The sequence below is a fragment of the Hyaena hyaena genome, unplaced genomic scaffold (assembly GCF_003009895.1).
Source record: "Hyaena hyaena isolate Hyena2069 unplaced genomic scaffold, ASM300989v1 scaffold_2227, whole genome shotgun sequence".
Classification (NCBI taxonomy): Eukaryota; Metazoa; Chordata; class Mammalia; order Carnivora; family Hyaenidae; genus Hyaena; species Hyaena hyaena.
This window is the reverse complement of record NW_024082867.1, coordinates 340-72,428: the sequence shown is the minus strand read 5'-3', so window position 1 is coordinate 72,428 and position 72,089 is coordinate 340. Positions and strand designations below refer to the sequence as shown.

The following is a 72,089-nucleotide window of genomic DNA, read 5'->3' as shown; positions in this document are numbered from 1 at the left end:
AACTACCAAACAGGGTTGGCTTCAATAAGGAAAAACATATATGAAGAAAAGTAGTATTCTGTACTTTGTGTCATCTTAAAAGAAAAGCCACTACGCATATCTTAAATCGAACTCCCCCCAAACCTCTGCCCTCCAGTAAAAATATAATCAGTGGTGAAGAAGTTAAAAAGTATGTGTAAAGATACTTTAGGACTAGTCAAACAAACATATTAATAATAGATTTCAGTGCTCCTCTGCATGATGTAGTCTGTGAAATGTTACAAAATGTTAAGTCTCCTACTTGTGAAATGCTTCAACAGAACCATGTGTGTGAAGGACAGATCCCTGAGGAAGATTCCATCTGTATTACCAACCACAGCTCTCTGTTCAGATGAAAAGGCTGTTAGGGACTCTTTGCAGGCTTCCTAATTGTTCAGTGGCTTCATCTAATGATTTGTCTAATTGGCCCTGCATGTAAGACACTCAGTCAAGGGTGTGGCTGTGGCATTCAGATCTTTGACAGTCATACGCTCCAAGACAAAAAAAAAAAAAAAAAAAAAAAATTCCCATCAGAGAAAGAGAGGAAAAAAACGTCTTAACCTCTCATGGGGAGAAAGGATATTTGTGAGTAGATGTCCCGATGGTATTTGTAAGTTATATCTGAACAGTGAAAGCATTTTAGAAGTGGTTTATCTGTTGAAGAAAATACAGTATGCAAAAGTTGCAGACTGTCTGGTCTGCAGAACATTTGCATTTTATTCTTTTGTTTTTAGGATAAATTGGAGGGTCTCCTGAGGGACTCCAAATATAGGTATCAGTCATGAGGGAGCAGCCTTCTACTAACAGAAGCAGAAGAGAAATAAAAGCTATTTCAAAGAGGTACAGTGTCTACTTATTACTTAAGTCACCTGGATAACAGTTTAAAAACTACCTTGTATGTAAAGAAATTGCTCGCTTAAATACTCTTTCCAACAGGTTTGGCCTGAGCCCAGAGAAACCACTCTTAATTCAGTCATAAGGTAATACGCAAAACGTTATTATCCACGTTTCTGCATTTCTCATGGTGTAAGCCACATCTCACCATCTTACCACATGGGGTAAGCCACATCTTTCATACACTCCTTCATTTCTCCATGTTTCAGTTTTCTCATCTGGAAATGGGAATATATTAACTAGCTGCCTTATGGAGATGTTATAAGAATGAAATGGGACGCCTGGGTGGCTCAGTCGGTTGAGCGTCCGACTCCAGCTTAGGTCATGATCTCACGGTTCGTGCTTCAGATGCTGTGTCTCCTTCTCTCTCTACCCCTCCCCCATTCATCATATGTCTGTCTCTCAATAACAAATAAATGTGTAAAAATTTTTTAAAAAGAATGAAACAAGGAAACTGAGGTGCAATAGGACTTTGTTCCATATTGTGACGATGATTTTTTTTTAAAATAACATTTAGTAAAAAAATAAAAATTAAAAAAATACATGTTTTTGGCACACACTCAACTAAATCACCTTCCAACAGCCTCCTTCAAGAATGACTACTTAGTATTTCAAGGTGTAGGAAACAGAAAACTGAAGCCCATCCCAAGCCTGGAAGAACCTGGTGTGGTTCAAGAAGATACATTGATCTTTTTGCCATTGATTAGTTGACATCCCTGTGGAAAGAGCAAATGAGAACCAGTAACTGGGACAGGGGGCCAGGCTGGGGCACTGGAGTGAGCCCTCCATCACTCATGGGAATCGATTAGCACACATTCGGCAGAAATGGCTTTCCCTCATAGTGAAGGATTCCAGAGCGCAGTCAATTACCTAGAGATGAAGTTTAGGAACCATTACCAATTCTGGGTCACTTAGTTACAAATCGGTTATCAACTACGATGTTCAGGGGGATCTGAAAATTGTTGTATAAAAGGAGTTAATATTGGAACTTTTGAAAATAAAAACTCCATTATGTTTAAACAATCTTACAGATGCACTCAAAGCAATAAATAAAACATTTACGTTAGGAAATATACTTTCAATTCATGCATTAATTAGTTACATTAAGGGCTTATAAATCAGTCCCTCCTTGTACAAGAAAATTGGCTTTCTTCTGAGGAAAGCGCCTGCCCAGTAGCATGCTGGTAAATGTTTAATAACTGGCTCTAAGGGGTGGCAGGAGGCCTGATTTGTGGGGTTTGTGTATCTTCATGATGTAAATACTTCCACCATCATAGATTTTTAGCTACCAATATGATCTCACTGGATGCCGAGTTTGAAACAGATGCTCAATAGCATAGTGCTATATGGAATGCCCACCTCAAATACACAACAGATAGGACAGCTTAACAATACAATGCAGTAAAACAAACCAGAAGGGTTCTGTTTTTAATTTAATTTAAAGTTTATGCAATTAATTTTTAATTAAGGCTGAGTTTAACACTGGCTGGCAGAATTTCTAGAAACGAACAATGAACTCTCCCCAGCTGGTATAAGCCAGCTCCAGAATGTCACTGCCTGCATCTGCTATTCCTCATCCAGATAAAAGGCACGTGTATAGAAGGGAAGCTAGAAACTGAAAGCAAGAAACATTCTATTTCTATTTGTTTATTTATTCATGCATTCATTCATTCATTTTTGAGAGACACAGAGAGAGAGAGAGAGGGTGCACATGTGCACATGGAGGAGGGGCAGAGGCAGAGAGAGGATCTTAAGCAGGGTCCACATCCAGCGTGGAGCCTGACTTGGGGCTCAATCTCAGGACCATGAGGTCGTGACAGTCTAGAGATCACGACCTGAGCAGAATCAAGAGTCAGAGGCTTAACCAATTGAGCCACCCAGGTGCCCTGGGAAATGTGATTTAAATATAAGGACAGCTTTGCTAACAGTGGAAGTTTCCATTCTCAGAGATATTTGAGAATCAACAGGAGAGACTTCAGTATTGAAGAGTCATGCATAGTCCTGACATGGCGCTGAAGACAGTTCTAGACAATTTCTTGAGGACCCCTCAAATCCAAGATTGGTTACCTTTAATTTATATTTTAAATACAAATTGATAAAGAACTGCCATTAACGAGAATTTTAGATTTCCCGTTTTCTTAATTATGATCAGTTACGGCTAGTTATCAGTACAGGAAACATAACCTGACTGTAGAGCATTCTTCTTTGTACCAATTTAATTAACCGATTTAACCAATCAACCTCTATCGCCTGGGGCTTGCCACATGCAAGCACTTATTATACTACATATTAATCAATAGCAAAGTACAGCCACGTCTCTAATTACTGGAATAGAGAGAAACCGTCAGAAATATATTTACGACTTATGATCACATCCATTGAGCTCATATCTCTTACGAGAATCTGATAGCTAAAATCCTATTCCAATACCTCTCGTTAATAAAGGAACTGGGTGTTTGCAGGAAAGGAATCATAGTGCAAGTTTCCGTGAAGGGAAGAGAGAGAAGAAACTCAAACATTTAATTCTACTTTACAATTCAGGAGTACAATTAATCAGGGAAACCATTCTAAAGAGCGGTCCTCTATGCAGGAAAAAAAAAAAAAAAACCTGGAGAAAAAAGAACAAAATCATTAACATTCCCATGATCTTGCCCTATTTGCCTTAACAACAGACCATCTAATTCTGATCCCGAGAATCCATCAGTACCTCTGACCCTTGCTGCCCACTGGCCTTCCCCATTATCTCCCGTTCCCAATACACAGATGCTCTTCCTCCAAATCCAGGAACTCAGGATTCTCTAGCCAGCACCAAATGCAACAGCAGTCTAGCAATTCAAAGCTTTCACCTTTTTTATCTTAAGGCATTGAGTAAGATTAAATGCTTTCACAAGAATTGTTTATGCCCATCTTAAACGATCTGTTCTCAAGTTCTCTACCAAGATCAGAAGATCAAAATGTTCTATTGAAGAGATTTAGGGCCTGTGTCCCATTTTACTTTAGCATCTTTGCAAAATGTACCAAATTAAAATTGTAAATTAGTTTGTGCCATGTGGCATTTGCTTATACTATCATTTAACTGGTGTTTTGAATACTAATCATTGATAAAGTGTTATCTTTTAGTCTAATGTTATATTCAGTGGTAAATGCACGAAGATTCACACACATTAATACCAATTACTGCTAATGGGGATTAAAAGCATGAATATTTGATGCACCTATGAAAGAAGGTCCACTCACCTTATCAAATATTTGCCAAATCGTTTCCCTAAAACTGACATACAGAACACCTTCAAAATTATATTTGAAAATCTCACCTTTTAGTGTTAAACTTAACTCTCAAGTGTAACATAAAAAGTATTATAAGACAATCAAAATAAGCAATTGAAAATAGTCATTTGTGGGGCACCTGGATGACTCAGTCAGTTTAGCAGCATCTGACTCTTGGTTTTGGCTCAGGTCGTGATCGCACAGTTTGTGAGTCTGAGCCCCACAGTGGGCTCTGAACTGACAGTGCGGAGCCTGCTTGGGATTCTCTCTCTGTCCCTCTCTCTCTGCCTCTCCTGTGTGCATGCACATGTTCTCTCTCTCTCTCTCTCTCAAAATAAATTAACTTTTAAAAAATAATCATTTGTGGTTTTCTTTTTAATCTTCTCATTGTTGTCTAAACTACTATAAATCCTGACTTCCACTCTGTTCAAATTTCCTTCAGAATAATGAATATATTTACTCTCCTATTCCATATCTTCTCCACAATGGCACGAGGCAGCTAAATCTGAAAATGCAAACGTAAAAGGCACCCAATGCTCCAGCTCTATGCCAGGGTGCCCCTTGTGGTAAGCAGAGTAAGTGTCAGACTTCAGCTCACCAAGAACACCTCTATACAGTGTACAAAGCACCCGGTCTTAGAGTAAGGCTCTGTTCTCGCAAATGCGCTCTGCTTCGTATCTCCCTGGACTTTTCAGTTCTGCTAGTCATCTGTCTGCTCCATGTTTCCTTCCTAGCACAATTATTGTTTCATTTGGACATTGGGGCCTTCGGAGAAAGGGGGGGTACGTTCTTCTGCTGTTTCTCATCTTATTTGAAAGGCCCTCAAATTTTGTGTTTTCTGTTCTGATTTCTGTTTTTATCTTTAGTATTGTTATTAAGTGCTTGAAATCCTGCTATAAGCAAAATATACTTCCGCTGATAAAAACAAATGCTTAAGAAAACAGCCAAAATACACATATATAGATCTATCGCTTCTTCTGCTCACTCATGCAAACTCTTGCAAGGAAACTGTGCAAAGTTTATATTAATGTGCATTTTGTCTCTAATAGCAAAATCTTAATATGATGTCAGATTTTCTTATGAACAAGAGCCAAATTATGAAAAGAGTCCAAATGTCCATCAACTGATGAATGGATAAAGATGTGGTATGTGTATATGTGTATATGTACATATACATACATGCATATACACAATGGGGTATTACTCAGCCATCAAAAAGAATGAAATCTTGCCATTTGCAATAGCATGGAAGGAACTAGAGTGTATTATGCTAAGCGAAATAAGTCAATCAGAGAAAGACAAATACCACTTGATTTCACTCATATGTGGAATTTAAGAAACAAAAACGATGAACATAGGGAAGAGGGGGAAAATAAGGGAAGCAAACCATAAGAGACTCTTAGCTATAGGAAAAAACCTGAGGGTTCTTAGAGGAGAGGTGGGCAGAGAATGGGTTAAATGGGTGATGGGCATTAAGGAGGGCACTTGTGATGAACACTGAGTGTTGTATGTAAGTGATGAATCACTGAATTCTACTCCTAAAACCAATATTACACTGTGTTAACTAACTAGAATTTAAATAAAAACTTGAAAAAAAAATTCTTATGTTTAAAGTATTTGAGGGTGTCTGGGTGGCTCAATTGGTTATGTGCCTGACTCTTGATTTCAGCTCAGGTCATGATCTCATGGGTTTGTGAGTTCAAGTCCTGCATCAGGCTCTGCTGGCAGCGCAGAGCCTGCTTGGGATTCTCTCTCTGCCTCTCTCGCTCTCTCGCCCCTCCCCTACTAACATTCTCACTCTTTTTCTCTCTCCAAATAAATAAATACACTTTAAAAAAAAGTATTTGATATTCTTCCTTATATAATCTGGATAATTATTCAAATCTTCCTAGACACCCAAAATATACATTGTAAAATTTGTGACAGGATGGTGAAAAATATGAAGAAAGCAGTTTGTTTGTTTGTTTGTTTGTGTTTTTAAATAGAAAGCACTAATGAAGTTCTAGGGATAGAAAGCAATTTACTTCTCAAAATATTATGATAAGGACTATTCATTTAGGGGAAAACAAAACAAGTAGGCAAAACAAAAATCCACATGGAAGTAACCGGAATTAAAGCGATGTGATCGTAACTGGAGAACATTTCTAACAAATCAAGAGCACCTGACATTTTATGAAGAATAAAATAACAGGTATACACAAATATCTCCATTTGGGTGCGCTTGGCTCATTTCCATTTTCTCAGTTTTACAGCCTGAGTCCTGTTTCTGACACTACTCCCGTCTTCCTCACCCTCTCACGCGCGTGATCTCCAGGGTCTGAAACACCAGTGTTGCTCGCGATTCTCAATTCTGAATATTCAGTCTTGTCTTACTGTCTGAGTTCCAGACTCACAGACCTGACAGTCAATCGGCCTTAGGTATCAAAATCTCAAACTGTCTAGCCCAGAACCTTTATGTCTCCAAACATCCCTTCTCCGCCACCACCCCCACCACACCCAGTTCTCGCATTTTCAGTGAGATATACTGTTATAGTCCATTAAGCAAGACGTGTAGGTAATCCCCAGAGCAAGTCCTACCTAGGCTTTCTACCTCCGGACTCATGTCCAGTCCATCCCCGCCCCCCATCTGTTCACAAGAGATAATGTGTTTGACTCACATTATCTCTTGGTCGGAATAACAGAAGAGCATCCTGTCTCCCATTTCCTCGTTTCCCTCTAATCTGTTCTTGACTCAGCAGTGAGGGTATTTCGAAACGTAAGTCAGATGACAGCCTGGCTCAGTGGATCACATCGCTCCTTAAAGGAAATCAGGTGTCACCGCATGTGTCCAATGTCATCTCGCTGCACCCACTCTCTCACACTGCACCCTCGCCACACCAGACTCCGTCACATCTGGGGATATACCCTGCTCTTCTCAAACTGGACACTTTGCTCATTTGGTTTCCTCTGCTGAGAACAGTTCTCTGGTCTTTGCGTGACTACCTCCTGGTCATTCTTTCAGACTCAGCTTCCAAATTCTGGGGAGTCGTCCTGCCCAGCCCATCTAAGAAGAACGTTTTTCACCTCCTTAATGACACCTGACAACATCTGTGATTAGATAATCTTTGTTTACATATTTATTGACAGCCCTTCAGTCCTTCGACATAATTCACACTGGTACACTCGGTGCTTAGGGACTCTGAATATCGGTCGAATGTTGTTGCTCATTTCAAGTACAGGAAGCACTAAGGAGCGTGCAGAGTCCACTCCGAGCCCTGGTCCCATCACTTGCCAGCTGTATGGTTCTGGGCATGTGACTCAAACTCTTTTTGCCTTCATTTCTGAATCTTTAAGATTTCATAGACATAAAGTACCTAGAACAATGTCTGGCACGTTTAAAAATTCAATAAAGTTCGGCCTATTCACTTATGCATGAATTTATTCTGCAAATATTTACTGAGTGCTTACCCTTCGTAGGGTATAGTGGAAGATTCTGTGAGTAGATCAAAGTCTTTGCCCTTTGTGGACTTCAAATCCAGGAACAGAATTAGCTCACACACAAAGAGATAAACCCAGAGAAACATGTGATTCGTGCCCTAAGAAAATAAAAAATAAAGACTAGTATTCATTTGCTAGGGGTGCCATGACACAGTACCACAGAAGTTATATGGTCTCCTGCTTCTTGAGGCTAGTTATCTAGAGGTTAGACTAGTATCAAGGTTTGGGCTGGGTTCTCTCCTTCTGAGGGTCATGAGACGGAATCTGCTCCATGCCACTGTCCTAGCTTCCGGTGGGTCACTGGCCAACTTTGGCTTGTAGAACCACACCCTCATCTCCGCCTTCCTCATCACACGGCATTCTTCCTGTGTGCCTACCTGTGTCCAAGTTTCCCCTTCATATAAGGACACCTGTCATATGGATTAGGGGTCCACCCTACACTAATTTGGCCACACCTAAGGACATCTTCAATGACCCTTTCCCAAATAAGATCAAATTCTTAATTCCCAGAGGCAAAGACTTCCACATGAGAAGTTGGAGGAAGGGGGGGCACAATTCAACCTGAAACAAGACAAGAATAGAATATTTCCCGAGCGAATTCAATACTCTGAATGTAGACTTAAATAACAAGAGAGCTATGAGCGGATCTGGATTTGTTTTTAGAAAATCGTTAATGCAGAATATCGTAAGGATTTCAACAATCGTGTTATAACCAAAGTCTCATGACTTTGATGGTTTAGCCATCATTTTAATTTCCCGAACCTTTCCTAGGCTTCATAAGATAAACCAGTGTTTGTCAGTATAGAAAAAGAATGGAAACTAAGTGATTAAGAATTATATTTCACAGGAGAAAAGGGCTCTAAAATGAAAACCGTGTTAAAGCAAAAGTGTCATTGTATCTACACAGTAAAATAAATGTATCTCTGTATCCAGTGTGAAATATGCAGGCGGGATGAGTACTCCGGTTCATAAAGCTTAGTTGCAAACATGTTACCCAAGCACACGGTGCTCATTCAGTCACCTCTCCACTCAGTTCAGTTCAGCCTTACCGAGTCACCGGTGGTGACAAGATAGTTTGAATGTGGGATAGAGAGAAATTTAACATAGTTTTTGCTGTGAGGTAAAGAATGCGAGTTTTCTTTAATTTGAGAGGATGGCCTCTAACATAAAAACACACCGCCGATCCATGTGTGGAAGCTGTGTGTTTTCTCCAACTCTTCTAAAGGTTTCTGTAGCTCTAGGTATGTAAAAGGAAAGTTTTGGATATTGTTCCGCTGGTTATCAGGCCTAATAGGCATGTGGCTGTCACCTTTCCGTAACGTGATGCAAGTAGAAATCCAACATCCCGGGACAACAATTCTGTTGAATGTCACCTCTTTGATATTAAAAAAAAAATGTCTAAAGCTCTCTGCCAATCAGGAAGTTCAACACTTCACTGGGGCCACTAAAGATGGCGGCTCTGAGGTGACATGTGGAGTCAATTTTCGCCTTTAAAAAATGCAATTAAGACTTTAAAGGTAGCAAATGAAAACAATTTACTGAAAGCACATGACCAGCTGTTTCTTCTTATTTCTAGATTACGCATACGTGATGATAGAAGACCCACTATTCTAAACGAAGCAAAATGAAAAGTCTCCTTAACAACAACAACAAAATGAATTTAAATGCTCTTGGGTGAGTCGATGTCTCTGTTAAGTGGTGAACTGCTTTTTCAGAAAGGATTTACTTCGCACAGCTTTCTATGGATATACATTCATGCTTCTCAATTTCCCTTCAAATTCATTCAGCAGAGTTGAGAACATGAATGTAAACTCTGGGGCATAGTGCACAAATTTGCTTAGGGGTAGGAGCGTGGAGAAAAAGTACTGATGGGAGATGGGCAGAGCAGCGGAATGGAGAAAGCAGAAAGAAGGACTGAGATTTTGCAGAGCAAAGTTCACCCAAACACACTAGCCTGTAAGGGAGTTCTCTACAATTCTTTTTTTTCTTTTTCTTTTTTTTTTTAACGATTTATTTATTTCTGAGACAGAGAGGGAGAGAGGCGGGGGAAGACAGCATGAGCAGGGGAGGGTCAGAGAGAGAGGGAGACACAGAATCTGAAGCAGGCTCCAGGCTCTGAGCTGTCAGCACAGAGCCTGACGCGGGGCTCGAACCCACGAACCACGAGATCATGACCTGAGCTGAAGTCGGACACTTAACCAACAGAGCCACTCAGGCGCCCCGAGTTCTCTCCAATTCTTATTTCCACTCTGGTGATTTACTGTGGAGCTGCGTTTGGAAGAAATGTGAATGAGAGAGTAAAAGCCTTCCCTTGTTTCTTTAACTTTAGAAGGAGCTAATGTGCCATCTTTTAATGACCTGCACAGTTACTCCGAGTCATTAGCATGTAGATTCTTTTCAGCAAATGTGTTCTCCAAATGCCATTCCCTCTCAACACCCACTCTTATTTACTGCTTCATAACCTCCAACTCCCAACAGTTGGTGGGAACAGAAAAAAAAAAAAAAAAAAACATGAAAGAGAAAAAAATGACAGCTGGTTTCAGTGGAAAGAACACTAGATCTTTTTACCCGTTTTTTACTGGTTTTACCCATTGGAAGGCTGGACTAGGCTTATAATGGCTCAGAGATGCAGTTAAATTTTTAGGATTTTGTGACCCTGTTGTTAAATAGAGCCATTATTAACAATTAAATAATATAAACTTAAATTTAAATAAATAATATTGAGACAGAGGTAATATTTAAAACACATCCTTTCCTAATTATCTTACTGTATTTTACTTTCACTGTGCTTTTGAGGTTATTTATGCCTATTTTATCTGCATGCTAGAAATACGATGTGATGGTACTTCAAACAGGCCAAGGTGGGAATATTTACACCCAAGAAATTGGCAAATGCTAAAAACTCAGGGTGTAACTCTGTTCTGTTGATTGTCTCTGCTTAGCAAAGCCATGGGGAAGGTTTTCTAATAATACATGTTAGACCTAACATGTGCCATCTCATTATCCTGTCAATAGCACCAAAAAACCTGAAATCTCCCAGCATTTGAAACTGATTACCCAATTCAGCAAAGCATCTGCTGACCGGGGAGGTCACTGAGACGACGCGACTGCCAGCTGGCCCTTGAGCTGGCCCAGGGCTATCCAAGGCTCCTTACTTCTTCTCCGTCCTTGGAACAAACATCTTACCCACTGTGGGAGTCGCCTCAAGGACACAGCCTCGGGAAAGCAATGTGTTGTTTCTCGACCTCCAGTTAATTCTGGCTACACAAATCTTACAATAAAGAACATTACAGTATTATTATTATTTGTCAAGTGAGCACTACACATCCTTTAAACACATTATATATAATGTACTATATACAATATCATGATGTAATAGTACATGAATATAATAAGTACACGTTTTGTTTTGTCTGAGATCCAATTATTAAAAGTTTGAGATCCCCCTGTCTCTACTGTGCAAAAACTATTGATTTGGAAAAGTTGTTTAACTCTGGGAGTATCACCTTCCTTATCCGCAAACTAGTGAAATGGGTGCCTTTCTCAGAAGACAATTTTAGGAACAAAATAAAATAGTTTCTGCTCAAACCCTGTATGGATTGCAAATGTTAATTACTATCAAACATTCAGCAAATAACTTTTGAGCTCCTAATATGCGCTCTCTTAACTTGCAAGGTCTGCAACGATGAATAATGTTTCATCTTTATCTTCGGGCTGTTTACAGTCTGGAGATGAGAGATATATGTAAATAAAATAATTTAAGAGGATGAAATGTGACCCAACAGAGGAAAAAGCAAAGTGCTATGCAATTTAAGGAAAAGAAGTGATTGATTTTACCTGGAGCGCCCAGGAAAACATCATAGAGAAGATAGAATCTTGAGATAAGCTTTGAAGAGGATGTTGCCTTTTGTATCAACTGAGGAGGAATATGTGGAAACTTGACTCATGTCAGGCTGACAGATGAAACACCAAACAGATTATCACCACGAATGCTATCATATCAACTAAGGAAATCACAACTGTCTCGATACGCCCACTGCATCCAAAACCCCTACACGTAATGTCCACGTACAACAGAAAAAATTATGCCACTTACAATCCAGGGTGCCTGACTACAATCTTGCATGTTCAAGAGTTGACTAAATATTTGTTCACGTTTTTTTTCCTATTTATAAGCCACGTTCATTTCTAATAACCAAACTGTAAATTCTCCCATGACCTTTCTCTAGCAAAACATTCACGTCCCAATGGATTTTAAAATTATTTTTTCAAGAAACTACAGAATGTTCTACTGAACAGGACAGAAGGGACTATCCCACAGGCTTAAAGAAAAGTTGCCGCTGATGGAACCCAAGCAGCACACAGATGAGGCACGGAGGAGGGACGCGAGGAAGGGCACGTCTGCAGGGGGGTTTTCCTGGGAGGGTGGGACACCGAGGCAAGCGTGAAACCTTTCCATCCGCTGCGGGGACCAGGACCCTTAAAGTAAGGGCATGATTTCATCTCCCAGTGAGGGGGTCGGGCAAGGGCTGGCGTCCGTCGGTCAAGTTCACCGGCAGGCTTCCCCTGGCGGGGCAGAGCGCGCCGGGGAACGTGCGCAACTTTACAAGGCAAACCCCGCTTCCGAGAGGGCTCGGCAGAGCGTCTACACAATTTCAGTGTCAAGGGCGAGCTCGGCCACGACGGGTCTGCAGCCGTGACCTCGGGGGGCTACGGAAGAGGCCGCGGGGCGGGTCTGTGTGCCCAGCGGACACATGGTAGGGGACGCGCTCCCCCCACGCTGAGAGGGGAGCCGTTTCCGTTCCCACTGCGGCCCCCCCCCCCGGCACGTGCGCCCCCCGGCAGCCGCGGTGCGGAAGGGCCTCCCGCGTCCTGTCCCGGTGACGACTGTCCGTCTGTCGCCGCCCGGGCGTGCGCCCCCCCCCCCCGATGCCTCGGGGGGACGGGAAGTGCGGGGGCTGGACGACTCCGCTTCAAGCCGCACGGCCAGACCGGTTCCCGGGGATCCGAGCCGCCGCCGCCGCCGCGCAAACTACGGAAGGTAAGACCCCACCCCCCCACCCCCGTCTTAACTGGGACTTGGGGCTCTTTCGGTCTCCGTAGAACCCGAGCGCGGACGCGCCTTCTAATTAAATAATGTTAACAGAAGTCCGCCCGGGAAGGGGCCCCGGGGAAACTTCGGCACCAGAGCAGCCCGTGCTCGAGCCCGGGGTCCAGCAGCGGGGCGGGGACCCCGAGGGCGTGGGGCCTGGAGGGAGACCGCGCCCTCCCGCCAGGCACGGGCGGCCGGGGGGCTGGAGGGCTGCGCGGAGGCGGGGGCGGCGCCGGGAGGTGGGGTCCGCGGCGGGGTCCCGGGAGGCGGGGGTCCCGGGGTCGGGGGCGCGGGTCCGCGGCGGGGACCGGGGGTCCCGGGGGCGCGGGCACTCACCAGCTGCAGCGCGCAGAGGCACACGAGCGAGCAGCGCCCGCTGCAGCAGCCCATGGTGCCGGCGGCGTCCGGGCGGCGCGCGCGGGGAGCGGTCCGCGTCCTCGGGCGCCGCGGCTCCGCGCTCGGGGGCGGCCCCCGCCCGGCGCTCGGCCGGCCCGGCCCCGGCTCGCGGCTCCCGGGTCCCGGCGGGCGCGCCGCCTTTGTTAGCTGCCCGGGCCGGCGGAGGGGCGTCTGGCGGGCTCGCTGCGTCCCGCCGCGCGGGGCTGCTGCTTGGGGAGGGGGCCGGGCGGGCGGGGCGGGGGCGGGCGGGCGGCCACAGATGGTGAGTGGGTGGAAGTCTGCTTAGGGGAGGGGAGTCCGTAGGGGGTGGGCGTCTGAAAAGTGGAGAGCGTGTGAGCGTGTGTGTGCGTGTGTGTGTGTGTGTGTGTGTGCGCCCGTGCGCGCGCGTGTGTGTGAGCGCGTGTGTGTGTGCGCGCGCGTGTGTGTGCGTGTGTGCCGGGAGGCGATGAATGAAAGGCAGCGCCACGGAGGCGGCTCGGCCTGGCTCCTTAGGAGTCTTCGGGGACGGAGGCGGAGGAGGCGAGACCGGGAAAGAGGCTGAATAGGAATGAGCGTGAACTGGGGCGGCGGGGGTGGCGGAGACCCCGGGCGGCGGGGTACCTGGGGAGACCCGGGCTGGGCTTTCTCCCTGGGGCCTGGGCCAGGGGTGGGGGGCGGCGGGGGCGGGCGCGGAGGCGGGCCGGGTCTCCGCTGGGCCGCCGGAGGCTCGGAGCCGGGGGAGGGGGGGGCGGCCCTGGGGTCCCGGGGTCCCGGGAGCCAGAGTTGGGCCGAGTTGGATCGCGAAGAGGCGCGGCGCGCGGGGGCGACCCGGGACCCGCGGACGTTCCCCCGCGGAAGGGCCCGGGCGCCTGTCCCCGGGGAGGAGAGGCGACAAGGCGAGAGCGAAGGGAATGAGTGGCTTTTCTTCTTCTTCTTCTTCTTCTTCTAGACACGGAGCCTGTTTCCGGGCCGAGAACAGCATTTCTTTTCGGAGACGATCGGACTGTTTGCGCGGGGCTCGGAGAGCACACCCGGCCGCCGACCGGCTCCGCGAAGGCCGGGCCCCCCGCGCGCGCGGCGTCCCGTGTCCCTTCCCAGGCCGGGGGCCCGCGGCGCGCCTCGGGGCCACGTGTCACGCGAGCCCGGCACGGAAACCCCGATTCTAAGCCGCCGCTGCGCTCCCGGGCCCCGGGGGGGGGGGGGGGNGGGGGGGGGGGGGGGAAGAGCTCTCGGCACTTTTAAACCCTTCGCGGGGCCTGTGGAAACTGCGCTCGAGCCGTTCCTTCAGGCGTTAAAGGGAGTTGTGGGATTTTGGTTTGTTTGTTTTCAATTAACTGCCTATTTTTCTGAACCGTTCCCCCAGGATCTATGTTTAGGTCCTGAAAACAGTTATAGTTCCCAGAAAAATCCTTCCGTGGTAACTTGAAAATTCTAGTAGGGACGCACGAATAGCCTCGGGATCTGGGTCAACTAAAGGGTCAAAAACATTGTTTAGGCTCCACCTCTGTCCGTTATTGTGGAAAAGGGGGAAATGGGAGTCAGAAGCCTTTGTTGTTGCTGCCGACCCGGTGCTGAAGACATCAAGCGATCGAGGGTTGGGAGGGCACACTTCTATGCACAATAAACATAACCGTCTGGTTCATGATGAATGAAAACAACAGGGAAAAAAATGGAGCCTGATAGTTAATAATTTAGCATATAGCGGAGGGCAGTGCAGAAAGTTTCAGGCACCAACCCCTCTAAAGCTGTAAGGGGGCAGGTGAAGGGGGAGAGGACATGAGCAAGTCCTGTCTACAACTTCCAAAAGTGATCACAGACTCTTCACCTCCGGGGATTGTGATGGATGACGATAATAAACAGATACATATTGTCTCATCATCATTTTTTAATTTACTTATTTAGGAAGTACGAAGTTTGCACCTAATGTGCATCGTGCCCTTGTTAGGCACCCGTCTAGGTGCTTTATGTATATTCACTTATTTAGTCCTCACAGTAGCCTAGGAGATGGTGCACCACCTTGAACGTCCCCAGTAAAAAGAGTGGAAATGGGAACAGGAAATCTCATCTCGCAGCAGGTGAAGAGAAATGCAAAGCCAGGTAACAGGACACAAGATCTCCTTGATTTACACGTTCACAGCTGTCTTTGAAACTTGGGACCCAAGTAACACCTGCACTGGGGTCGATGGCTCTCCGGGAAGTAGGGACAGTAATTTGCATCACTCCTGCTTCCAGAGTCACTGCCACGCCAGTGGTGTCATTTCAGGGGACCAGGAAAGTCTTCCTGTACCTTTGCCTTTCCCATTGTCCCCTCTACCGATGGACCCAGATCGGAGTTTCTTCCTTGAATCACTTAAGACGACTGAAAATGCATTTGGTTTTCAAAGAGAGAAGAAAGAAGCAAAGATAAGACAATGCTAGTAACAAGTCTAGAAATTGCGTGAAGCTACCTTTATTTGTCTCTGCAGTCTCTTCTCATTTTCTTTTTTTTCTTTTTTAATATTTTATTTATTTCTAGGAGAGAGAGAAAGAGACAGCGTGAGCAGGGGAGGGTCAGAGAGAGGGAGAGTCACAGACTCTGAAACAGGCTCCAGGCTCCGAGCTGGCAGTCAGCACAGAGCCCGACGTGGGGCTCGAGCCCACGAACCGTGAGATCATGACCTAAGCGAAAGTCGGGCACTCAACCGACTAAGCCACCCAGGCACCCCTCTCTTCTCATTTTCTAAGTTGAACTGCATCATGAACTAAAAATCTTCCTCCTTACTTTCTTGGTTTCCTTCCTTCCTCAATCCCACCTTCAAATATGTCTTACTTGCTTCATTTCTAAATTACTTCTTATGTCAAGGACCATGCTAGTTGCCAGGTTTGCAAAGGTAAATCTATACTCTCTCCCCTCCACTTAAGGGCTTGGTAGGGGGAAGGGAGAGCAGTTGGGTCCATGAAGTAGCATCCGACTCTGAGAAAGGTCAGCAACGAGGGCTTTAACGGCGTTTTCTTTCTGCCAGGAGAAGGGAGGTTTAAAAGAATTACCTGTCTTGCAGGGTAAGGGGTGAAGAGAGTAGAAAATGACAACAGTGGAAAGAATGGAGCCTAGAGAGGATGTTGGATTTTCCGGAAATCGGTTGTGGAGGAAATAATTAGCTAAGTAGAGCGGCGGATGCAACATGTGGTTGGTCATGACCCTTCCTGGCTGTAGAAGCTCAGAGAAGTCACTTTGCTTCCCTCAGTCTAGACGCCTATGTCAAGTGGGTATGGTGGTAGGACTTGCCCCACAGGATGAAGCCTTATGTTGTTCTTTATCTTCCATCCGCATGTGTTTTGCACCCAGTTCTTGGCCTCACGTCATGCCCCGGAGGCCCCACTGATTTCACTCCTACTGTATTTTTATTCAAAACAGCAGCCGGGGGTGCTTGAGGGGCTCTGTCAGTTGAGTCACCTCCTCTTGATTATGACTCAGGTCCTGATCTCAGGGTCCTGAGAACACCCCCCTGCATTGGTCTCCACACTAGGCAAGAGTATGTTCGGATTTTCTCCCTCTCCCTCTGCCCTTCTCCCACTCACACTAGTGCACTCTCTCTCTAAAACAAAACAAACAAAACCGCAGTGATCAATTTACTTTATAATATCCTCTCTCCTCGAGCCAAAAATAATGTTAATTTTTAATAATCACATTTTTAGCATCCTACTTCCCACATAGTGTATACATATATATGTATATACACATAAATGTAGTGTATAGTAAGTACTAAACATGTATATACATGCATACATGGCATTCTAGCCTATATTTCCTTTTGTTTATTTCTCAGTTTCTTAGTAAAAGTTCTTTTTTTCAAAATTTTTTTATTTACTTAAATAATCTCTACACCCAACATGGGGCTCAAACTCATGACCCCAAGATCAAGAGTTGCATGCTCTTCTGACTGAGCCAGCCAGCTGCCCCTCGTAAAATGCCTTTTGAGAGACTCTAGTCCCATCTCCTTTAAAGTCCAGAGAAAATCAAACTGTCTACACCAAGAGTAAGAGGACTGGGTGGGAGAGAGCATGTCTACACACCAGACCCAGAAGTGCACATTTGTAGATTTCATAGGACTGACAAATCCAATTACCCTCAACGCGAGGGTTGGGGCACTGACCCCTCATGCAGCCAAAAATCCGTTAACTTTTTGTTTACATTTATTTATTTATTTTTGAGAGAGACAGTGAGAGAGCATGAGTTGGGTAGAAGCAGGGAGGGAGGGAAAGAGAATTCCAAGCAGGTTCCACGCTGTCAGCACAGAGCCCGATGCAGGGCTCAGTCTCATGGAACCATGAGATCATCACCTGAGCTGAAATCAAGAGTCAGACGCTTACCCAACTGAGCCACCCAGGCGCCCCAAGTATAACTTTTGACTCTTAACAGCCCGCTCGCTGTTCACCAGAAGCTTAATGATAACAGAAACAGTTGGTGAACACATAACACATATTTTGCATGTTATATGTATTGTATACTATATTCTTATAATAAAGTAATCTAGAGAAAAGAAAATGTCATTAAGAATCGTAATGAGGAGAAAATCCATTGACAGTACTGTGCTGTAAGGAACCCATGTATATGTGGGTGTGAAGTTTAAACCCGTGTTATTTGAGGGCCAGCTGTACTAGGACTGGAGACATGAGCTTGAAGGAATTAAAATTCCTCCTTAACTACGGCACTTTGTTTTTTGAAGGCTTCTAGGTCGGCATTTTTGTTTGACTGAAATAAGGTACAGTCTGTTCAAGCATTTTTCTGTCTTCACTGAGAAAAGTTCCCAAATGTGCCACTAGATATGTGCTTTTCTCTGGCACCTGCTTGATGTTGGACCCGTGCTTTGGCACCTTCTCGGAGCAAGCAAATTACAGTCTTGTACACCCCTTCCTACACCTGGCTGACCTTCATGATTATCTAATAGACGCTGCACTAACAGAATGGCTTCTCAGTTGAGCAAAGACCAGGTTTACACTGGAGCAAAACTGGGAGACACACATGCGGAGAGTCTGAAGCGTGGCCTGGGGCCTTCGGTGCATTTGTGTGCTGCCCAGTGCCCCCTGTGCTAGAAGTGACTCATGTTATGCACAGCAATGACGATCCCAGAGTGTTGGGGACAAGGGGAGAGGTGGCAGTCATCATTTCAATATTCCTTTTCTCCCTAAAGAGACAGATACTTCTTGCTATTGTAAGCACTTTACGTCAGAGCATTTAAAAGGGGTCTCCCAAGGGAGGTGAGGTGAGACAGAAATGGGAGATGGTTACATGGTGATGGAGTTTTAAAGGACACGAGAGAGCCTGGAGGGTGCAAGAATTATGAAAGAGAAAGAATAAGGAAATTCCTTTGGTATATTTTCCTTCAAGAAATGTTGGTAATAACTGGTCTTAAAATGAGAAAGGGACAGGCAAGCGCCATCTTTCTGATTTCTGTTTGGGTTAAAAAATAAGCCTCAATTAGTATTTATCTATCGTGCTCCTCAGAGTCTAACAACACTGATCCTGTTGTCGCGATTATCATAATTAGCATTGCGGTGAGATGCATGTAGAGTTTTTCTAATGTCATGCACTGAGCAGCCCCGGTTGACACCGACAAGTTCAAGCTTTCTCTGACCATTTAATTTACTGCCGAGCACTGGCCACTATTGTTGATTTCTATGCAACAAACATTACCGCACGCCTGTTATGTCAGAGTCCTCATCTTCGAGACGCAAACACTTTCTTACTGTCATGAACATTTGCTCCCCTGCCCTCTGCTCTTCTCAGGGTTCCAGAAGATCAGAACAGACTTCTCGGCATCATCGCCTAGCCAGACCCCTAACAATTGGCAGAAACAGAGAGGAGAAAAGGTAGCATGACTCAAAGTAAAAAGAAAACATGAATCCAAAGTCCTGGTGAATCCTAAAGCCGCCAACATGTTTTTGTATGTGTGGATATGGACATCTGTCGACCTACCTATTGGATTGCATTAAGTGTTCCCCAGTAAAGACTGTTTAAAATTTTTTCTCCATTTTTAAACCAAGGGTGTTAACAATAACAACAAAAACACGTTTTAGTCCACTGCAGTACCATATGTGGAGAGAATATCTCTGTAAGATCATGAATCCTTACACTTTCCTCACATCTGTTTTAAGGATCAGTCCTATGTTATGTATAATGCTCATGTAAGATGGTAACATTAAGGAAAATATCTGATTTTTTTGGCACCTTTTTTGTAAGTCTGAGATTATTTCAAAATGAATAGGCAAAAATAAAAAAAAATCACATAAAATGTGTTACACACGTGGAACAGGCATGTTCAGTGCTGACAGGGTCATCCGTCAGAAATAGAAACCCGAGTATAAAGTACATTAGCTCAATGTAATGTGGAACAAATTCTTTTTTAGTAATGTGTGGACGATGGATCTTTTTATCTGTCCATCGTAGTTTAATATGCATATAAAATCCCTCGAAGTTATACCAGAGCCCAGAAGTACACATTTGCATTATTTTAAAAGTCAGTGAAACTAACTCACAGTTCACGTTGAACAAGCTTTTCCCTTTCCCAGGCGTTTTTATTTAAGAAATCTAGAAAATTTTTAACAATCATTTAAGACAGTACAATCGCATAATTTCCCTTTATATTTTTCAATGGCAAAATAAGAAAACATAATTGGTAGTGAGCGAAAATGAGTACTCATTTGTAAGATCACTGTGACATTCTGAAGCAGTCTTCAGTACTAGGAGTGGCATTCAAGCAAGGCCAGTTACCATAGATTCCCTTTGGATCCCCTAGATCCCAAATGTGCCTTCCTAAGGCCATGGTCTCACCTGAGAAGGATGCAAATCACCGCAGGAGAGCACATTTTATTATACGTTTTATTGTGTTATTTCTCTTAGGTGTGCCCCGTCTCCTCTCCACAGTGTGTATATACTGAGCCACTAGTGATAAGGGACTGGCAGCTTTTGAGTGCAGTTGTAAATACGGTATAGTTCAGTTTTTAATACAAGTCTCACATATAGAAAAAAACTGACTAAAATAAAAAGTTAAGGACACAGGAGTCTAATTTGTGGTTATAAACAAGCCTGAGTAGCTGCAGACAGGCCCTCGGGTGGGTGGCCACATCACTGGTGCTGGGACAGAGCGGGACATGCACAAAAGTAATTCTCCCAAGCAGTGTACACCGTCTAGAAAAAGTCTTGCCCTCGCCATTTCAGTGCACATGGGCCCAGCTTCCTCCCGACAGCACCAATATCTCACACACAAGGCAGATTGCAATTCTGGAGGAACTCGGGACTCCGCCTGATAGGAGTTGGTATGTAAATACTTTAGCTGCCTGGGCCATTGGAGAAGAATCAGAGGTGCATATATTCTGCACCGTTTCCAGAGTTCCCCGGCTTCAGTGGCCGTGGGAATAATTTGTTTCATAGTCCGCCCTATAGTGGCCCTTCCTCTTGGTTTCGTTCCCACACTCCTCTACTGTGGCTTCCCGGAATGATCTCCCAAACAACCTGCACGCACTTCCATTTGAATTCTTGTCAAAGGGTCTGCTTCCATAAAAACCCAAACTAAGACAGTGAACTCTCCTACTCTTCCATTCTCGGCCCCAGCATCTGGAGCAAAAAATCAGCAGGACTCAATCTCATTTTTTTATACGTGAAAACAATTTGAAGGATTCTTCAAATCCAGATTTTATACAGATAAAAGGTTTATCTACCAAACTGATCGTTGGTAGATAATGACTTCACCCACAACACAGGATCAGAATTACACATAATTCACGATCCTTAAACCAAGCATGACAATATACTACATCTAGAGATTTTGTACAGTGGGAGTGCCGACATGAATTTACTTCTTCCTAAGGATTAGGAACACTCTTAGCAAAAGGTGACTATAAAAACTTTCCTGTTTTGGTTGCATCTGTATTTCTCTTCCAGCATTGATGGGTTATGCCAAGGCCACTTCTAGATATTCTGTATCATGATGATCTCCAATGAGATCATCCAATCTCGCCCTTGTGCTTAACATTCTCAGACTCTGCTTTGTGTGTGGTTCAAATTCCATCGTCCAGGCATAGTTATTATCACCTGGATTCAGAAAAAGTTACTTCCGAGGACAGTTTTCTCATACTCGCCTCTCATCAGCCCTTACATCTCCGGTGAGGGCTTCCTTCTCTCTTTGGCAGAGCTCACTTCTCTGTCTATGAGTTCCTATTTGGAAGAGGATGGGGAGACTTTATGTCTCTACTCCTTTTGGCAGGAATGATAACTTCCAGATGGCCCCTTACTTTGAAATGGAAGCAGAAACATCCACCCATGATACCTGCTATGCCATCAACTCACAAGTTTGCCTACTTTACCATTTATTTCCAGTCATGTGATGACATACTGATTAATGACCGGGTTTTCTTCCTCAAGTCTCACGGATAACATACACTTCCAAGGCTGAAAGATGGAGAGGCCCATCTCAGCTGCAGTTACGCTTGAACCTCAGGGGACACACGTCCATGCTCATTAGAAATAAAAAGGTCACCAGAAGAACAATGTTGCCATGGTTTTTCTGCCATAAATACATTCTATAAATGACTGTGCTTGGCTGACAGTCTGCAGTATGAACTGCCCCTTAAACGGGGCAGGGTCACAAGTTAACATTAATGTTGTACCCAGATTTATAGTTCTAAGATGCTGTTATATCTTTTAAATCTCTTGGCTCTCAATATAACCAGAGGTACCTAGAATAAGTGACAGTCTCAGCCAGTGGTGGCTGCCTCTTTTACTGCCGTCGCCCACTGTCAGCAAATCACACGTAAACTCTATGAGGTAAGGCAAGGTCTACCAGCCGCTGCAATATACGAATCCTAAGTCTTAGTGGCTTTACACCATGCAACTTTATCTCTTCCTCACACTAATGTTCCTTGTTGATGGGGAAGACTTTGCACGTGTCATCCAGTGACTCAGGTCCTTCTCCCTTGGGGCACCACCCTCCTCCCATGCAGCTGATTGGGGGGAAGAGGCTGAGCAAATGAGGATTTGTATGTGGAAAGTTTATAAGGGCCAGACCTGAAAAGGGATACACCATTGCCACAGTCGGGTGCCAGGGAGAACCGGAAAGGTACTCTAACTCTGGGACCCAGAGAAAAAGAAGCAGGATTTGGAGAACGCATAGTATTCTTTGCCAAATATAATATGCTGCTTCCAAACTCCCCCCAAATATAATATGCTGCTTCCAAACTCCCCATTTTGTCCCATAATCTCCTCTACCTAGAATATTCCCTTCCCTTCTTACACTTTCCTTCTCTAGACAACATTCACTCATCATGGTAGCTGAGCTCAGATGCTGCCTCCTCTGAGAAGCCTTGCCTGATGCACTCATTTCCTTTCTCAGTGAATATAGGTGCCTATTTTCTTGTTCCCTTTCTACTCCTAATTATCCTCTAATATTGAACTGTATCAGCTCTATTAACATTTTCTACCTTTGGATAGTGCCTGTTAGTGGTGATGCATATTTGCTGAGCTACTAAAGGAATGGAGCCCATCATTCCTCTTACTATGACATACTCTCTAGTGGCACCAAGTGGCAGTCCTCTAATAGGCAGCAGGACTGACTTCTTGAGAGTCACCTGTACAGTTGTTACAGCCAGTCCTGCAGTCCTAACCCCCACACGTGTCTCCCCTTGGGGAGAGTATATTTTCCAACTTCACTGCCTTGGGCTTGGTCACATGACTTGCTTTGACCAATGGAATGTGGGCAGACGTGAGGATGGCTCAGTTCAAAACTGAGCTTTGAGGACCATCACATGTTTTCATTCACCTTGCTTCTGACTTCTGCCATGAAAAGAGTGGCCTCTGATGAATGCTGTTCCTTTAGCCTGTGTTCTAGAATGAGAGACATGTAGCTCAGAGCTGAACCAATGCTCAACCCCAGCGAGATAACTAATAAAGTCTCCCAACTGAATTCTTTTATACAATAGTCAAGCTGGAGCCCAGAAATATGCATTTTTAAATTTTTTACATGTTTTTATTTATTTCTCAGAGAGAAAGAGACACTGTGAGCAGGGGAGGATCAGAGAGAGAGGGAGATACAGAATCTGAAGCAGCCTCCAGGCTCTGAGCTGTCAGCACAGAGCCCGATGTGGGGCTCAAACCCACAAATTGTGAGATCATGACCTGAGCCAAAGTCGGACACTTAACCGACTGAGCCACCCAGGTGCCCCCGAAATATGCATTTTTAAAATGCCTCCAAGGTTATTTGAATGCTCAGCTGGCCACATGTGGAAATCACTGTACACATGAGTCTCCCACTCAATAGGAGAAAAAACCTATATATATATATATTTTTTATGTTTATTTATTTTTGAAAGAGAGAGAGTGTGTGTGAGCAGGGGAGGTCACAGAGAGTGGGAGACACAGAATCCCAAGCAGGCTCCAGGCTCCGAGCTGGCAGCACAGAGCCCGACGCAGGGCTCCATAAAGACGCCCCTGTCAGCCATTTTTCCCAATCCCATGGCAGGGCACACAACTTCAGACAATCCCAGAGGTTCTTGAGTGGCAGCTGAACATGAACCCCACTGCGGTTGGGGGTTTGGGAGGCAGAAAGGTCCCGAAGTGTGTACAACTGTGCCCTTCCAACCCCGGTGTGGGCAACTGTGCTCCATAGGCCTGTGTAGGATGTAGGTTAGTGGGTTTTTCCTTCAACCTGAATTCACTGTTCCATCACAGAATTAAAATGGGCCAGTTTAGTAAATCTTATTAGGATCCCTTTATTCTTTTGAGTCATTAGGTAATATAACTTAAAGGTAAAATAATTATACTCTACATATAGTCTAGCAATAAGAGATACAGTTTAGTGTATGTAACATAATTCTTATTTGATGTCTATAAGGGTTTTTCCCCCTATCAGTCTGGCATGTAGAGTGCTATTGGCAATTTTTTTAAGACGTGTAAGTGATTTTTATGCCTCTTTTTTGGCCTATTGATTCACCGTGTTCTGTTTATCCAGTCATATGTCCTCTGTCCATGAATTGAGGGTTTGCATGAGGCACGAAAGAACTTGACTCCATAACAGCAGGTACCATGTGCTGTGATTGAACAAGTGGCAGGAACATGACTTTTGCTATTTCCTTGGCAGAGTAGAGAAGGTGTGGGGAGAAGAAACATACTTAATTCTGTAAGTACGAGGTCTTAGTCCCTTTATCATGGCGGAAAAGGAAGAGTAGATAGTCCTAGGAACACTGAGAATCGGTGTCACATCCATGAATCACATTAGGTAGGGAGGTTACACTTTTTTTCCAGTAGTCGACAGTAACTATCACGTCAAATAGAGAGTGGCAATCCCAAAGGACAGGCGTATTATGCCACAGTCCTCCAGGACCCCTTTAGATTGTCATAGGCAGCAATCCGGGTTCATTCCTCATGCTTTGCCTTGTTCCCTGCAGCTCCTAGTTTTATAAATGTTTGCTGAATGAGTGGATGGGTAAATGGACAGTGGTGGGGAGGGGAGATTTCTGCTGAGCATAAATGGGACTCACTGAGGAGGCTAATCCAAAGAGCTATGTACGTGGTTAAACACACATTTGCTGCCAGGAATTTTAGCCCTTTGTGCAAGTGGAACATAGCAGGCTCACACCCATTGCCTGGGGATACTTGAAATGCCCAGGCAGGTAAGTCTTCCAGGCAGGCCGGTCACTTCCTCAAATAGTGGCTCGCCCTCTTCTTTCTTTCTTTCTTTCCTTCCTTCCTTCCTTCCTTCCTTCCTTCCTTCCTTCCTTCCTTCCTTCCTTCCTTCCTTCCTTCTTTCTTTCTTTCTTTCTTTTTAGCATTTATTCAGTTTTGAGAGACAGAGAATGAGTGGGGAAGGGGCAGAGAGAGGGAGACACAGAATCTGAAACAGGCTCTGAGCTATCAGCACAGAGCCTGATGTGGGGCTCGAACCCACAAACTGTGAGATCATGACCTGAGCTGAAGTCAGATGCTTAACCGACTGGTGGCTCGCCCTCTTCTTGATACAAGTGCTTTAGAAGATTTTTGTCTGCTGTTGTCTATTGTAGGGACAGAGCTGAATGTTTTATAGTAGCGCTGGTGTTTTGTAGCAAATCCTATTTTCAATAGATCCTCTAAAAGACAGACATAAAGATGATCTAATTTTGAATTCATGCCATGCTTATATCTCACGCTGGGAAATAACATTCTTCATTGAAATTAAAGTAGTTTGTATAAAGTGATGAAGTTACTAAGTATTGGTAAGCAAACTGAGAGGAAGTTTTAGCAAATGCTTTGCAGAGGGACAGTGGAGAAAAATAGCAGCACAGTCTTCTTCTAGAACCAACATAGGAACCATCTATGAATCTCTGTAGATTTAACATAATCTGCAGAAGATAGGGGTGGATCCTCTGAACTTAACCTAAAGAAGACAGGCAGGGTTTGTTTTGTTTTTCCTCACTTATTACTTGTTCAGAGGCACAAGAACTCAGGCAAAATTTCCTCCCATCACCATTGAGTCTAACTCATAGGATGAGGGTAAAGGTAAATGCAACAAATATTCTAGAGTGTGTCACCATCATTTTAAGCATTGGCATCATTAGACAACTGGGGGGAAAAAAAAGGAATGGTAGATGGCAGATGGCTTAGTCCTCATATTAGAATGCACATGACAATACTAATTTTGATATTGAATAAGAAAGGAAAGCTCTGGGCACTCCAGGCCAGGTTCTAACTGGGAGCTGGGCCTCAGTGTTAATGGTCCTTATCTTTTAATGCCTGGAGCAAAAGTCTAGCTAATGTTGCCCAGCAATTCTGTACAGAACACAGTCTATTTCTAAGACATTTGGCTACAGAGGGTCTGGAGTTTTCTCCCTAGTAGGAAGTTGTCACAAAGTTCTCAGCTCAGCGATGCAAGTTTCACCAAGGCAGACCAGGCTGAATTTTGTTTTCCCAATAGTAAATTAGAAACTATATTGTCTCAGGGCACCTGGGTGGCTCAGTGAGTTGAGTGTCCGACTTTGGCTGAGGTGAATATCTTACAGCTTGTGAGTTCAAACCCCGTGTCGGCCTCTGTGCTGACGGGCCAGAGCTTGGAGCCCACTTTGGATTCTGGGTCTCCCTCTCTCTCTGCCCCTCCACTGCTTACACCCTGCCCCTCTCAAAAATAAACATTAAAAAAAAAAAAAAAAAAAAGAAAACTACATTGTCTTTGGGACTTCTTTTGGGAACCAAGATCCAAGGACTTTTATAGGCTGAATCGGAGCCACGTATCCAAACAGAACTACCACTCCTTCTAATATAAGACACCAAAAGAGACTGCAAATTGCAAACCTGGTTTCCTGTGCTTCCAGGCTTCTTTCCAAGATGGAGACAGCACAAACTCAGGGAAAGAACCTGAGCTTTGCAAACAGACATGTCTGAGGTCACCTCCTTCCTTCCACTGCCTGGCTGTGAGAGGGCCCCGTGAAGGATAGCTGTGATGGCCTGCAAATCCCATTGCTTGTCCCTAGTCTCTGTTTCTTCAGAATCTCTCTGTGACATTGGACACTTCTAACCATGCCCTCCCACACTGGTTTCTTCCACATGCAAGAGCATTCCTTTCTAGTACGATCCAGTGAAGTGTTCTTAAAAATGATGTCATGATGACCGCGCTAGCTCCGAGGGTTATTGACACTGTGCAGTGAGCTATGCATTGTACAGAGTGCTGAGGAATAAAAACTTGCCCCTGCCCTTAAAGAATTTACTGTCTGGAAGGAGAAATAAAATTACTAAGAAATGATTGCGAACCTCATAACTTGCAAGTGGTGGTAGCAATAGTAGTAGTAGTAGTAGTGGTAGTAGTCGTAGCCGTAGTCGTAAGAGACAAGTAGTGCCTAGATTATTAAAGTTCTGAAATGCATGAAAGAACAGCTTAAGTTTTATTCTACAGGTCAGTTCTTCTTTTTCAAGTTATTGATTCATTGAGAGAGAGAGAGAAAATGAGGGCGAGCGGGGAAGGAACAGAGAAAGAAAGGGAAGGAGAGAATCCCAAGCAGCCCCTGAATCATCAGCGCAGAGCCCAACACAGGGCTTGAACTCACTAACCCTGAGATCTTAACCTGAGCCGAAACCAGGAGTCAGATGCTTGTCCGACTGAGCCACCCAGGTGCCCCTACAGGCCAGTTCTTCTTAACTATGCTTTATTATGTACCGTTATCAGTAAAAAGAAACTGAGAGAATACACTAAGGAACACACACACACACACACACACACACACACTACAAACTCCGTTATACACACAACTTATATTTGCACATTCACCGACGATCTAAAACTTAATTGTAGCCTCCAAGTCAGCACTCAGCGCTCCTGCAGTCATCTGGGGGCATCTGAACGCCTGGAGGCGGGTTCCCGGCTGAAAGGAAGCAACATGACGCTTTGCCTTATTTCACGCCTACTCTAAACAACTGTCCTTTTCACCCTCTGTTTAGTGCCAGAGTTTTTGTTCCTTTGTGCTTCCAGCTGGGGCTTTTGCTGGTTTAAATGGCCCCCGAGCACAGTGCTGAAGCGCTGGGTAGGATTCCTAAGCACGAGAAGGTTGTGATGCACCTTCCAGAGAAGGTACATGTGCTGGGTAAGCTCTGCTCAGGTGGTAGTTATAGTGCCGCCGAATTGAAAAATAATGATTCAACAATCTATATGACGTGACGTGTCTTTAAAAAGGAGCACACATAAATACTTGTTTTATCAGTAAAATTGTTGTCAGCTGGGCACATAAGGACAGATTATAACGACTCGATGTAGACACTTCAAGTATTTTTTTCATATTCATTTCACTAGTAAGCCAACATAAATGTATCTTTGAATATAAATGTTTGGTGTACTGTAACCACAGCAGGACCCTGGAATTGCATCGGTTCTCACTTTCATAATACATGCTTTACAAAATCACCATCCCAAGCGATTTTCCTATCGGCGGTTTTATTAGGTGCTTATCCACTGGTGTGCAATTCCTATTAGTAATTGCGTAATGAAACCCCACGACGGTCTGCTGGAGTTTACACAGGAAATGAGACTCTCCTGTCCCCAGTCAATGGAAGTCAGAGAGACCAAGGAGAAGACTTTCAGAAAGGAGGGATATGGTGGCAGCATGAAGTGCAACAGAAAGGCCAGTATTTCAGTGTGAAGAAGAAGACTGGATGGAGAGCATCCTTAGCAAGGTCAGTTTTTATTGAGTGCTAGAAACAGAAGGTGGCCTAGGCCATCGCAGAGACGAGGGAATGCTGGCTGATAAAAAGGTCCAGATCACAATCATGGGAGGGAGGGAGAAAAACATTGATTGGAGTTGGGACTAGTTAGACATCAAGTGGTCAAAGAATTCTGCCTCCATGAAAATGACAGGAATTGGGATAAATCCTGTCCATGAACCAAGCACTAAAGTTCTTGTATGTAGAAGAGTGACCCAGAGACTCAGGATCTCAGAGAAGTAGGCAGAAAGGTGGTATGACAGCCTGGTGCCCTGGACTTCAGTATGTTTTTTTTGTTGTTGTTTTGTTTTTTAATTTACGAAGGGAACAGGGGTGGGGCGCCTGGATGGCTCAGTTGGTTAAGCATCCAACTTCAGCTCAGGCCATGCTCTCACAACTATGAGTATGCATCCCACATCGGGCTCTGTGCTGACAGGTCAGAGCCTGGAGACTGCTTCCCATTCTCTCTTTCTCTCTTCCTCTCCTGCTCTTGCTTTCTTTCTCTCTCTCAAAATAAATAAACAATGGGGCGCCTGGGTGGCTCAGTTGGCTAAGTGTCTGACTTCAGCTCAGGTCATGATCTTGTAGTCGTGGGATTGAGTCCCCGCATCAAGTTCTGCACTGAGCATAGAGCCTGCTTGGTCTCTCTCCCTCTCCCTCTGCACCTTCCCCTCTCATACTCTCTCTCTTTCTCTCTCACCCAGTGCTCTTCAGAAAAAGTGCCCTGCTTAATCCCCACCCCTTACTCACCTCCCCTCTGGCAACCAAGCTTGTTCTCAATAGTTAACAGCCTGTTTCTTGGTTTGTCTCTCTCTTTTTTCCTTTGTTCATTTATTTTGTTTCTTAAATTCCACATATGAGTGAAATCATATGGTATCTGTCTTTCTCTGACTTATTTCAGTTAGCATTATAGTATCCAGATTCATCCATGTTGTTGCAAATAGCAAGATTTCATTCTTTTTTATGGCTGAATAATATTCCATTGTGTATACGTACCACATCTTCTTTTTCCATTCATCTTTCAGTGGATACTTGGGATGCTACCATAATTTGGTTACTGTAAATAATGCTGCAACAAACACTGGGGTGCATGTACCATTTGAATTAATATTTTTGTATTTCTTGGGCAAATACCCAGTAGTGTGATTCCTAGATCCTAGGGTATTTCTATTTTTAACGTTTAAAAAATGTTTTATTTATTTCTGAGAGAGGGAGAAAGGCAGCGTGAGCAGGAGAGGGTCAGAGAGAGAGGGAGATACAGACTCTGAAACAGGCTCCAGGCTCTGAGCTGGCAGTCAGCACAGAGCCTGATGAGGGGCTCGAACCCATGAACCGTGAGATTGTGACCTGAGCCGAAGTCGGATGCTCAACTGACTCAGCCGCCCAGGCGCCCCACTATTTTCAGCTTCTTGAGGAAACCCATACTGTTTTCTACAGTGGCTGTCTCAGTTTGCATTCCCACCAAGAGCACAAAAAGGTTCCTTTTTCTCCACATCCTTATCCTTGCCATCTTTGTCTTGTTGTTTCTTGTGTGTTTTTTTTTTTTATTTCAGCCATTCTGACAGGTGTGAGGTGGTATCTCATTGTAGTTTTGATTTTCATTTCCCTGATGATGAGTGATGTTGAGCATCTTTTCATGCGTCTATTGGCCACCTGGGTGTCTTCTTTGGAAAAATGTCTATTCTTGTCTTCTGCCCATTTTTAAATGGATTATTTGTTTTTTTGGATGTTGAGTTATATCAGTTTATATATATATATATATAAATATATTTGTTATGTATATATACATATCAGTTTATATATATATATAATATTAGATACTAACCCTCTATCAGATATGTCACTTGAAAATATTTTCTCCCATTCAGTAGGTTCCCTTGTAAACTAGCTGATTGTTTCCTTCTCTGTTGATGTAGTCCCAATAGTTTATTTTTGCTTAATTCCCCTTACCACAAGAGATATATCTAGAAAGGTTGTTGCTATTGCCAACGTCAGAGATGTTACTCTCTCTGCTCTCTTCTAGGATTTTTATGGTTTCGGGTCTCACATTTAGATCTTCAATTCATTTTGTGTTTACTTATTCCGTATGATTTAAGAAAGTGGTCCAGTTTTATTCTTTTTGCATGTAGCTGACCAGTTTTCCCAACACCATTTGTTAAAGGGACTGACTTTTTACCACTGTATAACCTTCCCTCCTTTGTTGAAAGTCAATTGGCCATATAATTGTGGGTTTATTTCTGAGCTTTCTATTCTGTTCCAATGATGTATGTGTCTATTTTTGTGCCAGTACCATACTGTTTTGAGTTTTACAGGTTTGTAATATAACTTCACATTTGAATTGTGATACTCCCAGTTTTGTTTTTCTTTTTCAAGATTGCTTTGGCTGTTTGGGATGTCTCATGGTCCATACACATTTTAGGATTATTTGTTCTAGTTCTGTGAAAAATGCTGTTGGTATTTTGACAGGGACTGCAGTAAATCTACTGATTGCTTTGGGTAATATAGACATTTTAACAATATCTGTTCTTCCAACCCATGAGGCATAGAACGTCTTTCCGTTTGTTTGGGTTGCCTTCAATTTCTTACATCGTTGTTTTATACTTTTCAGAGTACGTGTCTTTCACCTCCTTGGTTAAGTTTATGCCTAGGGAATTTATTATGTTTGGTGCAATTGTCAATGGAATTGTCTTCTTAATTTCTCTTTGTGCTGGGTCGATATTAACATATAGAAATGAAACAGATTTCTGTCCCCTGATTCTATATCCCGTGACATTATTACATACCCACTGCAGTGCTCTATGAAGCTTTATCTGACCCCTCCTCACCTCCTTAAGCTTCATCAAACTCCTTCTGTCCTCAAAGTTCCCAGAGTACTTCAGTCAAACTGAAGGTAACCTGCGGGGGAGGGCACAGAATTGGACAGAATTAGATAGAATTAATGTGCCCTGAGACCCCTAAAGATGTGTTTAATATCCATATCTAATGGAGAAAGCATTAGCAAAGTCTGTAAATAAACATGTAAACGTATATATCTGGCAAATGAAGCCCAGCACTGTGTTGTGGGAAAACCTCCAGACTCCGACTGCCTGGGCTAAAGTCCTGCTCCACCAGGAAGTACCTCCAAGGAGTGGAAAAACACAGTTTACTTCCATTTCCTTTTCTGTAAAGTGAGAATCATAATAAAGGTATTTTATTTTGAGTGACTCTCAACACAGAAGAGTTATGAGGATTCAAGGAGTAAATTAACATAAACCCAGTAGAACTGCCCATGGTTAATTGTGCTAAGAGGTAGGTATTATTTTGATGAGTATAGTTTTTTTTTAATTCTCTTGATTTTAATTGAAAATTGATGTTGACTTCAGTTACATACTTGGTTTTCCTTTTTTTTGGTGTTCATTATTTTATACTTCCGTTTTTCATCTTTTGGAAGAAGTCAAGCAATGAAAAGTAAATTAAAGAAAATTGTTAGGAAACACTTTAATTATTCCCTGGGTCTAATATGGTTCCTGCTTTCATATTTTTACACTTAACAACACACAAACACACACATGATAATAACTGAAGTACAATTTCAATTAGTTATCTAAGAACCTCTCTCATTGAATTCTACCAATAATCCTTGAAAAAGAGGTTCTATAAAGTATTTTAAATAGGTAAAGAAAAAGAGGAATATGTTTAGACGGTATATTTAAATTAACATGAAACCCTCTCTCTTACCAGTTCTTGCTCTTACAAACTGTACATTATTTTAGGCAGGGATTCCTTACTTTCCCTTTTTATTAGAATCATGTGGGAATGTAAATACTGGTAGCTTTTCAGATGAACCTGCAGATGGAAATGTGTTCTGCGCTTTAGTGGGTCTTTACGTCACTCTTAAAATAAAATAGCAAGTGGAAGATTTTAAAAGACTTGAGGTCTATTTATTAACAGGCTGCTTAGGATAGCATTTGTACTGTCCTTTCCTGGGAATCTTCCTAACTCAACACTAGCCAATCTATCATAGCTACACAAGGAGACGATGAAAAACATGCCTGTCTCCTGCACTTAAAATTGAAATTAGCCTGATTGGATTGCACAAAGAGTCCTCTTGCAGTCAGCCCTGGGTGACTTCAAAGGATTCATATACATGGAAGAAAAAAAAAATCCAAAGCTACAAAGAATTGAGAATCTGGCACAAATAATGTCATTTTTCACTCAAACCTTAAAACACAGAGCACGCAAAACAAAACAAAACAAAAACACCAACAACTATGGCAAAAACTCTGCTCTTATCAAGCAATTTTAAAACTCTGCTGATGTGATTAGTCTAATTTCTTGTCATTTGATAGCTACAGGTGGCTCTACATGTTACAACTCGAGTTTAAGTCAGTGATCTTTATATAACTTATAAAATACATCTTGCTTTGTAAGTGAAGAAGATACATAATATCCCGGAAATCTGGCTATGCCTGTTGACCATTTGCAGTGTTGTGGTCAATGTCAACGTGTGCAGGGCCAGGGAGAGGGGCGATAAAGGAAGCCGTCTGCCTGTGGAAGCTGGTGGACTGCCGGGTAGGGCCGCCAACATCCGTTGTTGCCTGGCAGGGGGCTGGGTCGGCGTCAAGGGAAGGCTGGAAACTGGATTTTTATGTGATTTCTCCCAATGTACCCACAACTGCAATTAACTAAAAATATAAACACTGTACAGGCTGACCAGTGAGTCCTATTTATCATATTTCATAGAAAAATCAAGCTAGAAAGGTGTTAGGAGCAGAAGATAAAAAGGTTGGGTTGCTCAAAAATTAATAACTGCAAGAAGTTTCTGCTTCTTTTGAGCTGGGAGAGTGAAAGGGTCGTCCAGAGGTCAGGGGCAGGCGCCTCAAGGCTTCAGATGTCCAGGTCCAGCCCCTTAAGCCGGAGCCTCGGGAAGCTACTCTTGCAGGGCCAGGCCATTACTGCTGTCCTTGAAAGCTGCAGCCGCGAGCACGCGCACACCAGCTGCGACACCTGAGTCCCCCTGCTGCCCCCACTGCTGCTGCTGCTGCTGCTGAGAGCGCTGTTGTTAGAGCTTCCGGAACGGCTGCCCTGGCGGCCTTACCTCGCCTGCAGCTACCACCGGAGACGGCGTCAGACACTGGGAGCGGACAGAGCACCGCCCCGGCCAGCTGTGTGGTTTCCAGTCAGTTTCCCCCACAGGCAGGTGACACAGAGGTGCTCTGCCAACTTCCGTAACAGTCCAGGTGCGAAGTTCTCCGGCACGTGTTAGAAAACTCAGTTGTCCGGTGTGTACGCATGTGCACATATACATCAAGGATACGGAGTAATGGCACTGACTTCATCCAGTAACGCAGAGCTGCTGCCACAGCGAAGGCCTTCCAGTGCCATTTACCACATTAACAGACGGAAGAAGGGAAACCACAGGATTGTCACAGAGTTGCAAGACAAACTATATGAGAAGCCAATGTCTCTGTATATTAAAAGCTTTATAAATATCTTTATTTATGTATATAAATAGCTTTATTAAAAGCTTTATAACCAAAGTGGGAACAGAAGACAACGTTTTCAACCTGATACGTTTCTCTAGAACAAAACCATCAATGCCGTCATGTTTCATGTTGAAACATAATCAATATTTTCTATAAAAGCTAGGAAGGGGGAAAGAGCTTTTGTGTCTGATGACACTGCCTGTATTTACCAGTGTCCTGGAGATCCTGGCCAGTGCAGTAAGACAGGACAAAGAAATGTAATAAAAGTAAAGACCAAAAAAGGACACAAGCTATTATTATTTGGAAATGTTAAAATTACCCATTAAAAAAATCTGAGAACATCTGCAGTTAATACTCTGCAAATCAATAAAGTTTTTGTATATAAAGTCAAAGCAAAATATCTCAATGAAATTGTCATAAAACAGTGGGAACCAATTAGAAAAAAGCTATTTTAAAAATATAACATTTATAGTAGTTTCTGCTATGACTCCACATTGTGTAACGTACTTGGGTCCTGACCCAAACCCACAACGCTGCTCCTCATCATGGGAACTTTAAGAAAAAAAAGTGGTTCAGGAGACGGTTGGAAAACCACAGTTGTGTGGATTCTGGGAAAGGCTGTCATATCAGGACATAATTAACCACCTGCCGTGGACGACCACAGTCCACCGAAGAGACGCTGCAAACTCAGAGCCGAGTGCTCCCCTCCCTCAAACTGATCACCATAAATACTTGTTCATTAAGCCAGTGAATCCTGTTTCAGTTATCAAGTCACATACTTTAAAAGTGGGAGGGGGGGGGATGACTATTTTTAAAAACAATCTCAAATTTTCCTCCAGGTTCATCTTGCATTCTGTAAGTTCAACCGCTGTATGCCAACCGGCTCATTTTAGTCCCTGTCGGTAACATAACGCATTTAGAAATACTGAATGTCTTCACGAGCACATGAGTAATTCACCAAATAATGGGCAATACATCAGCCAATTATTCCAGGGCATAAGCTGATCCTTGGAAAGAAATCTGATCATTAGAGGGCTTTGGATCACTCCCCTCCCCACTATTTTAGGAGAATCAAACTAATTTCCCAATGAAATCTAATGCACTGAGATAATCTGATTCAATAAAAGGAATAGCACCCCTATGCCATTTCTAATGAAGAAAATTAATTTCTTGGCATTACTTGAAACGTCAGAATTCATACCCACAGCCTCTATAAACTAAAATAAATCAACTGACAGCAAATATTAAGGGAGAAAACTGAAATAGTAGTCTTAATCAAGGGGTTATATGATAATGATTTCCACTGAATATATAAAAATCCTTCTGTTTTCCTAATAAATTCTTTAAGGAACACAGAATGTATTAGCACAGGAGGAACACTCAAATGGAATAAATGAATTTCTTTTCCTCTTTTGAATAAATGTCAGTTATTGGTCCATGATACACTGGGTTAGATACACAGAAAAAAAGCTCGTGATTAAATAGCTTCTCATTTGGGTACACTGTTTATGTATTCAGTCTTGATGATAATGCACTCAAACACAATCGATCACTGATTTTAATTTCCTTCATTGTGTTACAGACAGATGAAAAGGAAAGACGTAAAGGAAGGAGCTGTTTAGCCGGGCTGCGCACCACTTCCCTATCCAGACATCACCCCATATCATGTGTTCCTTGCAACATGAGTTTGGCTAAGCGGCAACATGCACCCCATCCCAGTGCATGCAGTTCACAAAGCCCTTTCCTGGGTGATGCTGTGAGAAAGGACTTACTTCCTTACTCTGTGTATACGAGGGGACCGTGAAGCGATGAGCGAAACTTCCACGAATCACATAATAAAATAACAGCCTCGTATTCTGTATCTGTTATACCTGTTCGAAAGATTCCAAGATCAATAATAGATGCCTTTGACACTACTAGGGAATTCATGATCAAGGGTGTCTTTGCTAATACTTTTCTCTATAATAGAGTTAGCAATTCCCGTTTTTTTTCTCTCTTTTAATTGTACAATCAGAATGTATACTATAAAGTGAAAAAAAATTATTCTGTAGACATGAGAATAATAATTAATTGTTTCTTTATAGAGTATTTTCTATAGGAGTAAAGTAAAACCTAAAGAAATGATCTATAATTATCTGAAATTCCTTAAGCTTTACGTCCAATGAGAATATAGTATTTTTTAAGCCTTTTATTCAGCACTCAGGTTTACTACCCAGGCACCATCAGTTCTGAAACCTGTATCTTGAAAAATTGTTTCTTCAAGGAACTTCCTCAAAATGCCTGACTTTTCCTGGAGATTCATACATACAGCCTCTTAACCTGGACATCTGTCAATACAACTGGTTAAAAAAGTGAAACATATGGTCGCCTGAAACAAGAATGTAAACAAGGACCCCCATTCCCAGACAACACTCTCTGCCACTCAAAGGGAGGCCAGCCCTCGCTTCCAGCACCCCCCAAGCTCTCTCCCTCTAACATAGCACCAAATACCCGAATAATTGTTCCTAGGGATCTTTTCCACTTAGCTGTGCACTCTTTGAGGGATGGAGTCATGCCTTCTCCATCCCTATATCCCCCAGGGGCAAGCACAGGGCCTGTTTTCTGAGTTCAATAGTATGAAAAGGATGGTTGAGAAAGCCTCAGATGAAACGAAAAGCTACGTTTGTATTCCTTGTCATTGACTGTATTGTGGACACTTTTCAATAGTTCAGAGCACACCTGAAACATTTCATGCGGCTCTGTTTTCTTTTATGCTCTGGTTGGTCCAGTGTGGCCCACACAGGAGGCACAGGAGAGATTTGGGAAAACTGCACTGTTTATACTCGCAGGTCTGGGCGCAACACGCAGAAGCACGTGGGGAGGACTGAAGGTGATGAGCAGACAGAGCGCAGCAGCCGGCGAGCTAGGGCCAGGCCTTATTGGGAGTTCCGGGGGTAGGTGAGGCAGAGCATGGGGGACAGTTTAGCACTGTTTGAATGATCTGGGTAGGCTCCTAGCTTTAGGGGCGGTCCCCCATTGCCTAGGACCTGGCCCTGGCAGGATCAAGACAGAGGCTTATTGCCTCCTGGGTGCACTGACCAGATAGAGGAGGTGGGGCTCTGGATTGGTGAGTCTGCATATTAAAGGCATGCTTTGGGCTGACCCTTCAGCCTAGAAGTGCAGTGTCTCCCCAGCCGGGAAGGTTTTTAAGACACCGAAACATCAATAATATGCAGAAATAAACAGAATATCCAGAAGCATCTAAACATATGAACAACACACGCATCCTCATGGAAAGGCTCATGCAAGTCTGCCAGCAGGAAAAGGCGTGGTCCCAGCCACTTCCCTGCACTACTGCCCACCTCTCCTCTCCTGCCCCAGTATGCCACCTCCTGGTCTCCTCTCCCTTATTCTCCGTCTCCACTGAAGGTGACGTGTAGATGAAGGAGAACACTGCGGGCCCGGTGGTGCACAGCCGCGGAAGCAGAAGAAGGTGATTTATCAGCGGTGCTGAGAGTCAGCACCCGTCCGTTATGTGATAGAGAGACGGGGCCCTGGAGGGGGAAGACTTTCTCTCCCTCTTGTTGAATCCACAGCTCCTCCTTGCCAGGACCAGCAGGGAAGGTGCTCACATACGGAACCCTGTGAACTGGGCTGACGTCATCCTGGAATCACGGCGGGGTCTCAGGTCCCAGGCTGCCAGCAGCAAAGACAATGGAGCTAATAGAGGTGCCTTCTCCACCCTGGCTTCTCTGTGAGCCTCGTCAGCCCAGCCACGATGCTCTGTTCCACCTGCTGGGAGTCCCCGCTCTGAGACAGGTCACCCAGCGCGGGACCCTACTCCTTCCTCCACACATCCAGCTTTGCCAACTGCCTCCAAAGCAGGCACAGACCTGTGACTGTTCCCCGGGCAGGCACATCCAGCCCAACCCACCCCACGCTCGTTTTCTGCTGTGCTGCTATCAGTGTTCTACCTTGCGCTCCCGGAAGCCCCTGCTCTCAGACCACGCGGGCCCCTGATGCACAGATATTCTCTGTAATGTGTCAGGTGGGAGAAACCAGTCACACTGATTTTCCTCTTCTGGGATATTGTGGGACATCAGTTATTATTTCTGTGTTAGTCTACTGTAAGGGATTACATCACAGAATGATTGGTTTTCCAAAAGTATTACTATCTTTGTTTTTGATCTGAAAAATTACTCTATATCAAGCTGGAAAGGAGAGTAAAATATAAGGACTCATAAATAAATTCTGATTATTTCCTTTCTTCTTCTGGAATGTTTATATAAAAGCCTCCAGCCTGAAAATGCTTTCCTTGGAGCTCTTTGTCTGAGCCAGTACCAATGATGTCAGACTATGGTGTATGCCACTCAAACTTGTTTCCAGTTTAAACTCTAGGACATTGAGAATATAGCCTACAGAACATTAATGCTAAAAGTTATAACTTTTAGGAAGTAAAGCGACCATGAAAAATTAAAATCCACTTCAGTGTTTGTAACAGAGGTAGAACAGACTTCTCACCACTTATACTTCAAGGACAAATGATAGGAAAACAAACAGCCACGGCCAAGGCCACAGGTACCTTCTCCATCCTCACCACGGACCCTAGATATCAGGCTCAGAATGCGACTAAAACCTATTCAATCAATAATAATAATCATAAAAAGTGTGTCCCTATAACTCCATGGAACTACTTTCCATAAATTTTCACTTAATGGAATTGAGCTGCAAGTGGTTCTGAGGCATTCATAGTGTTCTCATTGTCATGTGGGGACACAGCACAAGAAGCCCCCTTAAATATCAGACCTCAAGGTCAAGGAGAAGAGAAACACTGCCTTTGTGTTTCTTCCCATCCTGAAAGAGCGTGCTTAGGGGTCGCACTGATGGAAGGCGAGAAACAAAGATATAAAACGGGACGCATTGTCCCAGGAAGAACAAGGCAGAACATGCAATACGACACATACAAAATGTGTCCAAAGGAAAAAGACAAAAAGCTCTTTTCTCTTGCCATAAATAAATAGAATAAAAAAGCCAGCAGAAGAAAAGTGGGCACACAATGGAAGACGGTCTGTAATGTGTGACTTACTATCCATGTATTTTTGCCGGTGATAACACTACTCTTTGATTCCGTATGCCAGGCAGTTAGGAGGTAATTAAAAGTAAGACAGTGTCTAAAGAGAAAGGTGACAGCAAACATTAAGTAGAATGATCAAACTACTTTCATGGAAGTAGGAAGGCATCAGTGATCGCTTTAAATCACCATCTCAGACCTGATAAAGATGATGCCTTTAAGCTTCTATTTCCCTTTCAACCTCACGAACTGATTTGAAAAATAATAAGCTGCTGTTTATGGAGCACTTATATTCTTAAATAATGGTTGTAACAAGAAGGAAGACGATGGTCAAGGGAGGAAGGATTCTTTCCAGAGCTGACCAGGTTTTAACCAGTGACATCATCTCTGAGCTCGGACTGCCTATGTGCGGATGGCATTCTAGTACCTGGGGGCCTCATTTCTTGGGACACAGCAGAAAGTTACCCGCAGTGATTCTCAGACCCTGCGTGCCTGATCTCCACATTGGATCAAAGCTGCCACTCTCAGCTCTTTCAGGAGATAAAATCAAAAGTCATTTGTGCATCTTCACACCCAAAATGGAAAATCAGTTAACTCTGTCACTCCACCAGAAAGAAGAAAATGCGTGGCATTCAATTTGCCATGGTATAGGATGGTGTAAAGGTAAAACTTGTCTGGGTCCCTGGTCATCAAAAAGAAAAGAAAAAAAAAAAAAGCAGATAAATCGCAACTGACTAATACTGGAAAAGTCAGAAGTCTCAGAAGTGCCAGTTGTTCATATTTTCTGCAATGCTCTTAACACTAAATTAGGAAGGATACTAAATAGCATTGGAACTGACAGACTGTAGAAAGTGTTATCAACAAAACTGCTCAGAGATAGAAGGAAGCCTTAGCTTTAAACGTCAGGTCCAAATTGATCTGTAGATAGAGAAAGGTTCCCTCCTGGAAAAAAAAAAAAATGCAGCCAAATGCTCATCAATAGAGACAAAAGATGAGCTTGGCAAACTAATTATAGTGCCCGTGAAGCTGTTTGATAAGCCACAGGACAGAGACAAAGCTCTCTGTTAAGAGAGCAGTCGGAGGCTCTCCACTCAAACTGCCAACTGCAGCTAACATGAACATCTCTTAACGAGAAATGTGCAGGGGGTAGAAAAATGAAGGAGCGATACACTGAATGAGACAGAAAGCTCCAGATCGGTCAAAGGCGTTGCCTGAAATGTCTGGACTTGGTTAGATGCCAACGCCCAATGATGCAGCAAAAACATCTGCAATCAACCGCTCAGAGGAGACCTACATTCAGCACAGCCCAAACTTCCCTAACTCTTCATTTCCAATTCTACACAGCTGGGGCAGGGCGACACTGAGCCACGGGCTAGGCCAAATGTCGCTCACGGGGGAAATAATGAGGGCTCGATATCAGAAGAGCCACCTCGTCCTGCCTGACGCAAAATATCCTTGCGGATCAAGCTTTGTTCCGATCATCTGTGACTCTGTATGGGCTCGAGACGTGTAGGCTTATATGCATTCAGTGCGGAATGAGTCCCAGTCTGCTGGTCTCAACAAATGTTACTCTAAGCTCCTGAGAGAATCTGAGCCAGTAAGAATACGTACTCGAAGGTTCAAACTGGGATCGTGCTGCTTTGAGAAGAGAGAGGCTTGTGACAACCAACCGTGGAGATGCTCGGGTAGGACCTCCCTTGTAGAGACCCTCCCTGTAGAGACCCTGTGCAGGGCTGATGGCCTCCCGCTGCCCTACGTCCAAGTGCACGGTGCGCCAGCTGAGGCCTCCAGGGCCACTGGAGCAGGCCAGCTCCGCCTGACGCTGGGTCCTCTGACAGGCGACCTTCACTTGGGGACCCCTGTCGGCGCGGTGAGGGACCTCAGAGCCACACTGTGGTCTGAGGCCTGTCCCCCCCGCCCTCCCATGCCCTTCTCTGCCCGCAAGTGCCACCCCTAAAGGCTCTTTCCTCCTGCACCCATCCGCCCCTCTCTTTCCCCTTCCTGCCACTCCCTCAGCAAGTCACCCGTGGGTCTAAGCCCGTCTGAGGACCCGAGCGAGCAGACGTTTGCATCCACAAACAAAGGTGGCCATCGGCCTTTGATCCCACAGGCTTCAGATTGCACCTACGGAAGAGACCAGACGGGTCGGTCAGAATGTTTGTTTAGAGTTAGACACGGATGGCAAGGCTCTTCCGACTGTAGGGCTTGTACATACGATTTAAATTATTTTCTTTTCACAGTAGGGTTACTAGCCTGATAGAGGGTGTCGGGGGGGGGGGTGCAGAAGATGTCTGCATTTCACAAGGCATCTGGCAACATCTCACGTTTGACGACACCTGGTCTGCGAAGGGTGTAAGCGCCGTGTGGTGACGGACCCTGACGGAGGCCGTCAGGGGGCACTTCCGGGGCAAGGCTGTGAGGGGCGCGCGGGAGAGGCCCCCTCGGGGGGACGGAGAAGGCCGGGGAAAGACCCAGCAGGCAAAAGCTGCGATCCACACGGATGTTCCCGCGCCGTGTACTACGCGCCAGCCCGTGGATCCTTCGCGTACACAGAGCCGAAATGAAATCCTCCAGGCAAGCCTCTGAAAGAGAGAATCTCCTCAGGCTGAGGCCGAGGAAGCCAAAGCACGGGCGGTTTGTTTAACTTGACGGAGGAGGTACGGTTGGTCAAGGCCCAGGATCTGGAACCAGGTCTCTCAGGCCCTGTGCGCACGGCAGCCCCAGCCTCCTGGGTGCGGTGCGGCCAGACGTTGACTCGCAACGTGCAGTGTGCGAGAGCGGGCAGCCGGGGGGCTCCTGGGCAGGATGCTTTCCGAACTATTCAGAAGGAGACCTGCAGGCCGTTTTCACCAGCAGCCAGTGTCCTCACCTGCAGGGCAGTCAGGGCAGCGCAGGAGAGGCCGCGCGAGTCCTGGGCTGCTCCCCAGACACCAGCAGCACAGGCGCCCCACGGCCGGGTGGCGTCTGGGGAAAATGTTCAAGGGGGGGGGGGGTGTAGGTCAGGTGACGAGACTGCTCCTCCCCCGTGATGGCGCCTGTAGCGGGCCTGCGGCGTGCCCCCTTCACAACAGCTCACTTCGGGTTTACCTGTGGGGGGCACTGCCCCCCAGTCGAGCTGAGCCTGCATTTGTGCCGCCAGCTCAGCGAATCGAGAGCCTTGCATCCTTGGCCCTTCTCTCCTAAGACCTTCTCCAACTTCAGTCCAGGCTCATATGCAGCCTACAAGTACAGACAGCTCGGCAGCTCGTCCAGGGGAAGGGGGCCACTGGGTAATTCTGCGGGCAGGCTCTCTGCTTCCTAATAGTCATGGAGAAACACTGGGCTGCTGTTTTCACAGTAGCATTCTAGATACTGTGCCCTTATACTGGCTTTTCATCTTTTCTGTCTCAATTTCCCTGCTTCATTTCCTTGTGATCACCTCTCAAAAAAAAAAAAAAAATAGCTGGCTCTAGTCCTTGTGATAGGCTGTCCTATCAGGTAACTGAAACTAAGCCAGGGACGGGAAGTGATTCTAGAACATACTGAGGACGGGATCTGGTACGGAGTCGATCACAGATCATCGCTCCGTTTCTGATTAGATGGGGTCAGTCGGTAATCCCGGAGCGCCTGCATTACAATTACTAAGTCGCACGGGAGGTGAGTGGGGCCAGGGCAGGAGCAGACAGGCACAGGGTCACGCAGTAGCGCTAGCGCCCGAGCAGTGTGAGGTGATGGTAAATAAGAAGGCCATGGATTGGGTTGACTCTGGCTCCCTGCCTTCAAAGGCTTGAACAAAGAGAGAATGTAGACTCGGGCTGTTAGTCAACTCTCAACCCAGGACATGACTCATGCTAACAGTGAAATACCTCCTGCAGCCATTGGACAAAATGTGCCAAACATGCATCCCAGAACTCACTGTTAAGGCTGAGAGCTCAAAGGAGACCGAATGTCTTAGCTCAAGGGGTAGCCTCTCCAGACGTGAGGGCCCCCACAGGAAAGACGCAACGCGCCATAGGAATGTGCTCCTTGGAGGAACATGCCGACACAGCTCATGGCACCTTGAAGCCTCGTAGGGCGACTCTCAGACGTCTGCAGAGTTCAGGTAGAACCGCCTCACTTCCCATCGCGGCCAGTGATGCACCTGCAGGCTGTGGGCTCCACGGATCTTCAGCCCCACCGGATTAGAGGTCTGGGGGGGGGGAAGCCAACGGCAAACATCCCACCAAGGGACAGAAAGGGACAGTTTCCTCTGAAACTGGAGCTCTGATGGGTAGTTTTAGACTCCTTATTTCAGCATAAAAAAGGAGGTGTGTTGTTTAGTGTCATTGACTCTGGTTACTCTTAGGAGCTCAAGTGGGGAGGGAGAATGGCTGCAACTTGGGGATTCCTGGGGGGGGTCCTCTGGTCCTTGCATGCCTGGTGATTACCCAACAGACCACAGTGACAACCGCTGCCAAAAAAGGGCAGAGCAATCAAGTATGCAGATCCGTCCGGGCTGAAGGCCTGTGTGTCTCTACAGCCTGAGCAACGCCAACGTGCAGCAGTGTGGGCGATGGTGGGGGAAATCAAGAAGGCTGGCTGCCGAGACAGCTGATAAATTCCAACAGTGGACCGGCTGTTAGCTGCCGCAGGGAGCTTGTCCTCCCAAACCGCCGGCATCAAGCTCTCTGGTAGAAACTGTAGTCAGCCTCCACCTTTGAAACACAGTGGCAGAGTAGGAGCGGACCCAGTGAGGGGTGGCCCCGTCTGAACAGTGCGCTGGCCCGAATGTGGCAAGAATGTAGCAGATGCCGTCGGCATAAATCATTCTGAGCCTCCCCCCCCAGTGGACAGAGGCACATGAGCTCAGACTCACCTTGTTGTGCCTCAAAGGCGCATGGCCTGAGTCAATGCTCCAGGGTTTGCTGAGATGCCAACAGCACTCGCTTGGTCTCCTTGTAGGCCCAACCTGAAGCGAATACCCTTGGGAGTGACCTTCAGCCAATGGGAGATGAGTGTCCGGGAATAATGGCTTCAGTCTCCTGACTTCCATGAGGACATTTCTGAAAAGTCTTCCGTTCATTTCACAGACTCTGAGCGAATTGCACGATTGCCTTTGGCAGCAGAAGCAGTAATGCACACTTATATCTTCTTCCTCCCGCCGTATCTCCCTCCTTCACTTGTGCCTCCTGAGATCACCTCTCAGACAAACTAGCTGCCCTGAAACCTCTTCTCGAGCTCTCCTTTCGGAGGAAACCAAACTAAAACACCCAAGATGTCTTGAAAAATCTTCATATTTTCTGCTGATAACAAATGTGCTCACCCCTGCTGGAATGGTAGCAGGACTGAATATTGGATAAGGGGTGTTTATTATTTAGAGCCAAGAGCAGTATGAGTCTGGGGTCTGTGCCAGGTTTCAGATTCCTACTGCTCTGCAGAATCTTCACCATAAAACGTGGTGGAGATGCTGAACACCCACAGTCACAGTCAGACGAGTTATTGCAGCTGGAATTTTTAAGTCACTCACATAACATATTTTTGGAAAAAGTCTACCTCAGAGCAAAATTGGAAGCTTTGGAAGGAAATATACCTTAAGGGCCTATAGTTTTGTTGTTTTTTTTTTACCTTTCAGATTCCCTTACATATCCAGGCTATCATTAATATTGCTTTGGGGCATTCCAAGTTGTCCCCGGTGAGCAGTCTGCTTCTAGCTCTAACCACTTTCTGAGAAACATGAAGTTCAAGCAGGGTCTAAAAGCTTAGATCAATGAGTCATGAAGAAGCTAAATGGGATGAGCAGCCTTCACAGAGTTCCCAGCCCCAAGTGCAACATGGAGTGCTGACAGATGCTCTCACGGGCACCATGGTTAGAGTAACACTTAGCGCTTAGCTGTGTCCAGGCCCCAATTGCCTGAAATCCCGTATATTCCCTAGCCATGCCTTTGAAACATGTGGTATGACTCTCATTTTTCTAAACAGAGGAAAAGAGATTAAAAGTGACTTATTTCATATTAGAGTGGTCAAAACTTTAAAAACTGGAATTTAGTAGGTCTCGGGTTCAGGAACATTACTCCTGTGGCTGTACTCTGACGTGTCATCCAAGAAGGGTTTTTGTGTTTGTTTTTCTCCCTTGAGCTATTTCCTGCAGTGTCCTAGATGCACGTGCTGTCAAGGAGTTCTTTGAGGGGTGCCTGGGTGGCTCAGTGCATTGAGCATCTGACTTTGGCTCAGGTCATGATCTCACAGTTTGTGAGTTCGAGCCCTGCGTCGTGCTCTGTGTTGACGGTTCAGAACCTGGAGCTGCTTCAGATTCTGTGTCTCCCTCTCTCTCTGCTCCTCTCCTGCTTGTGCTCTCTGTCTCTCTCTCAAAAATAAATAAACATTAAAAATAATTTTAAAAAACGAGTTTTTTGAAGGGGCACTGGCTTCAAGCTTTTGAGAGTGCTGAATGTTTTTGTTGCACTCAACAGGCCATAGAGATACTGGAGATTTCAGAAATCATTGTTGAAGACAGTAAAAGAATATTTACTCTCCCTCACTTACTCTGAATAGACAAAAGAGGAGGTGCAAACTATAAGGAAGGAACTGACAGGTGCAGAGAGCAGAATGGGCAGCTTTTTGCGTGCCCACCAGTAGGCCAAAATGAAGGTACCATCCCTTTATTATGCTACCTGAGTTGAATAACTTTTCCTTTAGAGTGCTTCTTGCGGAAAGTGTGCAGAAGGACTTCATTTTTCATGTTACAAAATTTCCTTTCAAAGTGTGGCTAAAATAAATCCATTAATTAAATGATTTTGCATGAACTTTTCGCATAGATAAAACTCCTGAAGTTCTGGTCACAGACGAATAATTTTCTCAACATACATAAATCTAATGAAAACTAAAAAGTATAGAAGAAGATAATTAAGCTAATAGGAATTACACTGATATAAATGTAAAGTAAATCCTGATACCTAAGTGCCATTTTCTTACAAGCCCCTGAGATGCTTATTGAAAATACAGGATTCCTGGCCTCACCGAGGACCACTGAGTCAGAATGTCGGGGGGTAGAGCCCTAGTTCTCAAGTTCTCTTAAGCACACTCCACCCCTACCCCTCCCCTCTACCAGTGCGGGACTTAACGACTGAATCCTGGGAAGTGTGGACAACTCAACTCTGAACGTTGTATCCTTGCCCCCCACGAGTGGACAGCAAGTTGCGTAGGAGTTCCGGTTTATACAAGCATGCAAGCTGGGATTCGTTTTTCTCACATACAAAGTCGGGCTGTGAGTGCCTCCTTCTAACAGTGCCGGGGTACCGGGGCCGGCGTCTGCAGGTGCCCTGGATCCCGTCCTCAGGACTGCCACCACACACGAGGAAACTCTACTCCGCTCACACTTGAAACGCCTGCCGTCACCCTCAGAGGGTACAGCCTAAGGACATGTGCAGTCATCGAGAGATGCCAGGTGTATTAGCAGGGCTCCGTCTGCCTCTCTCTCTGATGTCTCTGTTCAGCTGCCCACCTCTCACTGTATCCCCTGTAGCCATTAGGCTACACTAACAGCTGATTAATTGCTCTACTCTTTTCCTAATTTTTTTTAAAGTATTTACTTTTGAGAGAAAGAGAGGAAGAGCACGAGTGGGAAAGTGGCAGAGAGAGAGAGAGAGACACAGCATGTGAAGCAGGTTACAGACTCTGAGCTGTCAGCACAGAGCCCAACACAGGGCTCGAATCCACGACTTGTGAGATCATGACCTGAGCTGAAGTCGGACGCTTAACCAACCGAGCCGCCCAGGCGCCCCAAATTGCTCTATTCTTTTCAATGATGCTGTGGGCATAAATTTCTCTAAGCTCTGTTATCCTCGGCAGGGATATTTTTGGAGGCTAATATTTGAATTTTTTTTATTTTATTTTGAGAGAGAGAAGGGGAGAGAGAGAGAGAGAGAGAGAGAGAGAATCCCAAGCAGGCTCCATGCTCAGCCAGAGCCCAGTGTAACACTGGATCCCACGGCCTGAGCTGCTATCAAGAGGCTGATGCTTAACCGACTGAGCCACCCAGGTGGTCTGAGGCCAGTATTTGTATTCTGTTCTCACTCTGGGAGAACATTCTTTTTCCTCTTTCTTTTTCTTTTGGTTACCTCTCATAAAGTAAATGACCTTCAATTTAGCTTGCTATTCTAGTGCAACTGCCAGGGTTCTCTTAATACCTTTCCATAAAAATCCCTATTGTTTTGGAGGCATGGGCGGGGCGGGGGGGGGGGGGCCTCAGTCCAGTAAGTGTCAGGCTCTTGGTATCTGCTCCAGTCACGATCTCACGGTTGGTGAGTTGGAGCGCTACGTCAGGCTCCTCACTGTCAGTCCAGGGCCTGCTTGGGATTCTCTCTGCTCCTCCCCAGCTTGTGCGCTCTCGCTCTCTCTCTTTCAAAATAAATAAACTTAAAAAAAAAAAATCTCCATTGTTTTTTTAAAGCAGCTTTAGGCCTGAATACTCCACTCTCAGCTCCAAATAAAGTCTGTTTCATTGCGTAAAGCTTCAGAGCCCTGACCGGATTTGCTCTCTGAGCAAAATCTCTCAGCACTGTCCTTGGGCTGGGACGCTCCTGATTTATGAGCAGGATGCTGGGCGGAGGCAGCAGGCGTGGGTGATCTTAGCTCGCCTCTGCCAGCTTTGATCCTCCTGGTATGAATGATCCAGGGGGAAGGTGATTAGTACCTGCCAGAACGAGAGCAGAAACTTGGCCCCATTAGGTGGGGGCAGGTCGAAGAAAGCTCCAACCTCCTAGGCTTGCTTGGAATTTAGCCCCTGAAACCTGGAGCTGGGAAGACAATAGGAAATGCTGGCATCCTCTACCTCCCCAAAGATACCACCACCCTTGACCAGGAACTCTGAAGTGTTCTTAACTACATTCCTAACCACATTCGTCTGAGGAGTGCAGTGTCCCTCTTGCGGAGTCTGTGGGGAGGAAGGAAGCAGGTCGGGTCAAGCGACAGACTCTGCTCTAACCAAGATTTAGTATATATATATATATTTTTTAAAAGATGTTTCTTCATTTTCTATATACCCTTAAACCAATTTCCAGAGAATATGTGTGTGTGTGTGTGTGTGTGTGTGTGTGTGTAACTAATATTCACGAGTTATGGTTGTATTGCTGGGGACACATCTGTGGAGCTCTTTTCTTGATTCTTTAGACCTGTTAACACATTACAAAATTTGCATCTTCATCTGTGGTTATTTAGTTGCAAGTTTTTCTCATTTGTCTTCTCATAAGAGTTGCAGTGTATTATTGTGTCATGAAAGTTTAAAATGAAATTGTTCAATTATTTCCCCTTTATTGGATTTTGAACCTTAGTTGGAAAGGTAGTCTCTCCTACCATGTTATAAAATAGTTCACTCATTTTCCCCTAGTACTTGTACAATTTAATTTATACATTTAGGTTTCCAAACATTTTTAGTTGATTGAAGTGGGTTGTGTGAGGTATAATTTCTAAATTACCTTGTTCTAAATGGCTACTTACGTGTTCCAAAGTAATGGCTAAAAATTCCATCTTCTTCTCAGTACTTGAGATTGCACATTTTCCACATAGATTTTAGTTGGTTTTAGACTCCATTCTGTTTTACTGGCGTGTCAATCTATTTATGAGCTATATTCTTTTTCTTCTTTTTTAATGTTTATTTTTGAGAGAGAGAGAGGAAAAATAATGAGTAGGGGAGGGGCAGAGAGAGGTGGACAGAGGATCTGAAGTGGGCTCTGCGCTGAGAGCGGTTAGTCCAATGCGGGGCTCGAACTTATAAACCATAAGATCCTGACCTGAGCCAGAGCCTGACACTCAACTGACTGAGACACCCAGGTGACCCTATGAGCTATACTCTTAATTCTAGAGGTTTTATGCTTTTAAATGGTTAGCCCCTTCAACTCAATTATCCTAATGTTCCAGGGTTTTCTGGAAGGTTCTTATTTATGTATTTTAAAATTTGATTAATTCTAGAATTAGCTTACATAGCTCCAGACCGAGAAAATAAAATTAAGCTTGTTGGAACGTGCGACCACCTGAAATTTACACATTAACTTTGGAAATACATCTTTCGATTGTGTTATTTCAGAAACAGCAGCACTAAATATTCAAAAATATTTTTAAAAATACACATGCAAAGTCTAAATGAGGAAAAATCTAAGATACCACTGAAAAGCAGGAAAAAAAATGAGTTCAATCAAATGGGCAGAACTTCTATAATTTTGGATATAGTAAGTGGTGATTTTCTCTTCTGACACACTTTATGCATTGTTGATTTTGGTCTATAAGAGAGCAACTGACTTTTGCATTTTAACTTCATAACCCGCTAAATTACTGATTCTCTTGTTGTTTAGATTCAGTTTTTCACTGATTGTCTTTGGTTTGCTAGGTATACTATTATAAAATCTATAGATATTTTTTTCCTTTCTTGTAATTGTTATGCCTCAAATTATAGATCTTGTCTGAAGGATTAGCTAATTCTTCCAAAATAATAATTTGTGGTAATGGATATTTTAGTAACTCTTGCCTTGTTCATGATTTTAGTGACAGTGTGAATGATGTTTCCATCTTAATTAAGATGCTGATGTTGATTTGTCTTCATTTTCCTGGAACAAACCCCGCTTAGCCATGATGTATCTTTTTTATGGTACTGTTGGATTCTATTTACTAATGATTTTTTAGAACCTTCATCAATACCTGTGTGATTAATCTGTAATTTGGTCATGCAATTGTTGTTGGAATCATCACCAGATTCGGGTTTTCCCTTCATAAAATTAATTTGAGCGTTTTCCTTATTTTATAAACCCTGGAACAGTTTAAGCAGCAATAGCATCTATTTGTTCTAGAAGTCTCTGTGTCCTTTCTGGGGTGTGACACTTTGATATAGTTCTCTGTTTCTTCTAAGGACATTGACATTCCAACCTTCTCTTCTTCCTGGGGTTGGTTTTGGCAATTTTGTTTTTGCAGAAATTCAGCTTGGTTCATCTGAGTTTTCAAACCGATTTACAAAGAACTGTGTAAAGTCTTCTCTGAGGAATTTACTTCACACTCCTGTAATTTCAGAAGATACTTTCCCTGCCAATTTTTATTTTGTGTATTTATGTTTCTCTCCTTTCTTTCTTGATTATGTTAGCTACTGATTTGTCTGTTAGGTTGGTTAGTTCAAAACACCAGCTTGTGTATTTATGTGTATGTTCTTGTTTTCTGATTTGTTAATTTCTTCTTTTCTCTTTCTTTCTTTATTCTTTTTTCATATTTATTTTTTTCTTTTTCTTGCTCTGTGAAGTGGATCTCTCCTTCACGTTTTTATTATTTGTATTAAAAGCCATGAATTGGTCCCTGAACATTGTTTTAATTGATTCTACAGATTTTTGTATAGTTTTTATAATTTCTAAAAGAAATCCTTCAATTTTAATTTCCCCTCTTTGACTCAAGAGATGTTTATAAGGAAGTTTTAAAACAAGGAAGGGGCTCCTGGATACTTCAGTCTGTTAAGTGCCCAACTTTGGCTCAGGTCACAATCTCACGGTTGATGAGTTCCAGCCCTGCATCAGGCTTTCTGCTTCTAGCCTACTCTCTTTCTTTCTCAAAAATAAATAAACATTAAAAATAATAATAAAATAAAATACTGGTTACAAAGACTTTCCACCCTCTTTAAAAATTAATTTCTGTTTATCATGATCACTGAATACTGTTTGCATTACTCATTTTTAATGAAACATATTCAGATTTGGTTTATTATTTTTTTAAGTTTACTTATTTTCGAGAGAGAATGTACTTACTACATGCATGTGTGTGGAGCAGGGAAAGGGTAGAGATAGAGGGAGAGAGAGAATCTCAAGCAACCTCTGCACTGTCAGCACAGGGCCTGATGCAGAGCTAAATCCCATGAACCAGGAGATCATGACCTGAGCTGAAATCAAGAGCCAGACACTCAACTGACTGGGCCACCCAGGCACCCCAGGCCTATTTTTATATGTTAGAATTTGAATATCCTTACTTATTAAGTTTTGTTCCAATTACTTACTTGTCTTGGCTTGCCAATATTTTGCTCAAGTCTCCTCTTATTGGTGGGATTTTGATTTTTTTGCTATGCCTTTTGTGATTATTATCTATTGCTGTTATTTTTAATAACATTCAGAAATGCTTATATATTCATTGCAAAATTATGAGTTTACTAAACACCATACTTATGCAACATGCCAGATAATTCCAATCTACAGAGAGGAGCACAACTGCCCCTCATGTACCCATCACTGAGCTTTAATAGCTCTTCACTCAAGATAAGTATTGTTCCATTTACATACTTCCACCAGCCCTCCACCTGCTTTCCCTGAATTATTTTGAAGGAAATCTTAAAATAAAATTGCCAAATGTTCTTCTTTTTCCATGCTTTCAAATAGTTTAAGTAACAGTAGGATTATCTAATCTTTAAACATTTGTCAGAATTCTCCCTCAAAACCATCTGGGCCTAGTGCTTTTCTGTTGGTGTTGTTTGCCATGTCTTCTATTTCTTCTTTGGTAATTGTTCTGAGGTCAAATTTGGTGAAATGCACTTCTTCTAAAAGACTATGTGTTTCATCTAGTTTTTCAAACATATACAAACAGCATTATAAAGCATGTTTCTTTTGATTTAAAAAAATCCTCTATTTTATGGTTAATTCCCTTTTTATAGGTCAATATTATAAACTGTTGCTCTTCTTCTTCTTAAAAGCCACTATTGTGAATGAAAAGTTAAGCTTCAGATCATGAGAAATATTTGTAAGCAATATATGTGATGCATTCAAATATGCACATAACTATCAAAATAATAAGAAAACAGGCAGTCTAGTAAGAAAAAATGAACAGGGGTGCCTGGGTGGCTCAGTCGGTTGAGCGTCTGACTTTGGCTCAGGTCATGATGACACGGTTCGTGGGTTCAAGCCCCACATCGGGCTCTGTGCTGACAGCCACCTCAGAGCCTGGAGCCTGTTTCAGATTCTCTGTCTCCCTCTCTCTCTCTGACCCTCCCCTGCTCACTCTGTCTGTCTGTCTGTCTGTCTCTCTCTTTCAGAAATAAATAAAACATTTTTAAAAATTTTAAAAAAAGAAAAAATGAACAAAAATTTTGGACAGGTCCACAAAAAATATATGTGAATATCAAATAAGCACACTAAAAGAATCTCCACGTCATTAGTCATCAAAAATCACAGAGGGGCCTGGATAGCTTGGTCATTTGAGAGTCTGACTCTTGATTCTAGCTCAGGTCATGGTCCCAGGGTCATGGGATCGAGCCCTACATTGGGCTCTGTGCTGGGCATAGAGCCTGTTTGGGATTCTGTCTCTCTCCCTGTGTCCCCTCTGCCCAACTTGCTCTCTCTCTCTCTCTTTCTCTCAAAAAACTAAAAAATTAAAAAAGAATTAGAAATCTAAATCACAATGAGATACTCCTTTACAAATACTAGAATGACCAAAAAATGAAACAAAACAAACAAAATGACAATAGCAAGCACTAATGAGAATGTGAAGCAAGAGAAAACCCAAACATTACTCAATGCAAATGCAAAATGCCACGGTTAACTCTGTAAAGTAAAACATCACTAACGCATGACCCAGCAATATCACTCCTAGGTGAGATGCACACAAAACCTGTATATGAAAGCTTATAGTCACTTATTCATGATCATCCCCAAATGGAAAATGTCCTCATGTCCTTCCATTGGTAGATGGATGTTTTTAATGTGGCAAGTATAATGAAATAATATAATGAAATTAATGAAATACTTCTCAGTGATTCAAAACAAATGAACAATTGATACATACCAGGAGGATGAATCTCAAATATGCTTTGATAAGGAAAAGAAGCCATACTTTAAAAGCTATGCACTGTATAATTCTATTTGTATGATGGTGTGGAATAGATACAACTACAAGGGAGGGGAAAATGTCACTGGTGACCAGGCCGGGGGTCTGGGAGAACAGGTGACTAGATGAGGAGGTTGAGGGGGATGATGGAATGTTCTGTATTCTGATTGTCATAGTACTTGCACAACTCTGTACACTTGTAAGGCTCATAAAACCGTGCACCAGTAAGAGACTGTATTCATTGTATGTAAATATAAAAATAAAGTGGATAGGTAGCAGGGTAATATAAAGGTAAAAACAAATCAAGGGAAACAAAATAAACATATTAGATGTCTCCTGGGTTTTGCTACAAAATGTTCATATTCCTTCATGCCCCTCTGTGTGTCAGCAGGCTGACCCTTTTAGGCAACTTAACACACTACACCCCCTTTCCAATAGTCTTTTGGTGGCACAGCCACATGGGACTCCCACGATGAGATAAGAGGAGGGAGGAAGATAATGTTAGGGCATCGATTCTCCTGGCTCCTTCCCTGTGGGATTGCCTCAGGCTGGCTATGATCTTCCACAAATCACGAACATTCTTCTGCTCATCCTAACAGCATGAATCTCCCTTTACTTCACGGCATTTACTTCTTCCTGTGATCCTTTTTGATCTAGCCATGGTAACAATCCCCACTGATACTAGCTCCAGGGGATTACCTTACAAAGGTAAGAGGTTTCCTTACCTCTGTCCATACTTTTGTAAGCATTATTCTATTAAAACTTTCCAGATCATCCAATTTAAATTTGCAATCCGTCCCATGCAGAGATCCTAACTAAAAATATAGTGAATGGAGATTCATGAGAATAAATGTTCTGGGGACAGTGAGCAGGCCAGCTTCGGTGGATTAAGAAGATAAAATTTGAATAACTGAGAAATAAGGTAAAAGGCATAGAGCAAGGCTATAATCAGCAAGGTCACTATCTAAAACTAGGTTACTCTTAATTATGTGGGGAAAAATGAAACCATCGGAAACTTCTGAACAGCACATTCATATTATTACCGTAATACTTAGTAAAGATTGGCTATACGCAAGATGGACTGGGGTCGAAAACATGGAGTTTGGACGAACAATTGAAAGAATGATATATGACATGGAAGGCAAAGGGAGCTACACGATCATTATGCAGTGGAAATGACAAGCATAGACAATTAGATCTTGGAAAGTAAGTGGCTACAGACAGAACAAGAAAGAAGAAGAGGAACCACAAATGACTTTGCAGTTCGAAGTCTGGGGGGCTGGAAGAAGGCTGACATTATTGAAGGGTGACATTTCTTGGGAGTACAGGCTGATTTGCAAAGGAAGATGATGCTTGAAAGGTAAGGAACTCACCTCCTACCTCCATGTCAGGAATTTGCTCTCGTTGGTGGATTTGATTTCAACTTTGAATTTTTTTTTCTCCCTATGTTAAAGGAAACTCTCAAGTTATTAATCCCCATTGCGAACCAGCAGATGGCTCAGTGTGAAAAATTTATGTAATCTGAGTCCAGGGACCACTGGAAAGAGAGGCTCCAATCCCAGGAACAAGATAACACAATAATTTCTGTGTCTCGGCTCAACAGGTCAGACTGATTGATGGTTGGACTCAGGCAAAAGTTACTTGTGTTGAATTGGGAAAATGGAAAAACTGTCCAAGCTGAAAGAAAGGCTGAGAATAGAGCACATCGAGGAGAGGCTGTACCACTCACAGGGGTAAAGGTGAGGGGAATCATTATTCCAGATTATTTATTTATTTAGTAGTTTACCAGGCTGACTAAGGCTAATCACTGCAGTGAAGTTACTTAGCCTGGGAGGGAGGTGGTATTTGGATTCAAAGACCACAGAAGTACACGGTATCGCTCCTGTTCAAGTCCTTGCTCTGACTATACACGATCTATGTTTGGTGCAGGGTGGGGGGACCCAGCCATGCTGATCACACTACTGTATCTGACATCTGAGGAACACAGTTTATTATTTTAAAAAATTTTTTAATGTTTTTTATTTATTTCTGAGAGAGAGACAGCGTAAGAAGGGGAGGGGCAGAGAGAGAGGGAGACACAGAGTCCAAAACAGGCTCCAGGCTCTGAGCTAGCTGTCAGCACAGAGCCCGACACAGGGCTCGAACCCACAGACTGCAAGATCATGACCTGAGCCGAAGTCGGCCCCCCAACCAACTGAGCCACCCAGGCACCCCCATGAGGAACACAATTTAATAGGAAGCTTAGGTTCCTCATGCAGTTATTGATACTCTTGCTGCAGATGTGAGTGTAGCTTGAAAACTGGGGAAGAGAGGTGGTGGTGGTGGGGAGATGATGAACTCAAGTAAGTGAAAGGCAGCTGCAGAGGGAATACACCCCAGATGAAGAGTTATGAAGAGCCCAGTGCTTTTTTTTCTCTTTTGGTCTCATATAGAGTCTAACACAATACTGGATTTACAGAAGATGCTCATTAAATAAATGCTGAATAGAACTGGTACGAACCCACACTAACGGCAGTCTCACATACCAAGTAGTATATCATTGCTTGAAAAAGCCAAAAACTTGTAAGATTCGGGGACCCAACAAAGATGTTTAAGTTTTGAAAAATCCGATCTGCTTCCAGAGACTGGAAGTATAAGTCTCAAATATGTAAGGGTAAATAAATGTCTTTAAATAAGGGATAATAGCTAATATGACAAGACTATATATGTATGTATATATATGCATATATATATATATATATATATATATATATATATATATGGCTTATAGCTCAACAAAAACTGAAAGAATGAGGATGGACAGGCAGACTGAAATTACTACTCTATTTTTTTAAAAATTTTGAAAATTTGAGACGAAGATTTGAGTTAAGAAGGCATTTCAGAGAAGGTTCTTCAAATCAGTGATTTCTCTAACTTGAAACTGAAACAAGTATAATGCAGATTTGTTTGGACATACTTAACTGATAAATTTCTTTCATCTCAAAAGATTAAGAATAGATATTAAAGAGGCATTTCAATAACCGATTTAAATCCCATCACTTCCAAATGAGTAAGGGCACTGTAACAAAAAGCACTTGTAAAGGTCATCTTACAAAGTGCACTGCAGAATTATTTCCTCCTTGGATAAGCTTCCCCAACAGTGTTTCCCAGTGGTCAGAACTTCACGATTCAATGTTGACAGTAAAATCTTGAGTTTACGTTTTTATCATTGAATCAGAAGGTCATAAGAATCACTAACAGACACTGTAAAAAAAAGCCTATCCAAAAAGCCTACCTGCATTTCCAGAATCACTTGATAGTTTATTAGAAAGTACTTTTATCTGTGATGCTGGATTTTTCAGTTGTAAAAGATATCTTTGACTTTAGGTTTTTTTTCATTGTCTCTGTCTAGAAGGATTGAAGTTATAGTACATAGTCAGTTTATTGGGGGTAAGCCCCAGAAAAATTAATAAAAGAATACTCATTAAAATATATTTATTAATTACAAGTAATATGCCATAAATGGATTTATCAGTATTCCTCACAATAGGTGCTATTACTGGAACTTTAATTATGATGGAAAAAATTAATGTGCCCAGAATATATACTGCATACCTTGAGGGCAAAATCACTCTTACTAGTTCTTAATTTTACTGACAGAAATACTGAGGCCTATCTGTGAAATGCCCAAAGTCACAGAACAATACTACTACAAACAATATACTCACCGCAAACTCAAATATGTAACCTCATTTTTCATGAAACACACATCAAGAAATAATTTTTATTTTTATATCATCAGTAATAGCTACATAATGTAGCTACAACTTAGCTACATTAAGGTATTTATAAGAATCACTATAAAATGCAATGGAGTAACACCTCTCAATGTCAATATATTTAAGCAGACAGTAAAGGAAATTTTAAGTGGACAGGTAGACAGGTATTTATTAAGTTCTTGATATGTTTTTAAATTATTAAAATCACCAAAGCTCTAACAAGTCCTTCCCAGCAGAGACAGAATACATCAAGAAACCTAATTGAAGGGCTATTTCATTTAAAAACAAAATGCATTATCTTATTTAAAAGTTTATTAATAAAAATCTCAATGGGTTCTTCTCTTCAGGCTTCGAGAAGAGTAGAAGTTCCCTTGGGAAATTTTCTCAGCTTTCCTCAAGGCTAAAGAACTTGGTTTTATATAGATTAATAACCTTAGAATTTTATCCTCAAAGAAATATTTAATAGCCTGATGAATTATGGTATAGTGCAAGTGACTTCTATGAAATGTTATCTTTTACTTGTTTTCAGCACAGAAAAAAGGGACCTCGTAAAATTGTAGTCTCCCTTCTTCAATGCAGTTTCCATTACTCTCTGAGTTTATCAAGAAGAATAATGATGCTTTGATTAAAAAAGGAACACCAGTGCTTCTGTAGTCAGACCTCACCAAGGCCAAGGCTGCACATTATTCTTTTGCTCTTCCCCCTCCCCCCCCACGCAACTGTGACAGAGAACAATGGTGAAACACATCAGATTTTGACAATTGCGTAAGGGCGGCTGCCTGTCTTCAGTCCCTCATGAAACATTCACAAAACCACTGCCTTGCATATGCTTATCAGTCTTCTGGTTTTCCTCTCTATAAACATGTAGAAATATGCTAAAAGAGGCAAAATCTCTCAGTCTCCAGCCCAGCAGCCCTGAGTCACTATCCCATTGTGAATTAGTGTGATTCTAAGATCTAAACAGAAAGGGCAACACAAGAAATGTATTATATTCTATATCTTTTCAACTTCTCCCTCCTCACTATCACTCTTGGGTTCAGTCTCTCATCACTCCTAACCTGCCTTCTTGCAATGGTCTTCCAGGTGATTTGCTTGCTTCCTAATTCATTCTTCACTCAGGTCAGCACTCTAGTCTCTCACTGCCAGAATTTCTAAGCCTTTTAGGTTGTTGACCCCCTCAACCGCACTCTCATACATCCCTCACAAGGGGAGAATATTCTCTGCCCCCCAATCTGCCTTCAAATCTTTTTAGATTTCAAGCCCTCCTTTACTTTCCCCACCTCCTGTTTTTCTGAGCTTCATGTTGTTTCCCGTCCAAGTTAGGTGAGTGTGATTTGATGAGAGTGCTTCATTATAAAACCTGATAAGTTTCCAGCGAGTTCAAGAGAAGTCATCCTGCAGAAATATTCATGTGAATCAGTTTTTAAACACGGGGATTTCTTATCTTTCTCTTCTTAATCTTTAATGATATTTCTTTCACATTATTCCAATGAGACAATTTCTGGTAGTGTTAAAGGCTAACATCTTATATATTTTTAATCATTTTAAGCACATAAAAGGCAATTTGACTATTCACAATGTACTGTCGGAGTATTTTTGAACACTGGAAACATTTCTGGGCAAAGGGAGTGCACTGTTTCCTGAACTGACATTGATCTTCCTTTTAACATCATAACTAATGTAAAAGTTTGTGAATATTTTCTACATGTTGGGCTCTACATATGACCACAAGGAGTGCAGAATGAGTCACATGGTCCTGTTGTTTAGGATCTAGGTGTGGAAACAGTCCATGTGTGAATGACTGGTGCTGTCCTTTATGGAGGAGACAATGAGGTGGTATAAATCCTACTGATACTATTGGTTCTGACTAAGATAAACGAGGTGTACAAAACTAAATCTGAGCAGAAGCTGGTTTTTCTACTCTCTTCACCATTTTTTTCTTATCAAAGCAAAATTTTGAAAGCCATACACATTCAACAATGTAGAATTTGGTGTTCAAAGCCATTTTGTCCCAGAGAATACACTATGCTAAATGGTATCTGCACATAGCCCTTTATTCCAGCTCTTAGGACCAGATGTACTTCTGAATGCAGAATTATGCATATTTTAGGGAAGTGAAACAGTGCATGCATCTTCCACTAAAAAATACTCCCAGAGGAACCCTGAACAGTATCCTATAATCAAACACATTAATGTGTTAGCAGCAAAAATCATGACTATTCACTTAGGAATAATGAAGTTCATAAATGGCCTCTTATCAAGATAGACAAGGTTTTGCAGCTAAATAAGCAACAGAGACAATTTTAATTTTTTCCGTTTTTGTGGGTTTCAGAATTGTAGATTGAGGCTTTTGGATCTGTGATGTTGAATAAGTAGGCCATAGATTCTGCTCTCAAGGAACCCAACAAGCGTTAATATTTAGCTAGTGCATACTGGTAGACACATACTGGTGTTAAAATATTAAAATATTTTTTCCAGTGATTAAGTGTCCATTGTCCCAAACCACTCAAGGACTCTCCCTTCCAACCCACCCATCTCCTGAATGCCTGGTGCTTCCCCTGCACTTACCATGACCCAAAAACTGAAGGAATAGCTTGGGCTCCATGGCCAGCCTCTGTGTGGTTGGTGGGGGTCTGAACCATACCAACTGTTCAAAAGTTTGAGTATCACTCCTGAAATCACATGATACTACTGAATTTCTTCCAGTAGACCCAGAGAATTTTGACAGAATGAGAAGAGGTTGGGAGAACTAAGGAGTCCTGCTTCCTTTTAGTTGTAACTTTTATAGATCAGAGGGGTTTAGGTATGCAAAAAGCCAGTGAAATCATCTGTAACCCTAAGTTTCTACTGTCCAACAAGGACAGACAGTCCCCAAGAGAGCAAGCGGGGAGGGATGGCCCTGGGAAAGAGTGTCTCCCATGATTTCTCATCGGTGGCTTTCATAATTATATTATCTTTACCTCATGTAGGGAATTCCATATATGCTTGCTGACATTTTTTTTCAACAGATGTGAATTTCCAGCATGGCACTAATGAAAGAGAACATGATGTGATGAAAGACCCATTGTTAAGAACTTCTCCATTATTTTTTAGAAATAGTGCCCCTGAACAAATTCCAACCTCACTGAGTGTTATTTGTATTTTTCATCCTTAAACTGAGTATTAATAGTTCCTTTCTGATGCCAGGATGTTTGTAAAAATATGAGATCATATGCATTGCTAAAATGATATAAGACATTACTACTTGTTTGGTTTGGTTTTTGTTTTTATCAGATTGAAAGGGACTCTTTTAGATTCCTATTGTTTTCACTGAATTTGATCAACCCTGATGGCAATGCTTCAAAACGAGATGCACTGATCTGTCCCTACCCTGCCCAATTGGCCGGAGGTCAGAGGGCTGAGTGGATACTAATTAAAACTTTCATTAAAAAATATTCCCACTTCTTGGGGCGCCTGGGTGGCTCAGTCGGTTAAGCGTCCGACTTTCGCTTAGGTCATGATCTCGCGGTTCGTGGGTTCGAGCCCCGCGTCGGGCTCTGTGCTGACTGCCAGCTCGGAGCCTGGAGCCTGTTTCAGAGTCTGTGTCTCCCTCTCTCTCTGACCCTCCCCTGTTCACGCTGTCTCCCTCTCTCCTAGAAATAAATAAAACATTTAAAAAAATAAATAAATTCTTTGGAGTTGTATTAAGACTCAACAAGAGCAGTCTCTTTGGATCAGTGTCATGTACGTAGAAGGTCTGGATATTCGTCGAATGATTTTTTAGGGGCTTGGTGGTTTTGTAAAGAATTCTGTGAGGGACATTTTAANTAAAAAAAAATATTCCCACTTCTAATTTAGTGTGACAGGCAGTACAACAGAGTTGTCCACAGAATGGGACTATGACTGGAATATGACTGCCTTGGTTTCAATCCCGGCACCAGCACGCACTAGTTTAAGTGAGTTACTTAATCTCTTTTTTCTTTAATCTCCCCATTGGTTAAATGAGGACAATAATTGTTTCTCTCTCATAATATTGTTCTAACACTTAAATGATGTAACGAATGCAAACCACCTAGTACAGTGCCGAGCAGAGAGTGGGCTTTAAGCGCTGCCCATGGCTGGAAGGACCCTGCCTCCAGGAGGCGCGCCGGCCACAGATCCCCGCGGACTTGCGGACCGCCAGCTAGTCTGCAGAGGCTGCTCTGCACTGTGTCTCCAGAGCCACGTGCTCAGAGCAACTGAACTTGTTATCAGGCCTTTCTCATTGTCGTTGCCATTGTCAGACTGGTCTCATTGTCACCGCCGTTGTGGCTGCTGTCCCTCTCCACCCCTCACCATCCTTCCCTCCTTCTCCTCCTCTTCCTTCTTCTAAAATTCACCTGTAATGCGTATCTCTTAGGACTGTAAGAGCCAAGGGCAGGCAGCCCCAGCATGACGATTATTCTGAGCTGAGGGCAATGGAGACCCCACCCACTCAAGAGTAACTCTGGCCGCTCCCTTAACTACACAGAAGGGTGCAAACTGAGGACTTTCCCAGAACAGTTAGCAGAGATACATTTTGTCCGCGTGACCTATCTATATGGTGGGGCAAACATCTAATTACCAAACATTCACTCCTGTTCCTACTGCCCTGTGAAGTACATTCCTTTCCCCTGAAGTCCCAGACTAAAGTCCCTTTTCCTGATTTCACGATGACATGCAGACCTCATTTTGCCTGTCTTTGCAATTTCCACGTCTGTGTGGGTTCCCCATAGACACTCTATTAAATTTAATTTCCTCCTGTTAATCTGTCTCATGTCAATTCGATTCTTAGTCCAGCTGAAAGGATCCTTAGAGGCGACAGGAAGTCTTGCTCCCTGACGGTACAAAAACGTTATGAGTTTTTGCTCTTCCGCCTCTAAACTTCTCATGCCTAAATTATTCCACTGCATCTTGATAATACTTTAATAGTTCATCTCACACACACACAAGGTCTCCATTTTGTTGTCATCACTTCTTCACATTTTGGCTTCTCCTCATTGGGCATTTCTGTTCCTATTCCTTCCTTCACACATCGAGCACTGTGACCATTATAGGTTTTTTTTTTTTTAATTTTTTAATGTTTATTTTTGAGAGAGAGTGAGAAAGAGACAGAGCGTGAGAGGGTGCTCAGAGAGAGAGGGAGGCACAGAATCCCAAGCAGGCTCCAGGCCGTGAGCTGTCAGCACAGAGCCCGATGTGGGGCTCAAACTCATGAATTGTGAGATCATGACCTGAGCTGAAGTCGGATGCTTAACTGACTGAGCCACCCAGGCGCCCCTAACACTGTGACCATTATACAACCCATTATAATCTTTATTGGAACTCTGAAGTACACTACCAAATCAGTGTGTCATCCTTTCCCCCAGTTTCTCCAACCAGTCAGAAGTTTAGCCATGTTTATTAGCCTATCTCACAGCCTGCTGACAGTCTTCAGTTTTCTATTCTAATTTCTAATGCCAATTTCTATTAGCCTATTTCTAAATAAACCATTTCAAATAAATATTGTTAAGGTCACAGTATTTAAATGGCAAACAAGAACCATCTAAGTTAATGGAGTAAAGATTCATTATATTAAAAATGATTTTAAAATTATATTTTTGTATGTTAAAAATATTATGTTTGCAGAACATTCCCTACAAAGGTTTTCCCCATATCTACATTTTAAGCCAAAACCTTAGATAACTAACGGCACTTTAGGATAACATGCAAACTCAGGAGCAAAATTTATTACACTTGCTAACTTGACCTTATATTAGGAGCTTGACCTTGTATTAGGAGCTTGTTTAATGATCTGAACTTTGAGAAAAGAATAACCATGAGGTATGCAAGAAAGAGTAATCCAGTTCTTTTTTCTTCTTTTTCTGATTTCTCCAGTGGCTTCATAAGTCACAATGGTTCCTTTGGATCAGGTTCCCCAGCAAAGAGAGATCAAAATAAAAGTATATGTGCTAACATTTGACTGATTTAGCAATCACAAGACAATGTGTTGATGGAAGCAGAAAGTACAGTAAGTCAGCCAAGAGCCAAGGGATGCCACAGCCTCTAGAAACTGGAAGAAGCAAGGACCTGATTCTCCCTGAAAGCCTCCAGAAGGAACCACCTCTGATAAGTCCTTGCTTTTAGCCCAGTAAAATCAAGTTTATTCCTCTGACCTCCACAAATATAAAAGGACAAATAGGTGTTATTTTAGGCCATTGAGTGTGTAGTAATTTGTTACAGCAGCAATAAGAAACTAATACATACTTTGGTATTAGAAGTTGGGTGCTGTCATAACAAATACCTAAATCATCATAAACAGAATTGTGGTAGAAATATGAAAATTAAGGTGCTACTGGTGAGAATTCGGAGGACATGAGGAACATGTGATTGGCAAAGGGAGGAAACGAGACCCTTGCTACACACTAGCAGAAATCTTAGCTGAATTGTGTCATGCAGTTAGGTATAAAACAGAACATGTAGGTAAGAAACCTGGATATTTATCTGACCAAGGTTTTGAAGACATGGCCTGATTTCTTCATGTTGATTATAGTCAAGTTTTGAAGAATGAATACATTGAGGGTAGAACTCTCAAGCAAAAAAAAAGAATCTGGATTTGATAATTTGCAAAATTCTCAGCCTAACTGATTGCAAATGATGCTAAAATTAGGACACTCACTGTCAGAAAAGAATGGTCTGGGGGTGCCTGGGTGGCTCAGTCGGTTAAGAGTCTGGCTCTTGGTTTGGTTCAGGTCATGATCTCACGGTTCATGAGTTCCAGCCCCACACTGGGCTCTACGCTGATGGTGTGGAGCCTGCTTGGGATTCACTCTCTCTCCCTCTCTCTCTGCCCCTACTGTACTCTTTCTTTCAAAATAAATAAACCTTAAAAAAGTTAAAAAAGAAAAAAAAAAAGAAAGAAAAGAATGCCCTGGAGAGACAGCCAGGGGTGTGCATTTTTTTTTTTTTTTTTTTTTTGCCAGTTCCTGGGAAGAATCAAAAGGTTAAAGTATTCAGTTGCACAAAAAATTATTTGAAAAGATAAGGCATATGAATCATGGATCCTCTCAGCCATATCAGCAGAAGCCAGGAATAGACATGAAATTATCCAGTAAAGACATTTGAATAAACTTTTGTCTAGTGGAGTGAATACCTGTGATATATGTCGGAAATCCACAAGCTTTTTGCAAATATTGTATCAGCAGAAACATCGTCAGCTTAGATTGACAGGGACAGAGAGGGTGAAATTAAAGAAAGCTGTTGGAGTCTACAGATAGGAACTGGGCTGGTTCTCTCTACCCGCCCCCCCCAAACTACAGGACATTTTATCTCTACTTTTCTCAGTACCAATCTCTTTCTATATTGTATTATGATACTTTTTAAATTTATTTTAATTTTTGTAATTTTTATTTTTTTTAACATTTATTCATTTTTGAGAGACAGAGACAGAGCATGAGCAGGTGAGGGGCTGAGAGAGAGAGAGGGAGACACAGAATCTGAAGCAAGCTCCAGGCTCTGAGTTGTCAGCACAGCGCCCGATGCGGGACTCAAACCCATAGACTGTACCCCAAGATCATGACCTGAGCCAAAGTCAGACGCTTAACTGACTGAACCACCCAGGTGCCCCCTTTTTTATATTTTAAGGTAAGTATTGAGAGATATGTATTGAGTACCTATATTGTGCTAGATAGGTCTCACATCTCTTAAAATGACTGAAATTGAGAACTTTCTCTAATTTATTCTTGATTCCACCAAAGGGTCTGAACCAGGGTATTATTCTTATGTAGATAATAGGTAAATATTTACTTTTTAACAGATTAAAAATTAATGAAGTTACTTTAGTGTTGACATGTTCATTGCTCCATGCATTCAATGCCAGAGATAACAGCTAAAAGGACTAAGCTTTTCTCATGAATCATGTCGCTTAATCCTCATGCAAACCTGTGATGTGTATATGGTTATCTCTATTTTACTGTTGAGGAAACTTAATTTTAAAAAGGTTAAATAATTTACTCAAAGCTATACAACTAATAAGGACTCTGCCCCTTGATCAGCCAACTCCAGTAGTTAACTTTTTAACCAGTACCATCTTCAACCCACAGAGCATACTGCCTGCTCACATAAACCCTCTACATTTCACCATCAGAACTTATCAAAAATGCCAAGGACAAACAGTAAGAAAAAAGAATGTTTCTTTTTTGGATAAACAAAAGGAAGGATAAACAAAAAGGAAGATCTTCAACTGAGAATAATTAAGTTGTATAATCATAGTAATGCAGCATTGTAAAATAAAATCCCTAAACGAGACCCTCTGTTCGTGAAGTCCCCTGTGGCTCACAAGATACTGACATGCACAAGACCTTGGCTCAGCCTGCCCTGTCCGCTCAGACATAAGGTGTTTGCTGAGATCAGCATGGAATGCCTGTAGGTGTGCGTAACTCATCACCCATACAGCTCAAGCACAACTTGTCATGGCTCATATTTTGCTTTCAGTTTTGGCCCTGGTGCTTAGACTGCTCACAAGTGCCCTGAAGGTCTCTTTCAGGACCATCTGATAACAAGCACCCAGGTTGGTGCAGCACAAGCACTTTGTAGAGTTGGAGGCACTTGATTGAAAATCACTTACTCCATCCCTGAGAAGTAATATTTTCAGTTTCTTTCACACAGACAACACTTTCTCAAATTCGGAGTGGTTGTCTGTTTCCATAGCACAGGTAATTCATTCCAGTTACTTAAAACTGAACTCTAAATCCATGTGCTGTTGGTAACTTAGGATAGATATAAGAGGGAATTTCCTGAGAGCCTGATGGGGTATTAAACACTGAAATGTGCCACAGAAGAAAATTGAAGGACCCTCTTCCTACAAAAATGTTTAAAAACTGAATCAATGAACATTATCCAGCCTGGGCTAGGGTGAACCCATTTGAAGCCAAGGATATGGGATAGATGACTTCTGAAGGTCCTTTACAGGGCTGGTCTTCTGTGATTCATTTGCTTTAAAATCAACGATCTGTGTTGAGAAAAATTATATCTTATCAGTATGTGAAGAAAGCAAACATAAAATATTCTAGAGGCAATGATAAGCATTTATGGTGTACTAAACTAATCCTGCTGCCTTAGAAGATATTTACCAAGTTTCCTTGATTGCAAATGTGGCAGGGATTCTATAATCTTGGGGGTGGGGTGGGGAGAAGCTAACAGTTTTTAGTGTAGCATTTAAAATTCATGCAGTGAGAATGGAAAAAGTTTTCCAAAACAGTCACCTTCATTTACTGTCTCTACTTGGTAAACAAGAGAGGAGTTAGGAACCTTCCAAAATGTCCCTGCATTCACATTATACATGAACCTCGAGATGTAAATGAGGTTGTACCATGCTATTTTTAAATGGCATATAACCTCTTTATTCTTCCATTCTCATAGATTGTTTAGGCATTTTTCCATTTAGCATGGCTGTCCTCCAAAACCTGGGGCTTTGGGAAGCGAGAATGCATTTCTGTTGTTGAACAATGTTGATTTACTTGCTTGCTGAGCCTCCAAGGAGTCATTTAGCCCAAAGAATGGACATAATGCTGCTTTAATCTTAGCCGTAAACAAATGAATGAACTGGTGGTAGGTTTATTGTGTTGCATTTCTTCATCCTAAAGATTGGAATTGGAAGAGGCAGGACATTTATATAGAAACAGTGCAAGCCATGTATGGGTATTTTCATGGACTTCGGTACTTGGTGTGACTGAGTACCTTTGTAATTTCATTTTAAGTCCTTTTCCTTTTTTTCATGCAGACGGGTATAACATTATTCATAATTTCACTTAACTTTGATGGTATTCATATTTCCATTTATTTATTAAATACATAATTTCTGAGCACCAAGCGTGTTCCAGGCAATGTTCTGGCTGCTGGCATTTAGTAATGATCAAAAAGATGAGGCCCTTGTGTTTGTAGACCTGACAAGGCACTAGAAGAGACATGCAGACAAGATCATCACAACAAAAAACTGTTTCAAATGTGCTCATGTGTTGTAAGCAGGAAAGGCCCGCAAAGTGCAAATTCAGAGGGAATTCGAGGGAGCAAGGGGCAAGTGCATGGGAGGGGATGGGGCCAGAGTACAGGCACGAGAAGCAAGGAGGACACACTGAAGAGAATGAAGTGGAGTATTTTGTTTAGCATGTAGATAAAAGAGAAAGGAAGCAGAGGAGGGGTGAGAGGGAGGAGAGTTGGACTGGGGTGAAATGGGAAGTGGGAAAGGATGAAATGGGTCATGTATGAGAAGTGAAGGGCTGATGATGGAGGGGCAGAGGTGCTTGAGACAGTGTGAAACTGTTACTATCTATTAAAATGCTTGTATACCTGATGTGCAAACTTGTCAAGTTGAGGCTGCCCAGACCTTGGAGTATAAGCCTTTTGGAGATTCATGTCTGATTGTATTACTTTAGGGAGGAATAACATCAGGCTTTAAATTCTTCAACACTCTTTCTATCAAGGGGTGGGCTCTATTTCCTGTTTTTTGTTTTTGCTTTTGATGTTTTGAATCTGCCTGATCTGTGGTTATTTGACCAATAGAGTGCAGTGGGAGCAATGCTATGCGAGTTTGGGGTCAGTCCTGTAAGAGAATTGGGCATTTAGGCCTTTTACCTTCTCTAAGCCACCATATTAAGAAAAAAACAAAACAAAACAAAAACCACGTGGAGAGACTTTGAGACTACATGAAGAGGAAGAGGGGCTCAAGTGAGCTCAGTGTTCCCAATACCCCCGCCGAGGAGCCAGGGCATGTGAGTAAGGATGACCTGGGCCCTTCCGATAAGCCTTCCCACCAGCTAAATAATACTGATTGATCACAACGGATGCCCCACAGAACAAAAGAATCACATGGCTGAACCCTGCCCAAATCAGTGACTCAGAATACTGGGGTATCAGTAAATGGTTATTGTTTCAAGCCACCATGTTTTTAGGGTACTTTGCTCCTGAGAAATAAATAACTGGAATAATTTTGTTGCCAGGAATGAGATGCTGCTGCCTGCTGAAATCTAAAACCAGTAGCTTTGGGACCCGACAGAATGAAGCTAGAATGGCCTCGAGGAGACTAGCAGTGAAAGCTGGAAGAGCTTTGGGAAGGCTGTTCATGAATACTTGAAAGACAATGAGGAGACCATGTTAGAACTGAAGAAAAGGTAACTCTAGTTATGTGGCATCAGAAAGTCTGGCAACATCTATGACCTGGAGAAATACAGAAGGTAAGAAACGTATCTCTGGAACTCAGGGATCTAGCTAAGTGGATTTTCAGACAGAATGCTCAAAGGTTGGCTATTCTAGCTATGATAAAATAGTCTATTATAAAACATAAAAAAGAAGTGGACATTATTTGGTTTTTGAGAAGAATTTAGAGAAGATACAGAGTTCCCAGGAAAGTTTTTCTAGCCCCAAAGGAGTCTCAAAGTCGGAAATGGCCCTAAGGCAAAATTCAAACCCACATCAGTAAGACTTGGGTTTCTGGGAAAGGCTGAGGTCAGGATTCAGCCGTAAGATGCCTTGTTTCATACTTCACAAAGATAGAAGGGCATGCCTCACAGATTCCTTTTGTTGGACAATAGTATTTTTGAGAATTTTAAGTAATGCTGTCATTTTTTCTAAGACCCTCACCAGTTGCCCAAGATAGGCCAGTTGCTATCTTGGGAACTAATGTAAGTATGGCTTCTGTCCAATAAAATGAAATACAATCTGACATATTAGATACCTACAGAATGTTAAGAGATTTGTACTAAATTAAAACAAACACAGATAGTATAAGATGAAAGGAAGAAAACTCTGATATTTGGTCTCTTAGCTGTCTAAAGAAAGGAAGTAACCTGAGAAGACTGACTACACAGATGTGCACCTGGGGTATTTCTTATGGAAGGGGATGGATGACTCACATTCAAGGGTGGATCCAAATAACACTGAGAATATTTCCCAGTAATCAGGAACTGGTGACATATAACTGGTCAGAGTCAGAGTCGCTATGGATCAGTTATGTGCCTCTTATTTTCCCCCACTTTGAAGGCAAGTGTCTGTTGTGGTTGCCCTGTCTCATATTGTATACTGAGTGTATGGAGTGCAGGCTACTCATCTCTTCAGTTCACAGGTCTTCAGAGCAAGAAGAACCATACTCAAGGAGCCATTCTTGAGGAACTTCATCCGAACCTGCTCCTCATTTTAGATAACTAGATTGTAGCCTTTGAGATGAGGCCTTAATGGGATGAAACCATGGGCTTCTAGCAAGGGATGAACGACCTCTGCATGTGGAAGAAATGTAACGAATTTGTGGTTATAGGAAAGATGGTAGCAGGGTAACCATGTCTGTGAATTATTTGAAATTTCCCTTTTGAGAAGTGTGACTCATTTCCCTTCCCACTGAATCTATACTGAACTAGATTCCTTGGAGCATTATGGCATGATGGAATGGAGTGATATTATGCTAGCTGCAGGCCTAGACTTTAAAGGGACTGTAAGTTTCTGTCTTGATAGCTTAAATCTCTGAGCTGTCATTATAAATCTGATTCCCCAGTAGAAGATACCACATGGAGAAGATCTAAGACTACATGGAGAAGGTGAAGAGCTCAGCTGAGGTCAGCTTTCCAGATACCCGCCTCCAATTGGCAGGCATATGAGTAAAGCCAGGTGGCCTTTCTAGAACAGTCCAGCTGAATTCCACTGATTACAAAATTATATAGAGAATCACCCAGTTAAGCCTGCTCAAATTCGAATCTATAAAGCCACGAGATACAATGAAGTGCTTTTTGTTTCAAGCTACTGTATTCTGAAGTAATTCTGAGGTAATAGCTGGGGCAGCCCCTTAAGGAACTGACTTGGGAGGAACTGGGGATTATGAATGTAATGTGTGTATTTATAGCAGTAGAAGCAGTAACTCGAGTAAAGACAGAAGCTTAGATGATTGAAAATAAGAATACAGGGGTGCCTGGGTGTCATGATCTCGCAGTTTTGAGTTCAAGCCCCATGTCTGGCTCTCCACTGTCAGCACAGAGCCTGCTTTGAATATTCTGTCCCCGTCTCTCTTTGCACCTCTCTCGCTCATGCTCGCTGTCACTCTCTCTCTCTCTCAAAAATAAATATTTAAAAATAAAATAAAATTAAGTACTTGAAAATATAACATTAAAAAAAAGAAAAGAGAAAAGTAGACATTTAGTGACAGGGTACAATGACCCCAAGGCAACAAGGAATATTTATAGGCTTGCAATCCACATAAGCAAATAGCTGATTACTGATAGGTCTCTGGCAGGCTATATGAGTAATAAACATTGGTTCATATAATGTATGATTCTGTCCATCACTGTAAGAACTTTGAAGTGGCCCCAGTCCTCGATGAATCTGAGGAATGAATTAGATGGCTCTTTGAGAGTTCAGATCCCAAACACTAACTGGCCTTTTTCCTGAGATTTAGACTTCTCTCAGGGTTTTCTGACAGATGAAATTTCTTACTTAATTCATCATATCCATTCATTCTGCAATATTTATTGTATCATCTGCCTGTGTACATTCAGCGTGAGGTTCTGTTAGGGATGTAAAGGAAGAGATGATGTCCTTGCACTTTCAAGGGACTTACTGTGAAGTGGAACCGATCAGACATGGAACTCAACTAATTCTGATGCAGGGGAAAAAATAATGATTTCCAGCACGTGGAGAGGGTTGATTGACTATAGGATTTTGGAGCCTAGTCAAGGAGCGTCCTAAATTTAAGAGGTAAGCAATCAGTCCCCGAATAGACTAGGGTCCCAGACAAGAAGCAAGAAGCAAGAAGCCAGTTGCTGGAAAAGACTTTACCAAGGTCTCTGTACAATTTGAAGAAAGACTGTATCCTGAACCCTAGCTTCTTCATTGAGCTTTAGAACCAGGAACATACTAGACCCCACATCTCAGAGGAATTGCAAGTAAGTGCCAAATCACTCCAACTATGAAAAGTAGAGGTCTACCTGAGATTAGAACCAGTAACTGTAGATTAGGTGTCAGTAACTTCATGAAAATGTTGCTGCCTGAAATTCCAGTACAATCCCTTTCAGAAGAGTGGGGTAGTGACTGAGTTGGACATAATGTGTCCATGACTTATGATGGTCTAAATCCCAGAGCCACTGCTTTCCTTATTTTCACTCTTGCTCTCTTGTTTTCACCCAATCCTCCTCTTCCTACAAATTGATGTGTCCTGGATCACTCAATCCAAAGGACCCATCCCCTGTCTTCCCACCTTTCCCAGCTCCAACCAGGTATGGTTGCTTGGGTTGTTCAATAATATACACATTTTATTTTAAGTTTTACTTTTTTAAATGATAGTCGCTCCTCTGTACTCACTTTCCAAGATTCTCTTGCACCTGGGGTTGATTAGGTAACCTGGTTTATCAGACAGTTTTCTCCCCACTAGTTAGTTAGGATAATTTGTTTCCTTCAAAAAGACATTTCTTAGGTTGCTTCTTCCCTTCTTTCTACCTTGAAAATAGATGTGATGCCTGAAGATGCAGCAGACAGCTTGTAACAATGAAGCAACCGGCATGACAATATGCAGCCAACACACCAAGGATGACAGAGAAAAAGGAAAGGAAGATCTGGGTCATTGATGACATTGCTGAGTTTCCAAATCAGCTGTGAGACCTCTTGTTAAGGACATGATAAACATATAATAAGCCACTGTTGGAGAGGCTTTCTGATACTTACAGAGGAATGAAATGCTAACTGACATACTTATTTTTCATTTCATTAAATACATAATGTAATTGATTATGTTTATCATTATTTAACTATATCGTTATTTAATATACTACTGAGCAAGAAAATAAGCTGCAAGTTGAGCAAAATAAAATGCCTCCTATCACTTACCATTTTTTAATTTATACTTCTAGAAAAAACTCTTTTCTATTTAAAAAGACATAGATTGTTTAAATCATTTATTCCATTTGTGAATATATTAAAGAAAATAAGTGGAGTAAATTTCTTAAAGTATGCTAAAACTCCCTCACATTCAACATAAAACTCTACTGAATAAGTTTGTACTCATAGTCTTCTATTTCCCTAGTTCTTTTTCTACATAAAATCATTCTTTGTCATCAACAGTGTGGATGATGCAGTATTTTTTAAGCGAATTCATAAGACAATGAATTCCAATATTTGGGCTCTTGAGCCTGCTTTGCATGTGTGTAGAGCAAATCAATTTTTGGATTTCCACTTCAAGAATATCCCTAAACACTTACAATGACCAATTTCCAGCAGCACCCTCTCTCCATTCGATTGAGTTCCTAGGAGTTCTGAGAATGTAGAACTATTGTCCATGGAATTTTCTTCCATGCCACTGTCACTCATTTGGAAAGTTTTTACTTGTTGGGTGCTTTTGATACTCCTATGTTTTGTGGAGGTAATTACTGCATCAGAACTATTTTTTCACCAGCAACTAAGTGAAGGACCCACCCCCAATGAATGTAAGATTTCTCATAGGCAAAAAGCAGACAAAGTGATTTATTGAAGCACAAAACAATCGGCAGCATCTATTGTAGCTTTGATGTTTAGCGGGACCTTCACTGTGCGCTCTTCTCTGGAAACCGGGATCTCCAGATCTGCAGAGCCTAGAACCGTATGAAAAATTCACCATTAGGTCACTGGTGAATTGAGTGATTGAGCTATGCCTACCACTCCACTTTGATTTTTGAACAAATGTATTTATCGTGTGGCAAATGCACCATATACTGGACACTGACTG

General features: G+C 42.8%; 1 long non-coding RNA gene and 1 other non-coding gene across 2 annotated transcripts; one reads left to right on the top strand and one right to left on the bottom strand.

Annotated features, from left to right (window-relative positions):
- Positions 1-31,144: 31,144 nt before the first annotated feature.
- On the bottom strand, positions 31,145-59,405 carry LOC120227362. Its single transcript, XR_005527234.1, has 3 exons — positions 59,341-59,405; positions 57,661-57,775; positions 31,145-31,208 (listed from the first exon to the last, which is right to left on the bottom strand). It is a non-coding gene; the product is annotated as an uncharacterized LOC120227362 (long non-coding RNA).
- TRNAQ-UUG lies at positions 51,631-51,715 on the top strand. Its single transcript has one exon. It is a non-coding gene; the product is annotated as a tRNA-Gln (tRNA).
- Positions 59,406-72,089: the final 12,684 nt, after the last annotated feature.